The sequence below is a fragment of the Tamandua tetradactyla genome, chromosome 16 (genome assembly GCF_023851605.1).
Source record: "Tamandua tetradactyla isolate mTamTet1 chromosome 16, mTamTet1.pri, whole genome shotgun sequence".
Lineage (NCBI taxonomy): Eukaryota > Metazoa > Chordata > Mammalia > Pilosa > Myrmecophagidae > Tamandua > Tamandua tetradactyla.
In genome coordinates, this window is record NC_135342.1 from 82294820 (window position 1) to 82351986 (window position 57167).

Below are 57167 nucleotides of genomic sequence, written 5' to 3' on the forward strand. Positions count from 1 at the left end.
CCAGTGTCCCCTCCTGCTGGCCAGACATGTGGCCCTGGACCCGCCTCCCACTGGGTTGTGCTGACCGATGCTGACCTGTGCCCGGCTCTCCAGCAGCCACCTCCAGCTAAACTCACATGTGCAGTATTGTCCCCGAATCCATTCACGCATCCACGCGGCCAGCTCGGGAGGGGCATCCAGCCCTGCCCCCAGGACCCTGGCCTTGGCCTTAGACCTTGGCCAGCTGGCCTGGTGGTGAAGGGCCTCTGGGGCCTGCGGTGCCCTTTCCTACCAGCAAAGCTCACACTCCCTAAGTGCCCGGCCAGCCGTCCTGTCCTTCCAGGGCAACGGACACCCACTGGCCTGAAAGGAGCACAACGGGGGGCCACGTGGGCGCCTTCTCAGAACACAGAGCCTCCCGGGGGCTCCCTTTCTGTAAACAGCTGCCGGAGGCTGCTCCAGCCAGAACCCGGAAAACCAGGCCTGCCTGTCCCCAACTCAGGGCAGGAGTGCCCGCGACTCCGGGCACGGGCGGGAGGCGAGGGCAGCCCGCTGGTCCCTGCTCTGCCCGCTCCCGGGCGAGGTGCCGCTTCCTTCCTGCAGCCTCACACCGCAGGCCGGAGAGGGCGGCCGGAGGGCTTCCAGGTGGCAGCAGAGGCTGCGACTGCATGGGAAACAAGTGAGATGTCACTGTGATGTGGGAAGTCCTTAGGAAAGAGCTGACTGCAGGCAGTGGAAGCCCCTTTCCCCCGGGGCCCGACGCCTGCACGTGCTGAAGACGGGACAGACATCCCGCACCTGATGGGTTATCGAGACTTCGTCGACTTGGAGCAGGACGTGAAATCCATCTGCAGTCTGGAAGCCTCACAGACGGGTGGGTACCGGCTGAGAGCCCCCCAGGGATGCCGGCCCACCACAGTTCTCCCAGGCTCAGAGGGTCCGACCCCACCCCGTCTGGACAGCTGGAAGATTTCTCCAGGGGGGTCCCGAGCCAGAGGCCCCAGGTTCCACCTGTTTATGCTGTTGAGACAAGCAGAAAATAACCCTTCCTGCGACTCGTTTGGGGTTGAGAACCGCTGTCACATTCGCCTTTAATGACCGTAAGAGGGAAGCTTGGGGGGAGCCCCTGTTCCAGGGCACCCCCTGGGTGCTTCCACACGTGATCTCACCCCTGGAGCCGAGGGAACTGGCCCAGGAGCCCCCACCCTGGCCAAGAAGGGCCCTCCCTCCCAGAACTGGAGGCGCTAAGCTCCGGCTCTGTGCTGCCTGGGCTCCTGGGTGCCACAGGGCGAGGAAGGCCAAGCCTGGCACATGGGAGGGCAGGCAGGACGCTGGACGCTGAGAGTGCCGGGCATGACCCTGAGGCCCAGCTGGCGAGCTTGGCCACCGGACCCACGCGCTCCTGCCTCGGGCCCACGAGATAACCCCGCACCCCAGGATAAAGTTCCCCATGGTGCTGACGCTTCTTTGAAGTCATTTCTTTTATTTGCAATAGTAAAGCAGGGTGCCTAAAACAATGATCCCTTTCTCTCCTTCTGAGTTCCGAGGTTGCATGTGAGCAGACTGTGCCCCCAGGAAACAAAGCTTTCCCTTTTTTACCAGTCAGTCCACCTTTCACGTGGAGAGAGCGGCTTTAGACTCTTGTGCCCACTTTCTCCTGGAAGGAGGAGCGGACCTGCCGGTCCATCAGGGGCTGACATGGGCGGTAGTTGTCCACCATCACCTCCTCTTCTTTGCCAGGTGCAGAGGCCAGCAGGGTCCGGAAGGTCGCCAGCTGGAACGGAGAACCCAGAGCCTCTGAATGGAGGCAGCACAGCAGCTCCCGGGACCCAGCCCCCCGCGGGCCCCCAGGCAGTGATGGGCTGGGCCCCCCCACCCCCAGGTCCCCACGCCCCGGGGGAAGCTGGCCCCCACCAACCCCCCAGCCAGCTTGCCACCATGTGACTGCGCCACTTGGGAGTGGCCCCTCCAGCCCCTGCCAAGCCCCACTGACATCTGAGCAGCCAAAGCCCCCCAGTTCCTGACCCACCGGCACGCTGAGAGCTCATCCCTGATTGTTGTGGTTTTGTGCCCTTAAGCTGTGGCACTGTTTCTTCCACAGCAATAAATAACCTATATGTACGTTAAATAAATGCTAAACCAGCAAATATAATATAAATGCTAAAGTAGCATTTGGATTCACTTTTCTCAAAGAACAAAGAACTAGAAGTTTTTATTTATTTATTTTTGACAAATCATACACTTATAAGCTCTGTGAGGAAAGCTCGCACATCTAATTGAATAAAGCTCTGGGACTGCGTTTGCATAGAGCCCGTTTGTTGCGTGAGTTGGTGCTGCACGCTGCTGGGTGCTGCCACCGTGCTCCCACCATGCTCCCAGATGGGCTGCCTGCTCTGCGCGTCCCTGGTTCTCCAGGAACACACTTTTCTCTGCTTCACCACCTAGAAAACTCCTTCCACCCTCCAGGTGGTCTCCATGCTGCCTCCCCACCCTGGACCAGAAGTGAAGGGGCTTCTGACCAGCACCTCTGTCCGCTTCTATTTCCCACCAGCCAGCAGCACGCGAGGACTAGCTCCATGGCCCTGCAGCTCCCGCCCTCCCAGCCCTCTCCACCCATCCTGGACAACGCCTGGCACAGAACGGTGCCTGTTATGTGCTTGTTGGATGGCATAAGGGGACGTGGTGACAAGGGGACATTAGCCAGCCAAGGTCTCCCTCGTGTCTTTAAAGGGTCTAGTTGGGGAAAAATTGGATAATCTGTATCCTGCCTTTTAAAACAAATGATGCCCTCCTGTGGCATTCACATAAGAGAATATTCCACTGAGTTGTGAGAATGGAAAGCTCTAAAAGCTCACCTAGAGCCCTCTGGAAAAGTACACTTGAATCAGAGAGGTGAATTCTGCTGTGACTGATTGGAAATGTCTGCCCTGGGCAAGGGATGGGAGTGTGGTGCCACACTTAGCAGACAGACTTTCAACACATTCTAAAGAGTTTTAGAGAAGAAGATACTATAACTTTTTTAAAAGTATAATAGTATTTTCTACTCACTTAAGAAAAATTAGAATATAGAGAAAAGAAAAAGGAAGAAAATAAAAATCACCTTGCAGACGCAAAGCCCTTGTTAACTTCCGGGTATATCTATGTGCTAGATTAGGGTGCTACTCAGGAGCCATCCCCCCATCCTGGGGGACTACATTTCCTGGCCCCACTGACTTTGGGCCTGCTTCCGCCACTTGTTTTGGCCAACGGGATGTGAGTAGGCATGGTGCACACAAAGGCTTTAAATATGCCTGTGCGGTTTGACTTGTCTTTTGCATTTCTGCCATTTACCACTAGAACCCATCCCAGGCAGCCCCTTATCCAAGGAGCATGAGGGCATTGATTCTGGCCCAACCCCAACATGCCTTGTGTAAAGCCCAGCTGTCCCCAGTCGAGAACACACCTCCGCATAGATGTGGGAGCAGGAACAATAAGTCACTGGGTTTGGGGATTGTTTGTTACACAGCATTATTGTAGCAATAGCTGACTGATACCATCCATCTGGACTTTTCTCTGGGCATGTATAATTCCATACCTTCTTAATCCAGAAAAGCCTATGAAAGGTAAATTTCTTATTATTCTCTCATCAAAAGAAGTGGAACAATCTCTAAAATCATTTTTTCTCCCTTAGCAGTCCTACTTCTTTAATGACTGTTAAATATTCATTGATGACACCCTTTTTTGGTCAATTTACTCATCTCTGACATCTACTGAGTTGCCAATATATGCAAGGACCTGTATCCTAATTATCATGTCACTTGCTCTCTTTTAAAGCAACTTTGCCCAGGCTTGGACTGAAGGCACTGATCTAGTTTAACTGTTTGCCACTGGGTTTACTTGCCACATCCAAATTCTAAATCACTAAAGGTTTGATAGTGCTAAATATAACTTTTGAGGAAAAGGGCCTGCTCTGATCGAGATGGTGGCATGAGAGCCTTTGGGGTTGTGTCCTTCCATGGAAGCTGTGAACAACCAGCAAGAACTGGCAGCAACAGCTTTCTCAGAGCTCCGGGAAACAGTCAAAGGGCTGCAGTGACAGCGAATCAAGAAAAAAGCTGCTTAAAAAAGTGGTGGTGGGTGTGCGGATGGTTTGGTGGTAAAATTCTTGCCTGCCATGCATGACACCCAGGATTGATTCCCAGTCCATGCAGCACTCCCGCCTCCAAAAAAAAAATTCTACAAATAGAGCTGCAGTAACGGGACAGTCACATGAAAAAGGAATGAAATGTGACCACCACTGCACAGCGCGTAAAAAAAAAATAGAATAAGGCATGGGTTGTTAAGTGGTAGAATGCTCCCCTGCCATGTGGGAGACCTGGGTTCATTTCCCGGCCCGTGCATTCCCCCCACCCAAATAAAAGGGATGGATTTGTGGCACTGTGGCTAGCTCCTGCCCCTCCCCTCAGGGCTCCCCGTGCAGGTCCCTGGTCCCGGTTCTGGTTCTGGTGGGGGCAGAGCAGCCCTCCTGCGCATACTCGAAGCATGCTCGGCCCACTCTTTCTGGGGGTGGCCCGAGGGACTCACCTTCCCAGAACTCGTCCTGCGTGTCAAGGCCGCTCACCGAGCGCGCCACCAGGACACAGGAGAGCCGTCCTGTGGCTGTGTGGGCAGGGAGTGCTGGTTGTAGGACATAACGCTTTGCAGGGGGTGAGGAAATGCTCTCCTGGGAAAGAGGAAACTTCCCACCCAGGCAAAGGGGGGATTGCCGATGGCCACATGTGCACGCCCGAGACAGGTCACATGTGCACGCCGAGACAGGCCACATGTGCACGCCCGAGACAGGCCACATGTGCACGCCGAGACAGGCCACATGTGCACGCCCGAGACAGGCCACATGTGCACACCTGAGACAGGCCACATGTGCAGAAAGGACCAGGGTCCCTTACGCTGTGACCTTGAGCTAGTCTCTAAACTCATCGTACGGATAAGCCATGAAGGAGAGCCCTGGCACAGGCCAAGCTGCAAAGAGCTGGATGGGTGTTTCCTTTTCCTCCTTTTATTTTTTCTTGTCAGTTCCTGGTAGTCAAGGAAATCTTTATACTAGCTGGATACAAGCTTAAGGAACAGATGCCTCAGAATATGATATGAAAAGGGTCACGACAGACTTAACATTAGTGTCAAATCTCTAACTTGATAACTGCCCTTAAGGTGGTCACGTAAGTGAATATTCTTGTTCTTAGGAAATAAGCACAGCAGTGTTGAGTGTTCAAGGCATCCGATACGTACAACTGACTGTCAGGTGTTTGGAAGATGGACGGACGGACGGATGGACAGATGGGTGGCATGACACCATAAACGCGGCATAACGTTAGAGCTGGTGGACTGGTTATCTGGACGGGGAGAGTGTTGGAGTTCTCTGTTTGGGGTTTGTATTATTTTTGTCACTGTAAGTTTGAAAGTGTTTCACAATAAAAACATTTATATGTCTACATTCACACGTTTTCCCTTCATATGGGTTTGCCCCTCCCCTGTCTCATTCTCCACCTCTCGCTCCTAACGTCTCAGGACCCCGGGCCCAGGTGGGCCTCCACAAGGCCCCATTTCACCTGGAGCTGGAGCGTGGCGGCGCTGCCGGCCGGGCCCCCTGCGGCTCACCTGTCTCTCGGCCACCTGGATGGGCTCCTTGTGCAGGATCCAGATGACGGACTCGGCCAGCGGGGGCGTGGTGAGGGAGCCGCCGTAGGTCCAGTAATCGGGGCAGGAGGGCAGCAGGCCTGAGGGCTGGAAGGGGCCCAAGGCCGCCCGTGAGTCCTGCGGGACAGAGAGCCAGGGGGTCGTCCTCGGGGTAGACGGGAGGGGGCCGAAGGGCGGCGGGTTATGTCCCCTGGGTGTGGCCCTCATGCCCCCGAGGTAACAAGCAGAGGGCGACCCTTCCCTACGCCAGATGTCTGTACTTTCCTTCTAAAGTGACTCCTTTTGTGCGCCTCAGCTGTGAGCTAGGACACTGCCGAGGCAGCAGGGAGAAGCCAGCTGTGTTCCTGCGGGGGCCCGGGGGCCGTGCCCCTGCTCTCACCCTGCCCCCCAGGAGCTGACCCCACCCTGGGCACCGGGGCACAGAAGCCAGAGAGCAAACAGAAGCACCGCCCTGTGGAACTGAGTGTTCCTGGGGGAAAGCAGACAGCCAAGAAATCCCTGCGTGCGATGTCTAGTGATGTAGGTGGTGGTGAATGTGATGGAGAGAGTTAAAGCAGGGCTGCCTTTTAAGGCCTCTGGGAAGGTGGTCTTGGAGCCAAGACCCAGAAGAGCAAAGGGGCTGCCGTCCAGGTGGGGGGCACAGCAAGGGCGAAGGCCCCGTGAGGCAGGATAAAATAGGACAGCTGAAGCGCCTGGTGTCCTATTCAGCTCTGAAAGAGTTAAAAGACAGCCAAGTCCCCTGTTTCTTATCTCGCTCCGAAGGAACTGAGAAGTAGCTGCAGACTCGAGCTGCAGACTTCCTGGGACAAACATTTCCCTAAAGCCTGGAAACCTCCCCAAACCATAACAGCTTGTAGAATTCTGGGCCCGAAGCAAACCCTTAGCTAACAGTAGGAAGCTCAGGGTCATAAAGATTGTTAACCATTTGCCCAAAGACAGATTTTAGGTGTGATGACAAACCATGAGTTCTGCCAGTTATCTCCTCGCAGAACAAAGAGGACACCTGGTATTTAAAGTTTACCTGGAAACCAGCCACTGGCAAAACTTTCCTATGAAACAAGCTAATCCACTCCGCTCAGCCTTGGGCACGCCACCTTAGCCTCTCTAATGTGCATTTTCTCTTTTAATAAACTTTACTGTTTATGTCTAGTGGCCCTCTCGTCTCTAAATTCTTTTAGTTTCGAGACTATTGCCCCTGGATTGGGGTTCAGTGGGCACCACTGCCAGCCGGGCACTGGGGACGCCCGAGGCAGGGTCTGGCTGGACGTGTCTGAGGAGCAGGGAAGGGGCCGTGCGGCTGAGAGGGTGAACGCGGCAAATGGGAACCATCCGAGAGGGGCTCTGCAGATACCGGCACCCCTGCCCTGGTGGGGGCCGGGAGTCCCTGAGGAAAACCCTCTTCTGCAGAGGCAGGGGCACCGCAGCTGCCCTTTGGGCTTATGGCCAGGCTCAGCCCCACCGCGCACCAAAGCGCCCATCTGGCAGGTCCGGGTGCCCCCATCCTGCCCCTTTGTAGAGCAAATCAGGCCGGAGGACCTGGGGAGCACCCGGGGCAGCGTGGCGTCCGCTGAGCCTCTGCTCTGGGCCCACAGGGATGACGTCCAGGCAGGAAGTGGACACGCGCCCTCTCCCCAGGGAAGGCGGCCTCCTGGCCAGCAAATCCTCCCTCCCGCCCGCCACCAAGGGTGCGGACAAGGGACCCGGCAGCCTCACTGCTGACCTTCACCAGTCGGAAGCGGGGTGCGCCTGCTGGGCAGCCAAAAGGAAGGAAGGAGATTTATCACACGCGCCTACGTTCCCTCGGCGACCCCAGGAGTCCTGTTTTAGGGTGCATTTGTGGAGCTGTAACTGCCAAGCCACACAATTCGCCCACTGAAAGGGCGCGGCTCAATGTTCTGAGCATAATCACGACTGTGCCACTGTCACCCCTGTGTCTTTGGAACTTCAGCACCCCAAAATGAGCCCCGCCCCCTTAGCACTGCTCCCCGCAACTCCCAGCCCTAACCTCCGCACCCCTTCTGTCCCCGAGGGCCAGGGGGGGCCGTAATGAAGGTGGTCTTTGTTTTCAAGTCACAGCCAAGGCACTTCCTGCCTTTTTATGGCCAAATCCTGCTCCCTTGTACAGTCCAGTTAAATTTATTTTTCCAGTCCATCTTTTACACTTCTTTTTTTTTACGTTTGTTCCCCCTATTATTTATTTTCATTCCATATCTTCTGCTCGTCTGTTGACAAGGTAGATAAGAGGAGCATCAGACACAAGCTTTTCACAATCACACAGTCACATTGAGAAAGTTTTATCATTATACAATCATCATCAAGAAACATAGCTACTGGAACACAGCTCCACGTTTTCAGGCAGTTCCCTCCAGCCTCTCCATTACATCTTGGATAACAAGGTGATATCTACTTAATGCGTAAGAATAATTTCCAGGATAACCTCTGACTCTGTTTGGAATCTCTCCACTGTTGACACTTTGTCTCATTTCTCTTTTCCCCCTTTTGGCTGAGGAAGTTTTCTCAATCCCTTGATGCTGAATCCCAGCTCATTCTATTTCACATTTTTTTTTTAATTTATGACATTACAGAACCAAACTGAAATGTATTAATTTTCCACTCTTACATTTCCACGACACACAGAAAAAAATTCATGAGCCAAAACAAAATGAAACAGGGAAAAGCTTATAAAACTAAATATGGATCTCAGCATTGACAGCTGAACTGAGAAAGAAATTAAAACACATTAATTAAAAAATCACAAGTGGATGATAAAGTCTGTAGAAGCTAGAAAGTTACAAGCTATTTAAAACCTGAAATTGCTTGACTGTTCAGAAGCTACGCAGATGGGCCCCGGGTGGGTGGAGGACAGCGGTGGGCCCCGGGTGGGTGGAGGACAGCGGTGGGCCCCGGGTGGGTGGAGGACAGCGGTGGGCCCCGGGTGGGTGGAGGACAGCGGTGAACCCCGGGTGGGTGGAGGACAGCGGTGGGCCCCGGGTGGGTGGAGGACAGCGGTGGGCCCCGGGTGGGTGGAGGACAGCGGTGGGCCCCGGGTGGGTGGAGGACAGCGGTGGGCCCCGGGTGGGTGGAGGACAGCGGTGGGCCCCGGGTGGGTGGAGGACAGTGGTGGGCCCCGGGTGGGTGGAGGACAGCGGTGGGCCCTGGGTGGTGGTGACAGCAGATGGAATTCTGGGTGGATGGGCGCTGTTCTAGCCGCTCCCCGTGCCGTCGTGTCCGAGGAGAGCCTTCCACTGACCAGAGGCGGGGCCAGGCTGCTGCGGGCAGCAGATCTGGCGACGGTAACCCTCCATCACAGCCCCTCCATTGGGTGCACGACTTCAGTCTCATTGACAATCTCATTGATCTTGGCTCCCTGAGGTCCGATTATGCAGCCGGTCCCTCGGGGAACAGTGGACCCCTGAGCAGTGGTCTAAGCAGAGGCGCCCAAACTGCACGGAACCCGGTGATGGTCGTGGGAAAAGGAGACTGCCGCATCGCCCACGGGCGCAGCTCAGTCACGTCCGGCCATGGAGTAGCCACGCTGCCCTTGGATGGTGTCGGCCTCTAGAGGTGCTCCCTCTAGGTCAGTTGGGGCACACGGGGGGCGCTGTGGGGAAAGCTCGCGTGTTGCTGCCTGTGCTGGGCCTGTCCTGACCACCTGCAAAGATGACTGGAGAACCGGACGGGTGGGCCGGGCCGGGGTGGTCACGCCCCTCAGGGGCCTCCAACGTGACCACGTGCCCTGGTCAGTGGAATCAGTGGTGGGCGGTGACAACCCAGCCACAGCCACGGCCCGCTCAGCTGAGTCGGGGGCACATCCCCGCCCCCTGGACCTGAGCCGCTGTATGCCCTTGCATTTCCTTGATCTTGTGACCACCCTTTCCAGGGGGAGCCGCACTGGCAAGCAGGGTCCACCAGCCTCAGGGTGACGGGTCTCCTGGCAGCTCCTGGTCACAGAGCTGCCGACGTCCTCTTCCAGTCCGCCAGTGATCCCACAAAGGTTTAAAGATGGCTTTAGAGATGTCGACACCGCGCCACTCTCTTTGCGCATCTTCTCAATGGATTCTCCTTTCTTTCCAATGATACTGCCAACGTCCTTTCCATGCCCACACAGCGGATGGCGACAGTGATGTCCAGCTCACCTCCAGTCACAGCTGCGTCCATGGCGAGCAGGGCGCTGGGAGCTGGACTTTGAGAGGCCATGTCTTTGGCCACCGGTGGGGGTGAAGGCCAAAAACAGCTTCACCAGGGCACAGGAAAAGTGAAGAGCCCATGATTTAAGGCCAGATGCAACTCTGGTTCAAAATACTAAAGGAAAAGGCACGTGCCTCCCGTGTCTCTCCGCTCCCCGGCGCCCCCTGGAGGGCAGACTCAGCACAACACCACATCCCTCCGACGCCCCAAATCCCCGCCAGCCAGCCTTTGAAACCCTTGCCGAGGGCTGCAGACGGGCTTCATCCGGTGGAACCACAGTTTGCCAAGAGCTGCACACGTGTGCATCCGCCCCCCAAACGAACATCGCCCTGTAAAAAGCAGTCTGGGAGAGCACACCCCCGGCGGCTTATAGGCGCTTACGGGGTTGGCAGACGCGGAACGCGCGATGCTTTGTTTTGGGGAGGGCTGGGTGGGAGTGGGGAACGTGGGAGGTTGTGGGCGGGTGTGGGGGAATACAGAGGACTATATTTTTCTTTACGATTTTTTAAAAAATGGAAAGGTGATCTAAAAAAATACCTAACGTGAAGGAAAGATATGGGCGATAAATTGTAGAGATGCAGAAGAGCAAAAAACTGGGGAAATGAGGCTCTTTTGTAATCAAAACCATGATCATACTCCTTGCGGTCGGCTGAAGCAGGGCCCCCCAAAGTGTCCACGTCTTCCTCCTGGGAACCTGTGACTGTGGTCCCCAACATGGCAAAAGGGACTTCACAGGTGTGATTAAATCAATGATTTAGTGATGAGATTGTCCTGGCTCATCCATTTAGGCTCTGAATGTAATCACAAGGGTCCCTACAAGAGGGAGACAAGAGGGGAGGTGACACAGAAGAGGAAGGCATGGTGACGACGAAAGCAAGAGACTACTCAGCTGTCTTTGACATGGAGAAAGGGTCCAGGAGCCAAGGAAAGCAGCTTTGAAACTGGAAAAGGCAAGGCAGTGGATTTTCCCCAGAGCTTTCATAAGGAACACAACTGTTGCTTTCAGACCAATGAAACTGGCTTTGAACGTCTGATCTCTAGAAGTGTAACAGAATACGTGTGCTGCTTTAAGCCACTAAATTGCGGTAATTTATTACGACAGCAATGGGAAACTAATACAGTCATAACAACCGAGAAAGGAAAGATCAACTCTCCTTTCATCAAGGCTAGCAGATGCCAATCAAGTCAGCTGCAAGATTCATGGGGACTAGCATTTCTTCCAAGGATACATGACAAAAAAACAGCAAATATTCAAAGCATGTCCATTTGAGAAGTGCGCAGAATTCTTCATTTGCCCCCAGCAGCTGTCCTGCCTGCCTCTCATCTCCTCAGGGACTTGTCTGGCTTTGGGGAATGTCCCTGATTTTTCTAACTCCAAACCTACAACCCCCTTCCAGAATGTAAAGGCAAATACAAATTAAAATTAAGAGAATATCTCATTCTCCCTGCTGCCAAAAAGGGAAAGAGACACAGCTAGTTACTTTTTGAAGGAAACAGGTGATAGGGAGGAACACGGGACAAAATGCAGAATGTAGCTGTGGGTGTAAGGGAAAATGAGGCCCCTGCCTCCAGCCCCCAGCCCCAAAGGGGTGAGAGACACGTAGGAGACATGGCTCCGAATTTCCCCACCAACTCTCTGAGAAGTCATTCTATCTTACAGGTGCAGGAAGGAAGCCTGGGGATAGTAAATGACTTGCCCGGCCGCTGGTCATTTGCTCCGGGCCACTGGCAGAGGTCGGATCCGTGCTAAAGGGCGGGCTCGTCCTCGGCGGGCCGCAGGGACTGGAGTCAGGTCTGGAGAGCTCTGGACTCCCGCCCCGCGGCTCGTTTCCAGTTTCTTCCCGGTTAACACTCAGCACCTCTGTCAGGGAGGGGTCTCGCCTGTCCCCGCAGCACCCCAGGAGCTCTGGCCTCTAAGGTGCATTAGCTGGAGCAGCCTCGAGGTCACAGAAAGCTCTTCCCTGGCGCCCCCAGCAAGCCGAGGACCCCCCTTTAGGAGCGGCTGGCTGGGGCTGGGACCGCAGCAGGGAGCAGGGGGCCTGGCCCAGTCACTCCGTCCATCCCAAGGAAAGCGGCCAGTGGGGTGGGTTCGCTTTTCTGCTTAAGCTCACCCCACATCAAAAGGTGTAAAGGGGCTCCCAAAGTGGCAGGCAACACAGGAAGGGAGAATTAAAAACAGGGGAGAAAGGCCACCCAGAGGGACACAAAACAGATCGTGGTCGCCAAGAAATGGGGGCTTACGATGAGCGGCCGGGGTTCAGGGCCCATGCGGGGGGCTATGGCGGGTGGACGGCTCTGCACAGGTCAAAACCCACCAGCCGGGGGCACAACGAGCAGCACGTGCTGCTGCCAATTAAAAAAATCAGCCCGGATGTTGGAGTGGCCCAAGAGGGAAAGAAGACGGTGACACGTGGATGGGATGGGCCCATGGTGCGACGCGGGAGGGGCGGCGGGGTGAGCTGCGGAGCCGTGCTCTGTCCTGGGCGCCTCCTCTTGCCACGCGTGGCTGAGCAACCCTGGAACCCTGTCCCATGAGTGCTGCGGGGTGGGCAGCCAGTAAATGTATTTTATATGGGGACAGCCGGGTTTCCACTGTCAGAGAAAGAAGTTACAAAGCAGCAGGGGGCTGTCGGGACAGCAGCGGGCAGGGGAGGGGGGAGGCTTATTTTAAAGTGTACATTGAGAGAGAGTTGGACAGAAACTAACACACTGTGGATACATGGGTTATCCTGTATCTGGGAGAAAAAATCATTTATGAGAAAGCCCACCCAGCGCCCAGACCTACTTCTAAGCACCATTGTCCAGTAAAAGCAATGCGGGCTCCTTGGAACAAGGCCGGTTCCAGGGCTGGGCAGGAAATGCCTAAGAAGAACCTGGAGCATCTTGCAGGGCTGGAAAGTAAGGAAGCCCTAAGAAAACCCAGGGATGGGGTGTGTCAAAGGGACCAGCAGCCAGTGAAAGCGCCCCAATGGCCAAAGCTGGCACAATTTCAATAACAAAATAAATACCACAGTATTAGATTATTACCCAAAGAGTAGGATAAGTACCCATGAGCCCTAACTGATAAAAGTAAATAATTAAACAGATGGGGAGAAGGGACAAGCAAGTCCTCATAAATGTAGATGGAACGAAGGAAACTGAAGGCCGTAACTAGAAAACCAAATTAATATTTCCTCCAGGCAAGTTGCATCATGGACACCAACGGGTCGGGTGAGGGTGGAAGGTGAGGATTTGTAGGGTCTCAGGCATCTCCCAGAATGTGGATTAATGACTGCGATCTCCGCCTGGGCAGATGTCCAGAGAGCAGGTGACGTCCCCCTGGCGTGCGGGCTGCCCGTGGGGACCCGCAGTCAACTGGTGGAGTGCAGAGATGGGAGACGTGCAGACCCCACCCCACGCAGCTGAGGGAGGTCGGAAAGCCGGGGGGATGCCTGCCCCTTGACCTGTGAGTCAGGGGGACGCCTGCCCCCCGACCTGTGAGTCAAGGGGACGCCTGCCCCCCGATCTGAGGCGATGAAAAGCCCTCCTCCCCCTCCAACAGTGTCGAGGTCAGGAAGGCCAGGGAAGTGCCAGTCCCTGCCCCGGCCTGGAGGAGGCGTGACGGCTGGGCGCCCCGGGAGCCTGGACAGAACCCAAGGACAGAAAAGAGGGAGGGGGGAAATCCATAGAAAGCCACGTGCTCAGGCTCTCAGTTTCGGCCACGTGCCCTGGCTATGCAACATGCAACGCTGGGGGAGCCAGGCAGAGGGGACTCTATCCTCGCCATCTTCCAAAAATCTAAAATGATTTCCCAATAAAACTTAAAGAAATGAATAAAAGAAATATGCGAGCTGAAGGAAAACCAATGGCCAACAGCAGTGGGGGGACTCGGAGCAGTTACCCTGCGTGTTTCTGTTGCAATGACGGGGGCTAAGCGGGCTGCCCAGACGGTTGCAGTTGATTTTCCAAACAACTCTGTGGGTGGGGCCTCACCAGGTTCTCTAGAGAAACAGAACCGACAGGATATAGCCGTGTGAATATTATGAGATTTGTTAGAGGAAGGGCTCCTGCCCTGTGGGGAGCGGCAAGTCTGAACTCCATCCGGCAGGCTGTGAGGTGGAAGCCCGGTGAAGGCGATGGCGATTCCCCAGGAGAGGCTGGCTGGGAGACATGGGGAGTCTTTCTCCTGACTGCTGAAACCCTCAGTTCTCTCTTTAAGGCCTTCAACTGGACGAGACTTTGCTTCTTGCTGAAGGCCATCTCCCCAGTTGATTGTAGATGCAATCAACTGTAGATGCGATCAATGGACTAATGATTAAAATCCAGTAAACACCAAGTCAGGGCTTCCTTGACCAAACCATCACTCAGCCAAGCTGACCCCTGAATTCAGCTGTCACACTGGGGTAGGTGTGTTTACTACTGTTTAGCCCTTGTGCTGGTTTGAAATGATGTATGTACCCTTGAAAAGCCATGTTTTAATCCCCTAATCCCATTTTGAAAAGGCAGCCGTTTCTTCTAATCCCTATTCAGTACTGTATGTTTGAAACTGTAATTAGATCATCTCCCCGAAGACGTGATTTAATCAAGGGTGGTCGTTAAGCTGGATTAGGTGGAGGTGTTTCCACCCATTTGGGTGGGTCTTGATTAGTTTACTGGAATCCTACAAAAAAGGAAACATTTTGGAAAAAGCAGGAGATTCAGAGAGAGCAGAGAATGCTGCAGCACCACGAGAGTCCACCAGCCAGCGACATTTAGAAATAAAGAAGGAAAACGCCTCCTGGGGAGATTCATGAAAGGAAGCCAGGAGAGGAAGCTAGCAGATGACGCTGTGTTTGTCACAAGCCTTTCCAGATGAGAGAGAAGCCCTGACTGTGTTCACCATGTGCCTTCTCACTTGAGAGAGAAACCCTGAACTTCATCGGCCTTCTTGAACCAAGGTATCTCTCCCTGTATGCCTTAGATTGGACATTTCTATAGAATTGTTTTAATTGGGACATTTTCTTGGCCTTAGAACTGTAAACTAGCAATTTATTAAATTCCCCTTTAAAAAACCACTCTGTTTCTGGTATGTTGCATTCCGACAGCCAGCAGGTCAGAAAAGCACTCATTCACATGTGGGGAAAACAAGGCTGAGAGAGGTGAGGAGCATTGCCCTGAGTCACAGAGCTGGCAGGTGGGAGAGAGTTTTTATACCCAGGGGGTCGGCCTGCAGCCTGACCCCCACTAGGAGACAACGTCCATGGCCTGTGTGCTGAAGCGCCTGCTTGCAGTGGGCTGCCCATTTCTAAGCTTTCCAGCAGCCAGTGCAAAGAGGGAAACGTGTCCAGGGTCAAGATTCCTGATGTCCAAAAGGTGAAAGCAAACCAAGGGGCGTCCAGAACCGCCCCGAAAGAGCAACTTGCAAGCTGCGGTCTCGGCTGTCATCACATTTCCCTCCATTTGCCCGTGCTCACCCCAAACATGGCCCCATGGCCTTGGGCTTTACAGTGACTCGTGACTGTCTATCCACAGCCAGAAGTTTTGGTAAGATCTGCCCATCAAGGGGGCCCCTAACCCCGCCACCACCACCATATCCTGGGACGAGCTGATGCGAGCCAGCCTGCTGGGGGCCGCACCATGGCCGCAGCTGCCCAGGAGTGCCCGGCACAGGGGAGTGGATATGAAGCACCTGCCAGGCCAGGAGGACTCAGGGAGGGTTCCTGCCCCCCTGCATCCACCCTGCTTTAGGAGGGGCAGCAGCACCCCATGCCCACATGCCCAGTGCTGCTGGGAGCACCACCCCAGCAACCACGGGATTCAGGCCTCTATGCTCCCCGGGGGGGGAACCGAGGCTCCCAGAGGGGCAGGAGTGAGCTGTCTTTAAGAAGACACGACCATAAATAAAATGGGTTCAGGACCCATGCAAGTGGGGAGAGGGCGGCTGTAAAACACATCTGAAATTTCTTTGTCCTTCCTTCCCTGAGAGGTGGAGTCTCAGGCCCCTGAAGTAGGTCTGGGGTGAGGGAAGAACGAGGCAGCAAAGATGCCGTGACCTTGGAAGCTGGGGCTGCAAAGGGCCGAGCATTCCTCCTGGTTCCCTCTCCCAAGACGTGCCTATGGAGTCCTGCGTGGCAGGAGAGAGCCCCTGAGGAGGGATGCGTGGACCCCTGCTACTTGTGACCCCAGCCCTGGGCCAGGGGAGACCCTGCATCCCAGCCATGGACCGTGGAGCCCAGAGCCTGGGGAGACGATGATAGATGGCCATGGACTCTGATGCCTGTAGGTTTGGTCACAGATAACCAAAAAAAGGGGCCCTGTGCTAAGGGATTCAGGGCAAGGGAATCTAATAGATATTTTTACTTATACATACCCTGTGTTAACTTTGTAATGAGCTCCTAGCATGTGCACTATAATTATCTCCATTTCACGGAGGCTCAGAGAGGTTAAGTCATTTGCCTAAGGTTGCACAGCAAGAAAATGAGGATGAGGAATCGGAAAGTGGGGAACGTGATTCTCTTAGGTGGCAAGTTGCAATATAGCCCATGGACTGCAGAACCTTCTAGAAGTCCTGGACTCCCAGGTTGGAAACCTCTGGACTCCAGGGTCACTCCAGCCCCTTCCCACCCTCTGACCTGTGAAGTGGAAACTTGGCTCTCCTGTCCGTCAGAACGGGAGCGGACCCCCCACTGGCGAGCTTCCTCTACTCCGCCCCCAAAGCTATTCCCCGCACATGCTCCGTCCCTGCCGAGAAGGAGAGGGGAGGCCGGAAAGACCCTGAGTAAACAGGACTTCACGGCCAGCCTTTTCCTTCCCACCAAGAGGTGGGACCAGACCATGTGGGAGGTGGACGCCGGGTGGGAAAACATCCGGGTTTACTCTGGCCGTGGCCCAGCGAGGGAGCGGACGCGGCGTCTGAGGCTCCCAGCCCCGCCCTCCAGGGGTTCCGGAGCCAGGGCCGGGGGTCTGGGAGTGGGGCGCGGGCAGGGCCAGGGTCAGAGGGCGCGGGAGGCGCCCAGGCCGCCGCCATGCTGCTGCCTCACTTCTCGTTTGGTGCCGAATAAAATAAACGTGTTCCTCTGGAATTTCCATTTCTCCCTCCAAGTCCCTTCTCAGCTGATCCCGGGGAAAAGCTCCTTTCTATCCCAATTGTGTGCGTTTGTGCCGTGTCCAGGCAGGTCCTGGCACAGAGCCCGCGGGGTGCCGGGCCGAGTCCAGCTGTGGGGCGAGAGGGCAGCGTGGGCCCGGCCCCCCGGACCTCCCCCAGAACCCCCGGGCATCCTCAAGGCCTCCGTTCTCCCTGGACGGGCTTGGCCGGCTCGCAGGGTCTTTGCTGGGTACCCGTGGCGGACACTCTCAAAACTCAACAGTCGGTGCTGTGGGTTGAACGGGCTCCCCCAAAAGACACGGCCACGTGCTCACCCCTCTCCTGTGCATCTTCGAAGATGCGATGAGGCCAAACGGGATTAGGGGAGTCCCTGTCCAATAGGAAGGTGACTTTACAAGGGAAGGGGAGACGCAGGCAGACAGACAGACAGACAGACAAGACGGCCATGTGACCTGCAGAGACCGAGTCACCCCATGAGGGCCGGTGAGCACCGGCTGGACCCCAAAGACTTCGGGGAAGTCCGGCCCCTCCGACCCCTGGATTTCAGACTTCCATTGGAGGCGCCCAGCCTCGGAGTTTGCTATGGCAGCCCCAGTAAACTGAGGCAGGTCAGAATTATTTCAGTCGGTGTTAAAATGTCACTACTGGGTGCCACTGCTGAGACAAGGCTGAAGATTTTTAAGAAGGGGTCAATTAAGGAAAATATTGAGCAACGCACACCAGAGGTATGCAAATATGGCAAACATCGCCAAGACGCTGTCTGGACAGCTGGGTTCTGGAAACGCAGTCAATCCAAACAGGCTCCTTTACTGAGGGAGCCACACCCGGAGCGGGGGCCACAGCCCCAGGGAACCGGGACAGCACCCCTGGGGGCAGACACGTGGTGGGGCTTCCGGGAACGAGAAGAGATGTCCCTGTGCTGCTCTTTTCACTAACCTGCTCCCTCCTTGCAAATGAACCATTACGCTAATAAAGTTGCTTTTCAAATTAGGTTGATTTCAAAATGCATAGCTTACCTTATGCCTTATTTCTGGCAGCAGTTCCACAAGCTTCTGCAGCGCCCGGTTTTGCGCGCCCAGCTGCACCGCAGGGACACACAGAAATGTTCGTTAGCAAAAGCAGGAAGCACCTCACTGCAAATTCCCAGGCTCCGCTCTCTTCCTTGGGAGAGCCCTGCCCAGAAGCCATTACCTTTAAAAACACACCGATCACAGCCAAACCATTTTCTCCCATAACAGCTTCTTTGTAACTTGGGTATTTCACAGAATTCCAGTGGACTAAATGCAGCTGCAACACAGTAGAAAGAGAATTTAAATTAATCATAATGCAGCAAGAAATAAGACAAATGGCCACTTCCCTTTCCCTGCCGTGTGAATTCTTTTAATTAGTGAAGTCACAGCATCTGGTGCCACCAGTGTCCTGGTCTCCAAAACACTGGAGAGAACAACAGAAAGAAGAGCCTTCAGCATTCCCATAGGAGAAAAAGGAGGTGACTGCTCTCACTGATTTCAGTAGAAATGGAGCTGCTTGATTATTTGCTATCTCTGAGTTTTCTTGAAGGAGGATTGCCAAATAAAACACAAGATGCTCAGTTAAATTTGACCTTCAGATAAGCAAGACATAATGCTTTAGTCTAAGTACGTCCCAGATGTTGCATGTGTTTCTATTTTTTTCTAACTTTGGCAACCCTACCTTGAACTTCATTAGTGTCTTATTTTCCTCTTGTTCAGATCTTCTGTTGTAGGAAAATAGATCTGGGATTTTGGTCTTTAGGATAAGCCAAATTACTAGGTTTTAAATCAGAATCAAGGTCAGATGGGGAGGCGACCTCTCTGGGCAGCTGGAGGGCCGGAGGTGGCGCGTCCCCAGGGATATGGGATCCTGGCTGGAGTTCTCCTTGAGGTCCGGTGGTCATCTGGCCCAGGAACGCGGGAGGGGCCTGTCCGTCTGTCCACACTTCCTGCTAAAGGCTTGGCTCTCCCAGGTGGTGACACAGGACCCAAATCTAGGACGCTGCCGGCACAGCCAGCCCTCGAGCCGCTCATTGCCATCACCAGGACCCTTCCCTGCTCCCTCGCTGCCAACAGGCCCCGTGCTCCACCCTGTGCCCCGGGACAGCGAGGGGGCGTGGTCCCCCCACCCCTTCCACAGCCACCTGGAAACTCCCACCTGCTGCCCTAAGTGAGTTTCCCAGACAGACAAAGGGGCTGGAGCCCAGCCTGCACTGTCCTTCCCTGTCAGCCCCGACCGTGGAGCTGGCTTGCCCTTTTGACTGCCCCCCCACCCCCCGGGAAATGTCGTGCCCGACGTGGGGCAGTGATAGGGGACCCCAACAGCCCTCTCGGCCTGGCTCAGAGCCTTTCCCACCTTGCTTCCCGCCCGTGGTAGTTAGGGTCAGGTGCCAACTGGGCCAGGTGAAGGCACCTAGTTCTATTGCTGTGGACATGAGCCAATGGCATGTGAACCTCATCTGTTCCTGATCATATCAGCAGTCAGCTAGGAGGCGTGCCTGCTGCAATGAATGATGTTTGACTTTATTGGCTGGTGCTTAAATGACAGAGCTCAACGCAGCTCAGCATTCCTCATCTCAGCACTCGCAGCTCAGCCCAGGCCTTTGGAGATGCAGAAAGGAATTACCCCAGGGAAAGTTGTTAGAACCCAGAGGCCTGGAGAGAAGGCAGCAGAGATCACCCTGTGCCTTCCCATGTATGAAAGAACCTCAGTTGAAAGTCAGCTGACATTCCTCTGAAGAACTAAGGAAATAAATCCCCTTTTATTAAAAGCCAATCCATCTCTGGTGTGTTGCATTCTGGCAGCTTTGACAGACTAAAACAACTCCTAATAAACTGCAACAATTTCTTCTGTTACAAAATCTGTTCATTAAAACCAGTGCTATAGCTATGTAGTTATTGAGATAAAAAAAGATATTGGTAAATGAAAAGGAGCATATCACAAACCACAGACTGTCCGTTTTTGTGATTATTTATGGATATGTCTGTATATAGCACGAGGGCAGACATAACTCTTTATTTGCAAAGTGTCCCTAGGGATTGCTGCTGGGTGTGTAATCACAGTGACTCTCATATTTTAGTTTGGCTTGACTGTATTTCTGTTTTAGCTATGGTATTACTTCTAGAACAAAAAAAAAGATGAAACAAAAACAGTCCATAATTTGAAACGGTGGACTGGTGGCTGGACAGAAGGATAGGTGGGAGGACAGAAGGATGGAGGGAGGTGTGCTAAAAGGAATATGGAAAAATGCTAACCATAGAAGCTAGGTGCTGAGCTCATTCCCACGTACAATTATTTCAATTATTTTGCATGTTGGAAAATTTTCAAAATAAAATATTGGGGGAAATCTACATGGCAACACTTATCACCCCAACACAACTGCAAAAACCAGTTCCTAACTTTTTCCTACTCATTTTCTTTATAACACCCACTTTGAAGCCTTTCAAATATGACTTAAAGAAGATGTTCTTTATTGAAAAGATTTTCAGATTCTCCATCTAAGTCTTGGAACGCCTGGAAGGAAAAGAATCCGCTAGTCTGCAATCACTGCAAGCATGTGGCTGAGTGAGAGGGCTGTAAGAGTTCACGTTCTGGGCTTGAATCCCAGCTGTCTACTCCTGGCAAATTACGTACCCACCCAGAACCTCAGTATCGTCTTCTGTTGAATGAGAATGCTAATTATCCCACCCCCCCAGGAGAGCTGTGGGATTGAGTTGGTGATCTACTGTTCCAGTTTGCCTGGGACTGTCACAATTTGAGCACTAGAAGTCCCGCAAGCCATGTTGGCTGGCCACCCCCTCGTGGAGCCCGACTTTAGAAAGCACCCCAATATTTGCTATTATGATGACGTCTACAAACCTCTGCTGGGTATGTGTGGTTGTCCACTGTGTGCTCCGAGCCCCACTCGTTCTCTGCTCCCCAGTGGAAGTGGAGCTGCTTTAGTCTGTAGTGGTTTTCCAAGGGCCCACCACTAATTCCTGGAAAATGAAACCAGGGCCAGTTCTGTTATTTTCTCCACGCGCCGGGTGCCACGTCGCCCGAGGCACTGTGCGCCTTCAGGCAGCGTGTGTGCACTGCCGAGAGGACAAGCTGACACGCAGGCTCCGCGAGAGCGGGTCTTGTCTCTGGGAGCGCCTGCAGGCTCCGGCACTGGCGGCCCCCATAAACCTCGGACCCGTGCAGTTCGGCATGCTGCCACGCGGTGGCGCCACGAGCCGTGGCCTCATGCACCCTGAGCTGCCTTTCCCAGATGCTGGGGGATTCCCAGCTCTCTTTAATAACAGTTATGGCTCTTGAATGAAACAAACAAGCAGCTTAAATCCTACCACCGAGTAGTTTCACCAGATTAGGCACACTGAGCAGGTTTCCAAATGATCAAGCTCTAAGGTACAGGGGTCTGCCCTAGTCCCCCTCGGTGCTCGCTGGAGGTCCCGGCGCCCCCCAGCCAGTTGTGGGCACCCTTCTCAGCGGCCGTGGGCCCGGCCCGACTCCCACAGGCTCTTGGACCTGAGTGTCCGTCAGGGAGACGCTGCCACCGAGCTGCAGGTGCTGGGCCCTCCTTACAGATCCAGGTGCAGGCTGAGGGTGGGACCTGCGTTCCCACCCGGCCCCCGGCTGGTTGCAGTGCCCCTGACCTCACCTAATCCAGGGGGATGGGTGCCCATGTGGGAAGAGAGAGGCACCCGAGAGGGAAGCTGGGCAGAAACTGGAGGGATGCACTCAGGAGCCGGGGAGCACCAGGGCACAGCAGCTGGAGGAGGCAGAGGAGCCTCCCCCGGGCCTCTGAGGGCAGTCCTGCCCACACCCGGATTTCAGACTTCGCCTTCCAGAGCTAGGAAAGAAGAAATTCCTGCTGCTTTACGCCCCCTTCCTGGTGCTTTGTTCTGGGGGCCCCAGGAAGCCAACAGAGGACAAACCTGGAAAACCGCACTCAAGTGGATTCAGGGCTTGGTGCCGTCCCTCTGCTCAGCCTTCCCCGCTGAACCGACCTGTGCACATGCCCTCCACACGCCACGCAGGGAAGGAGCCGTAGTGGCGAGAGGGTGCTACTGCAAGCGCCAACACTGCCACTATTGGTTTTTTTTTTGCAACAAAAGGTGATCATAAGAGAAACCAGAGACGCAGCCAGCTCGTGACCCATCCTGCTGGGACGTGTCCTTGACTGAGTCAATAAAGCATCTTGCTGTCTTCCTCACTCAAAAACGGGGATGTCGGGCTAGAAGGTCATCAGCATCTGGTCTAGCCTTAAAATTCTATGATTTGCGTAAGATAACCCTCCGTTCTTCTTAAATACTCGGAGTTAGGAACTCTGGCTCCATAGAAGTCCGCAGCATGCCCCTCCCCACACTACAGAACTACCGCACAGCATGCAGCCCACCCACGGTGGCCGTCTGCGCCCTGGGGGCGTGGGGAATCTGGCAGCCCACCCACGGTGGCCGTGGGGAAGCTGGCCTCAGAGAAGGCCGCCCGAGCAAAGCCTTCTAGCACGCTGGGATTGGGAGGTCTGGATGGAGATTCTCCGTGGCTGAAAGCACGAGGGGGCACTTTTTCCTTGAGGCCCCAGCCTTGGAATGGCCTGGGCTCGCAACCCCGTGTGCTGGAGGAGCCGTTAAGTCCACATGGTGGACTCGGGGTTCTGAGGCCAGAGGAAGTCCAAAATGGAGGCATCAGCCCAGCCATGCCATCTCCCTGGTCTGTGGTGTCTGGAGCTGACTGCTGGGACCCTTGGTTCTCGGCTCCTCCGTCCCGGGTGATGCATGTGGCCGCGCCTTCTCCTGTTTCCTTCCTGCTTCTGCCATGGCTTCCTCTTGTGCCCAGTGTCCTTCGCATATGAGGACTTTGGTCTTGCAGGATGAAGCCCCTCCTCAGTGTGGGCAGCCCTACTAATCACAAAGGGTCCTGTTTGCAAACGGGCCCCCACCCTCAGGGCCAGGTCTCGGATGCTGCAAGTACCTTTTTTGGGGGCAGGATTTAATCCCCAACAGGAGGGTGGGAGGCTCGAGCCAACTGCCTTTGTGTCTTGCATTGTATTTTAATTTATCAGGCTCCCAGGGCGAGTCAGGCAGTGGAAATGTGCCCTTTCCTCTTTATCCTTCAAAGCACAAACTGTAATCTAAGGGAGTCACAGGACCTCCCCACGCAGGTGAAGGCTGGCTTTGTGCTCGCTTCTGCCTGGCTCCGTGGGTTTGTGGGGGCGGGGGGTGGGGGGGGTAGGACTGGCCACTCGGCACCTCCAGCGCATCAGCTGGGGGGCTCGCCCGGGGGCACAGCCTGCCTGTCTGACCAACTTCCCTCCCAGAGATGTCCCACTCACGCCTACGCCACCCACATGGCTGCCCGTTCATGTCTTTAATGTCTTCTCTAGAATGGAAGCATCTAGAAGTTAGGCGTGATGGACGAATAGAATTGTTCACAAACGGGCAGAGGAACGTATCCGGCTGTGAGTCTAGGACCACCCAGGTGTGTTCCCAGGACAGGCATCATTTCTGTCCTGCTCACCACCAAATCCTCAACACTTACCTAGTACATTGCTGTATGGATGAATGGATGAATGAATGAATGGTATCCAGTTCATTGCTTGTTCATTCAGTTATTCATTCAGCTGGTAAGTGGGTCTGCATGCCACTGTGGAATTCAGCCTTTTCCACGGCAGCTTGGGACCTGCCTGAGATTTCCAGGAGCTCCACAGGAAACTAGAATTACGTGAAAACCTGGAGTTGCTACTTGGCTCTGCCTCCAACTTGCTGTGTGACCTTGGGCAAGATGTCAGCCTCTCTGAGTCTAAGCATCTTCACCTGTAATGTGAGGCGTGCTGGCAGGATGAAATGAGATATGGCAGGGAAAGAGAGCGCTTTGCAAAACGTCCCCAAATGACAACGAGGACAGTGAAGCTGATGGCTGTGACACACGGAACCTGTGAGGGACTCTGCGCCATCGCCTGCACCGAAGAAGTACAGAGTGGACGGTTCTTATCCTCCTGGCTCAGGCAACCTGGAATTCTATGTGGCACGAGGCTGGGGCATGAGAGGACCCTCCAGACGAACAGAGCCACAGCTGGATGTCCGCCAGACCCTGCCAGTAAAGTCCTTGCAGAAAAATCGCCCCCATACTGTGGCCGCTGGACAGAAAGCCACACATCGGAGGGTGCTGGCCTAGCAGGCTCATAGCAGCCAACTCCGCGCCTTCCTGGGCCGGAGGCGGGACAGGCCCTTCCCAAGCTCAGCCCCAGTGGCCCAGCAGGACCCCAGCTCAAACCGCACCCCCCCCACCCCACCCCCACCCCCGTGCCCAGCCCTTGCCGATACCGAGCGGCCCCTTGGAGCCCTTCTCCCCGCAGCCTCCCGACCTGGCCGGCCCTGCCTCTCCGCTCTGAAAACACGGTAGCTGCTTTTGGAAGAATCTCTAAGTGAAAGCGTCTTTTTGCATCTGGGGGTGCCGGCCCCCACTGGTAAAGAACGTGGCTCCTTTGCGGGGCGTCCAAGACACAAATCTTCTCCGGCTGCTTCAGGCCGTGTCTGGCCCTTTGTGTATTGAAGGAGGGAGTGACTTGAGATGGTGCTGACCTGGGGAGGGCCAACCCCTGAAAAGGTTGCCTGTGCCTTAGTTAGCTTTGTAACCTGCAAACTGAGGAAGGGATGAGCTCAACTTGCTCTAGGAGGATAAGCGCACAGGAGAGCACATGTGGCTGGCTGCATGTTCTGGAAGCAGAAGGCACCGGAGGAAAACTGGGCTTGGGCTCGCCTGGCGGGCGACGGCTCTCTAACCCCCCTTTAAACCTCATATTTCAGGAGGAGGAAAAGAGCTATCAAGAAGCACAGGTTTTAGTTCCGAAACTCCCGTGGGTATCGGCGGCATGAGCCTCTTCAGTTTAAAGTCAGGGGCCAGAGAGACACATGTGAGTCCTTTCAAGGGCTGTAACGAGGCCTCCAAAATCAAACCGGCAGGGACAGCCCCTAACAAAGCGCTGAGGGCGCCAATTCAAAACTGGAAAACAACGACCGCGCCTTGCGAAGCCAGAGCGTGGCGCCAGGAGGGTCAGCCCAGGCAGCGGGGGCCGGTCCTAGCACTGCGCCCTCCAGACAGGGTGGCCTTAGTCCAGCCACAGAGCCTCCTCCAGCCTCAGTTTCCCATCAGTGAAGTGGGATGACCCTAGTACCTCCTCAATGGGCCGTGCGAGGGTTAAAGTGGCATAGGACACACAGAGTGCCCAGCTCAACGTGGGCACTGGGGGAGGACCAAGGTGAGAAACAGTAAAAACCAAAGCGGCCGCTATGGTGAGGTCTCTGTGGGGGCGATGGGCTCCTGTGGGTCAGCGTGAACCCTTCAGCTCGCCCAAGGCCAGTGAACACCCTGCCCTTTCCATGGCTGCCTTTACCTGACAAGCGAGCACTGATTGAGCGCCTGCTGCATGCAGGTGTCACGGAGCCTCACAACGACCCTGCTATTAGCGGGTTTTGAGGGTAGGAAATCGAGGCTCGGGGAAGTTAACTGGCCTGTTCCGGGTCACTCCGCAGCCCCAGCAGCCCCCCCCCCCCCCTTCCTAGCAGGGTTCAAGCCAAGTTCTGCTACATTCTCGCCATGAAGTCAGGAATACAATGTAAGTCTGCAGCCCCAGGTCAAATAATCTCAGAGCGGTTTTTCACTGCAATGCTACAGCGAAAATTCCCCTTAAAGAGAAGGGAAAGTCCCCTTAATTAAAAAAAGGAGGGGGGGGCTGAATTCACAGAAAGTGGCCTTCAGCTTGCAGCCCCTGCCCCTGGCCCCCAGCCCCAGGCCCCAGAACCTGCCATCAATGTGTCGGCTCACAGAGCAGCAGCTGCTGTCCAGCCCCCTCCCCCCCAGCGCTCTCGGGGAGCAGGTGCACCCCTCGCGGCTCACTGGACACCAGGACCCCAGGTGACCCCGTCTTTGCGGCCGCGCCGACCCTAAGAGCTCTTTACTTGTGCATCGGCTTGACCCTGGGCTCTTGGCGAGCAAGGTTGTTTGAAGGCTTAAAACAAGGACAAGAGAAGTTTGGTGCACTCTCGTGTGTCAAAACTGCAAATAACACGGCGTTGTGACCGATTGGCCTGTCTGCTGTGCTGCTCTGTGGCGTGACGGGTGTCCCGAGCTGTCCCGGGAGAGGATGGGACGCTCTCAGACCACGGAGGTCTCTGCAACCCTCTCCCCGCGAGCAGGGCCTCTAAGGTCCCTCCTTGGCCTTTCGCGGCTGGACGGCGCGTTTCTATCACTGAGTGATGTGCCAGCATGTGGCTGGGCCACGGGCTGTCTCTGCTCACCTGTTGGGGGACATCCTGGTGGCCCCCCATTTGGGCAACGAGGGATAAAGCTGCTGTAAAGGTCCGTGTTCAGGTTTCCGGGTGGACGGCGGTTTTCAGCTCCTGTGGATAAAACACGGAGGCGCGAGGTTGCTGGGGCGTGGGATGAGCCGTGCTGAGCTCTGTGGGCAGCTGCCAGGCAGCTTCCAAGGCCTGTCCCGGCCTCACGGCGTGGGGGGCTGTGGCTGGTCTGGATTTCAGCCGTGCGGACAGCGTGTGGGGTGTCGCTGTGGGTTTTACGTGCAGGACCAGTGATTCCGGAGGGCGAGCGTCTCTTCACGCTGGTCCCCAGCCGGGCGTCCTCCTCGGGGAGGGTCTGGTCAGCTCTTTTGGCCTTTTGTAATTTGATTTTCTTACTGTTGAATTTTAAGAGTTCTTTGCCTATTTTGGATAAAGTCTTTTACTGGGTATGTGTTTGGCAGATACGTTCTCCCAGCCTGAGGACACGCTCTTCTTTGGATTCTCCCAGTGACCAGACTGGGGTTCACAGGGGACCGGAGGGCCTGAGAGGTTGGGGGTCCCCCCTTTCCATTTCTTGTCTCCTAGTTTAGTCACTGCTTATTTCTGTAATTGTATTAAGACTCTTGGAAATGAGGGACAGGAACTTCAATGAAACTGACTTAAGCTGGAAAGACACATGCTCCCCCCAGCACTTGGCTTCCGGCACGGCTGCACCTGGACGCTCAGGCAGTGCCCTTGCCTTTCCTGCCCTTTGGGGGGCGTTTTCATCAGTGGGGGGCCCCCAGCCACCACCAGCAGGCCCGGCCTGCAGCTGAGCCTTTTCCAAGGCCCGCACAGAGAGAGATTCGCCATCAACACTTACCAGAAAAACTCATCGACTCTCATCCATCTGTTTAATGCTAAGATAAACTTCACAAAATAATTTAAATGCCCAAGCTCGCCCACCAGATATTTTCCCTTGGGCATTTGAAGTATTTTGTAAGATTTACCTTAAAATTAAACATACAGAAACCCAAAACAATCCTCAAAGCTTTTCGTGTTTTGTGATTGGAAGGAAAGTCCATTATATACATTTTGTGAAGAGCCATAAGTATGGGTAAAAATTATACAGGAGTATGAATTCTGTGATAGACCTGCCTCCATGATGGCTGTTTTGCACAAATATTATTACTATTTCCAACAAATATGAATACATTTAATAAATTACTCAAATTAAATTCTTATACTCTTTATCTAATCTTCTGAGGTTGCTGCCTAAAACACTTAAAAATAATATAACCACATATACACCAAAAAACGAATTTCAGTGGCTCTTTAGGAAGTGACTTTGGAACAGCCCGGAGGGCGGGAAGGCGGCGGCCGCTGCACGGACGGGACGGGTGGGAGTCCTTGCCCGGGTGGGGAGGGCCTGACCTCTCGTCCCAAGGCCTGGCTGCCCACTTGTCGACTCTCCCCCGCCTCCTGCTTCCAGGCAACGCCGCGTGCGTGTGCGGGCCACAGCGGGGCTGCTGTGCCCCGTCGGGTGCTGGGACCCTGCAGAGACGCCCGTGGACTGCACGGGCACTGGGCAGCCCTCACGGCACGCGGGGTCCTGCTCGCCTCCGCCAGGTGGGGTGGACGCCCTAAAGGCTGCGTGAAGCCTGCCCGCACCTGCCCAGGGAGAGAGTGCTGCACCCCTGGCCCTGGCCGTCCAGGCCCCTGGAGGTAGACGCGGCTCAGGCCGGCCTCTGCCCAGGCCCCGCTCCCCTCCCCGGGCTCTGGGTGGGGCATGCCTGGTCCAGACGCGCAGATGGCAGGTGACGCGTTGAGTGACGGGGATTTCTTCAGTCTTGCGTGGTGGACATGTGAGCTCAGACGTCGGGTCCAAGCAGGGGCCTGAGGGCCGGGCAGAAGCTCCGTGAAAGCGGTCCTGCTTTTAAGGACATAGCAAAATGTGCTCGTGGTCAGCAGCCCGGGCTGGCACCCCAGCCTCCTTGGGGGTATCTCTACTCTCATTTCATCCCAACATCCCCGAGGGTGGGTTCTCTCCCTGTCCCACTCAGATGGAGAAACAGGCTCATTTGCCCCTTAAACTCCGTCTGTCACTTTATCTTTTCATCCATCACTTTCCCGAGGGCCTTCCATGTGACTGCTGCCCTGTATAAAAGAACGAGCCAGACAGGGAGCTGCCCTCATGGAGTTCACGTCCCTGGGGCGGGGGACAAATGAGTAAATGACCGAGACAACTGTGAGTTCGAGGGAGGTACTGGGAAGGAGGGGGACCCAGAGGACATGGTGTGGGTCCTTCAGAGGAAATGTCAGTCCAGGAGGACCTCCTGGAGGAGGCAACATTTGACCTGAGCCCTCAAGGTTGAGGAAGGAGACAGAAGATTCCAGGCAGTGGGGAGCAAAGGTTGCAAGGTACAGAGGAGGGTGGGCTGGAGGGATGAGAGCAGGCAGGCAGTGACCGGGCCAGGGGGGACGCTGGAGGGGCCCCGGGGCTGGAGGTGGGGCTAAGCGTTGCAGGAGCCACCAGTGGGTTGAACAGGGTGCTGGCTGGACACTGGCTGCAAAGATGCCCGCGTCTCCATCCCTGGGGCCTGTGAAGGTGACCTCACGTGGCAAAAGGGACGTGGTGGATGTGGTGATGCAAGGCCCTGATGGACTCGTGAAGGTCCTTAGAAGAGGGGCCGTAGGTCAGCGTGGGAGCAGGAGATGGGGTGTGAGGCGGCCGTGGGGACGGGCGATGTTGGCACAGGCCCTGAGGCTGCAGGAGGGGCCCGCCTGACCAGGACGCACCCACCCAGGGCTCAGGAGGAAGCAGCCTGCGCGCAGCGTCGGGACTTCCGGCCCCCAGAGTAAACGCGTGTGGTTTTTAGCTGCTGAGTGTGCGGTTGTTTCTTAGGGCAACCTCCAGGGGCCTGGACGGCCAGGGCCAGGGATGGAGCACTCTCTCCCTGGGCAGGTGCGGGCAGGCTTCGCGCAGCCTTTAGGGCGTCCACCCCACCTGGCAGAGGTGAGCAGGACCCCATGTGCCCTGAGGGCTGCCCAGTGGCCGTGCCGCCCGCAGGCATTTCTGCAGCTCTCACGTCGGGAGGGACGTGGCCTGAGACACACTTGGAGGCACTGGTGCTTGGCCCATGGCGGCCGCTCTGCAGCCCTCAGATGCAGGAACCGTGACGCTCCCCATTTCCAGGTGAGGAAACTGAGGCTCAGGGAAGCCGAGTAACTGCCTGCGATCCGTCCCTGACGAAGAGGGTGGAAGTGCGACCCCACGGGGCTCCTGGACTTACGTCGTGGGCTCACGGAGTCCAGCCCTGGGCTCTGAGCACTGGGGAAGAGCCCCCGGGAGCACCTCCAGCCCAGGCCTGCCCGGAGGAAGCCCCACTATTACAGCAATTACGGGAGCCTGGTGACCGGCCCAGTGGACAGTGGTGGGAAGGAAGTGTGAACAGACCAGCCCACGGCGGACGCACTGCTGCTGATGTGCACGGCCCCCACAAGAGGGCAAAGGGCACACAGCCGCCCTTCACGAGCACCCCTGCACACCCCTGCACAAACGCATGGGCACACGTCGCTGGCCAAACACAGCTAGTCTGCTGGCCAGCTGTGGCCTGCCCTCTGCAGAGATACTATCTCTGTAGAGCTGAATCACACCTATGAAGACAGAGCAAATGTGCAAACATCCCAGACAAAATATTAGCAATTGAATCCAGCTGCAAACTAAAAGAAAACTTGGCCGTGACTCAATAAGGGCGATTTAAGGAATGCAAAGCTGGCTCAATCTTAGGGAATCTCCGGGCACGGGTACATTAAAGGGAGGTATTCATCTAGCAGCTGTTCCTGACAAAACTAAACTAAACAGGAACCCAAACCTGATGAAGGGCGTCCTCTGAAATTTCAGGGGTCTCCGTAAGAATCCATTGAAGGGGTTCAGGTAGTGTCCCCGCCAGTGAGCTGGGAGGGGTAAGGCCCAGCGATACCCGGGACCCCTTTAGCCCCTGGTGCTCCTGCCACCCAACAGCCCCACCAACGTGTCCTGCCCGGGCCTGTTCCACCTTCCCCGCCCCAGCGGACACGAGGCTGCTGTCCGCTCAGCCCTGCAGCCGGCTGGCCCCAAGGCCACTGTCCCACTTAGTGGGCAGCAGCGTGTGCAGGGCTCTGGAACCCGCTCGTTGATTTCCTTCCTTCTTTCTTCTCAGGCCCTGCGTGAAACACCAGCTTCGGGACAGGGTGGTACTCTCAGTCACCACCCGCCCCCCACGCCCTCCCAGCTTTGCTTTTCTCTCTGTGACATGGAGCACAGTCACGTTTCTAGTCGTTTGTCCCACTTCCCTCCCAGCGTGAGCTCCACGAGGGAAGGGATTTGGTTTTGCTCCTGGTTTAACCCCTAATAAGTACGTGTTGGAGTCACTTCCGTCACTCCTGGAAGGCCCCTCTGTGCCCCTGCTGGCCTCGGGCCTCACTTCCGGGGACTGCGATTGCCACCAGACAGTGGAGGGACGTGCACCCCCGCTCTAGCCCCATCCTCCGCCGGAGGCTGCCACCCGCTCCCGGGGGCCGAGGGAGGCCAGGTCAGCCTCGGCCGGGCTCACCTGAGCCCTCGGCAGACTCGTCGAATTCCACCTGGAAGAGGTAGCCCGTGTTCCAGACGTAACGGCAGGACGCGGCCTCGTAGGAGACCTGCAGCGGCTTCAGCAGGGGGTCGTGGACGCTGTCCTGCCTCTGGATGTTGATGGGGGACTGCCGGCTGCCCCCCGGCACGGGGGCCGGGCCCTTCCAGAGGGGGTGCCCTGGGGGCGGAGAGGAGGAGGCGACTTAGAAGGGGCGGGTGGGCCGCCCAGGGCCAGCTTGCAGGGAAGCCCACCCAGAGCCCAGCGGGGGCTGCCGGCCCCTCAGCAGTGGGCTGCCCCTCCGTGCAGTGCCTCCCTGACCCACCCAGGAGAAGTGGGCTCGTTGCCCCCCTGCCTGAGCCTGCGCTGTGCCCTGTGTGGTTGTCACAGAGTGGGGTTCCAGGAAAGCTGGGAGCTGGGGGCGGGGACAGGAGGGTCCGGCGCTGGGGGTGACCGGTGGGTGGGGGCAGGACGGGCCGGCCTGTGCCTTGTCTCCGGCTGCTCCGCCCGAGCCCCCGAGGCTTATCTGAGCCTGACTCTGGGGTGCCCTCCTTCAGTCTCTCCTTCTCAGCGGGGGTGGAAATGCAGGGGAATGCCCACGCCTGCCCCCTTTTCTCCGGGCTTGGTTTCAAAGGTTTTGCATGCAATTCTGGAAGATATATTAATTGAAACCATTTCAGAAAATCCAGGAAAGACTGCAGGGCACAAGAAGTTGGCCTGTGATGGCAGCACCCAGAGGCGAATAGCCTCAGACAAGGACCCCACTCTGCACAGCATCCTGTCTATTACTTCTGCAAACTACATTTTCCTTTGGCAATACATTGCAAGTTCAGTTTGCCAAAGAATATAGATAAATGAAATTCTGTTTGATGGTTAGAATGCTGGATATTTAGATTAATACCAGCTTAATAGTATTTTCTAAACAACGCGGTGACAAGCTTTCTATTAGTTGCCTGCACATTGTCTGGGTTATTTACTTTCTTAAGATGCTAATGTGGGGCAAGTAATTCTGGTGCTAAAATAGATCTCTGGTGGGAAAAAATAAAAAGTAAAATACTATCGTCTTTCTCAATTATCCAGCAATTATTCATAAAGCTCCTCCTACGCCCCAGTAGAATCGATGAAAACATCAAAGGACCCATTTGATCCTAATTCACACGGGCAGAGAATCAGGAATTATCTGGAGAGGAGCCCCCTTCCCTAGATGCCTTCTCATTCTCCAGGTTAGATTATTTATTGTTCAATAAACCTTCACTACCTCTCCACCTCCTCTGTGGGCAGGGCGCCCCCCTGCCTGTGACCTCTGTGGGATGGGCACCCCAGTTGATCCTGGCCTCCATAGGAGAGGCACCCCTCCTGCCCTTGACCTCCGTGGGGCTCTCCCTGGGCTTGGCCACCTGACCACCTGCTTTGGCAAACAAGGTGCCGGCAGGAGCGTGTGGCTTCCACAGCACCTGTCGGTCCTGAGGACACCCTCAGGTGGCCGTTGTGGGAGGCTGAGTCCTCCTTGAGCTGACCCAGGAAGACCTGGCAGCGTGGGAGCGGGGAGTAAATGAGTGCCCGAGGCCCGAGATCCGGCGTGAGCTACAGCCCATGACTGTGCAACAGCCACTCGGCCTCATCTGTGGTGCTGTCCTCATCGCGAGAAGCTGTGCTGATTCTTGGTAGATTTAATTCGTGTGGGGAAAAGAGAAGCCCAAGCGTGGGGATGTGGAAAGAAACCTCAACTAGGACTCAAGGAGTTCTAGTCTTGGACCTGCCTCTAACTCTCTGTGTGACATTTGGCAAACTCCTTAACCTCTCTGGGCCTTGGAACCCTTAAATACAAAATCAGCACTGCCCCAACTGTTTTCCTCCCATTACTGCTGGGTGTACTGTGCTGCAAAGGCTGGGAAACGCCGAGATAAAGTTTAAGTGGGTTTCCTCAGTGCAGGACTTCTCAGAGCCTTCACTGTGCTAGGTGCATTGCGCATCCACCTTCCAGGCAGCTTCGCCAGCTTTTCTCAGTCCTGACCTGACTTCTTCAGCCGTCCCCAGCCGGTTCCCACCCCGAGCAGGAGAAGGTGGCGTCCATCAGTCCCCCCACGCCAGCACCCTTCTGCGACGATGTGCTGGTCAGCGTTTAGTGACCGGCTCTTCCGGGGAATCGTGGCTTTGGTTGGCCGTGTGTGCCGATCACCGTGGGTGAGCGCTCCCGGGGGGCCCTGCCAAGCTGCGGCCCTGGCAGCCCTGACCTCAGGCCTGGGATTCGCGCCCTTGGGGAAGAGGCAGCCAGAGGAGCTTCAGTGATCCCTGAAGTTATTTCCTGGCACTTTATAGCTCCTTAATTTCTCTCAAGGCTGAAGCTTTTCAACCATTTTAATAACAAAGTTTCTTTTTTTTTTTTTTCCAAATGAAATACTCTGCAGAATACCAATAAATAAAGCAGTAAAACAGGGGAATGAATCCCTTAGGAAGTTAAAATCCTCCCCAATTGGCAGAACTTACCTTGTTTATTATGAAACTCTGAGAGGACTTTGCAGAGCCCTAGGGTTTGCCGGGGGCGGATTGAGAACCACAACATGACATTTGATACATAATGCTATTCCTCCAACACACGTGTGCAAAGATGCGTTCACAGCACGGGTTAAAAATGGCCACCAGAAGGGGCGTGGCTGAATAAATGTGGGGGTGTGGCTAAAAAAGTGGAGGCGTGGCTAAATGAACACACAGCCATCTTCCAGCGCTGGCCCTGGAAAACGGGTGCAGCGAGTGCCCCAGAGCGCCCCTCGGGCCAGGCCACCTCCCGGACCATCCCCTGCTTCAGCTCCTGTGTCCTCCCAACTGTCCTGTGCGGCCCACACCATGCTCTTCCACCTTTCACAGTCGATGAGACCAAGGCTCAGAGAGGTTGAGAAACTTGCTCAGAGTCACACAGCCATAGGGAGATGAGGGACAGCAGCCTGGGTGGCCGGTCCCCTGCGAGGAACGAGGGGATGGCACCGAGAGGTGGAGATGCCCGCGAGACAGGTCCCCGTGTCGAGTGGGCGCCGTTTGTTGCTTGAAAAGGCTCCGGGTGTGTGGAGGAAAGCAGGGGGTGCCGTGCTCTGCCCACAGCGGCCGCCTCTGGGCGCGGCTGGAGGGTACAGGTAGGAGGCTTTTCCCACATTAGTGTCCCCCGGCCTGCCCTGTGCGAATGTACAGGTGTGCCTGGGGGGCGTGGGGTGGGCAGGTGCTGCTCCAGGGACCCCACTCTGAGGAGTGAGGGTGAGGCTGGGGACAGGGGCCTAATGGGGATTCCCATCTCCTCGCTCGCTTCCTGAAACTCTCAGACTTTCTGATCCCTGAGCCCCCCACGGCCCCTGATGCCAGGGCCCCGGCTGGCAGGGCAGTGCAAGGCTGGACGCGTGGCTCCTCCACAGGCCTGCAGCAGCGGTTCTCTCCAAGCACTCTCTGCAGGCAGGGTTGCAGGAGCTGCGCTGACCCCCTAGTGCCACCGAGGCCACCACGGCCGGATGTTTATAAAGAACCACCGGTCCCAGGGGACACTGGCCACCTCCTTGCTCTGAGTCCCTCACTGTCCCAGCCCTGGGAGCCTGAGGCTAAAGGGCTATGCAGGGACTCAAACGAAGGAGACAGGGAGGGGACAGCTGACCCCGGCAGCGGGCTGGAGGCTGGGTTCTACTTTGAAAGACACCAACGGATCGGACAGTCACCGTTCGGCCACCACTCCACGCAGACACCTGCTGTGTCCCGGAAATCCGAGCCTCTACTTACAGGCATCATTCCGAGTCCTCCGTGCACAGCCGCGCTGGGAACATGAGGGCCCCGGGCTTACTGGGGGGCCGTGGAGAGCCCCCCACGCCCGCCGGGCCCAGCGGGAGAAGCCCGCGGCCCACGGCAGCGATGAGCCCCAAGGCATGGCCAGACACTCGGTGGAACACCAGTTTCCTCGCTGATTCCAACCCAAAGCCGGGAGATTTCCCCTGGGGCCCGCTCTGTCCCGATGAACTGCTTTTAGCAGAAAGGTACCCGCCCCCCGAAGCCTCCTGGTTTAATTTCCACCCATCTCCGTCCCAGCTTTGTGGGTGATGCTGGGTTTGCCTTAGGGGTGGGTGGACAGGGACAAGCGACCCCCTCGTGGGCGGTCACTCAGGCCGCCGAGCTTTGATCTGGCCAGCAGTGGCGTGCGCCGGGGAGCAGGCAAATCCATGGAGAGAACCGTTGCGAGGGGCGGGCAAGGGGCGGGCGAGGAGGGGACACGACAGACAAACAGATGGAGAGCAAAGTCCCCCGTGAGCGTGGCGCTGGGCACCGCGCACTTCTCCCGCCCCGGCAGCCCGAGGTCAGGCACAAAGCCGGGTTGTTTGTGTGTGTGGGAAAGGCAGGTCCAAAAGGACACGGCGGGGCTTAGCCAGAGCCCTGCTGGTGGCTGGGCCAGGGGACCCTGAAATAGCAGCGAGTTCTTAGTGTCCCAGAGCTGCTGTAATGATGGACCCCACACCAGGTGGCTTAAAACAGAAATCTGCTTTCTCCCTGTCTGGTGGCCAGAAATCCCGGTGCCGGCAAGGCCCTGGGGAGAGCCTTCCATTTCTCTCTCCGGGCTTCGGGCGGTGGCGTTTCCTGGCAGGTGGATCCCTGCCTCCACGTCTGTGTCCATCTTTTCTCCCTGCATGTCTGTCTGTCTGTGTCTCCCCCGCTTCCTGGGAGGACGCCAGGCGCACCCTTCTCCAGGAGAACCTCTGCTTAACCTGCTCCGTGAATCTGCCACGGCTCTATTCCGGATAAGATTGCTTCCTGGGGACCGAGGATTAGGGCTTCCACATAGAGTTTTGGGGACACAGCTCAACCCATAGTGCCCCACCTTCCCCAGCACTGACCTATGGGCTGCTCATTCATGCTGCTTGCAGTGGGAGAGCCCCTGGCACCCACTGTCTAGGCACCCCAACCCCCCTCACAACAGTGTCTGGATTTGGGCAATAATTTTACGAGTCTACCCAGCAATAACAGTTGTAATACTTGCAAACATCAGTTCACAAAAGCACCTGCTCTGGACTGCACAGCAGTGTATTCCCTCAGACACCTGCTGCTATGGGAAGGAGGCTGCAAGAGTTGGGATGGAAACATTTGTAATTGGTTTTGTCTAAGCTCATAATCTTCAAGAAGGCAGGGATTTCATAATTTATCATGGGGTCCTCAAGTCTGAGACCTGAGAGAACCTGCCACCCTAGGCTCGTAACCTCATGTCCACTTGTAGCTCCTACAACCCAAGAACCCCACAGAAATCACATGTGCAACGCCACCTGCAGCTTTCATTGGTCTCTCTGTCGGGTCCATGGGGTTGGCTGTCATGGTTGCAAGCGACTCTACTCAACCCTAGAATGTATATATTCTTTCCTTCCTGCGGGGTCGTTTTAGACATGGACCCACCCTTTGATAGCTTGCTTGCTCGATTCATTCAACAAGTGCTCTTTGCCTCAGTTTCCTCACCTGTAAAGTGGGGGAACTAGCACGTACTCTGCAGCTGTGAGGGTTTAAGGAGTTGATACAAGTAAGGCGCTGAGAGCTGCCCGCTGGGTGGGCCCCGTGCTCCTGACCCCGGCTGCAGGGCGGGCAGCAGCGTCTGGCATCGTGCGTGGGCAGCTGGCCCTCACGGGCCCCTTTGCTCCCAGGGGGAGTCCTCGGTTGTCCCTGAGGGCCTGGGGTCTCCCGGTGTCTCCTGGCTGCTCTGTGGCCTCATGGCAGGCTTGTTTTACGTGTAAAGTGTCACCGTCAGGCTTGTTCGGCCGCCTGCCCTGGCTTACTTCAGTTACTCGGCTGCTGTGACAGGAGGACTTAAATCTCTTCCATTAAAATGATGTGGGCCCTGCTGTCACAAGGGAGCCTCCGAGGCAGTGGGGGCTCACGGCTCTGGGCTCGGGTGTCCTGACTGTCCTGTGGCCGCCTCAGGCCCATGGGGTGCTCCCTGCCCAGGAGCTGACCAGGCTGTGGGGGGAGATGATCCGGCTGTGGGGGGAGCTGACCGGGCTGTGGGGGGAGATGATCCGGCTGTGGGGGGAGCTGATCCGGCTGTGGGGGGAGATGATCCGGCTGTGGGGGGAGATGATCCGGCTGTGGGGGGAGCTGATCCGGCTGTGGGGGGAGATGATCCGGCTGTGGGGAAGCTGACTGGGCTGTGGGGGGAGCTGACCGGGCTGTGGGGGGAGATGATCCGGCTGTGGGGGGAGCTGACCGGGCTGTGGGGAAGCTGACTGGGCTGTGGGGGGAGCTGACCAGGCTGTGGGGGGAGATGATCCGGCTGTGGGGGGAGCTGATCCGGCTGTGGGGGGAGATGATCCGGCTGTGGGGGGAGATGATCCGGCTGTGGGGAAGCTGACTGGGCTGTGGGGGGAGCTGACCGGGCTGTGGGGGGAGATGATCCGGCTGTGGGGGGAGCTGACCGGGCTGTGGGGAAGCTGACTGGGCTGTGGGGGGAGCTGACCCGGCTGTGGGGGGAGCTGACCAGGCTGTGGGGGGAGATGATCCGGCTGTGGGGGGAGCTGATCCGGCTGTGGGGGGAGATGATCCGGCTGTGGGGAAGCTGACTGGGCTGTGGGGGGAGCTGACCGGGCTGTGGGGGGAGATGATCCGGCTGTGGGGGGAGCTGATCCGGCTGTGGGGGGAGATGATCCGGCTGTGGGGAAGCTGACTGGGCTGTGGGGGGAGCTGACCGGGCTGTGGGGGGAGATGATCCGGCTGTGGGGGGAGCTGACCGGGCTGTGGGGGGAGATGATCCGGCTGTGGGGGGAGCTGATCCGGCTGTGGGGGGAGATGATCCGACTGTGGGGAAGCTGACTGGGCTGTGGGGGGAGCTGACTGGGCTGTGGGGGGAGATGATCCGGCTGTGGGGGGAGCTGACCGGGCTGTGGGGAAGCTGACTGGGCTGTGGGGGGAGCTGACCAGGCTGTGGGGGGAGCTGACCGGGCTGTGGGGGGAGCTGACCAGGCTGTGGGGGGAGCTGACCAGGCTGTGGGGGGAGATGATCCGGCTGTGGGGGGAGCTGACCGGGCTGTGGGGAAGCTGACTGGGCTGTGGGGGGAGCTGACCAGGCTGTGGGGGGAGCTGACCGGGCTGTGGGGGGAGATGATCCGGCTGTGGGGGGAGCTGATCCGGCTGTGGGGGGAGATGATCCGGCTGTGGGGGGAGATGATCCGGCTGTGGGGGGAGCTGATCCGGCTGTGGGGGGAGATGATCCGGCTGTGGGGAAGCTGACTGGGCGGTGGGGGGAGCTGACCGGGCTGTGGGGGGAGATGATCCGGCTGTGGGGGGAGCTGACCGGGCTGTGGGGAAGCTGACTGGGCTGTGGGGGGAGCTGACCAGGCTGTGGGGGGAGATGATCCGGCTGTGGGGGGAGCTGATCCGGCTGTGGGGGGAGATGATCCGGCTGTGGGGGGAGATGATCCGGCTGTGGGGAAGCTGACTGGGCTGTGGGGGGAGCTGACCAGGCTGTGGGGGGAGATGATCCGGCTGTGGGGGGAGATGACCGGGCTGTGGGAAAGCTGACTGGGCTGTGGGGGGAGCTGACCAGGCTGTGGGGGGAGCTGACCAGGCTGTGGGGGGAGATGATCCGGCTGTGGGGGGAGCTGATCCGGCTGTGGTGGGAGATGATCCGGCTGTGGGGAAGCTGACTGGGCTGTGGGGGGAGCTGACCGGGCTGTGGGGGGAGATGATCCGGCTGTGGGGGGAGCTGATCCGGCTGTGGGGGGAGATGATCCGGCTGTGGGGGGAGATGATCCGGCTGTGGGGAAGCTGACTGGGCTGTGGGGGGAGCTGACCAGGCTGTGGGGGGAGATGATCCGGCTGTGGGGGGAGATGACCGGGCTGTGGGAAAGCTGACTGGGCTGTGGGGGGAGCTGACCAGGCTGTGGGGGGAGCTGACCAGGCTGTGGGGGGAGATGATCCGGCTGTGGGGGGAGCTGATCCGGCTGTGGGGGGAGATGATCCGGCTGTGGGGAAGCTGACTGGGCTGTGGGGGGAGCTGACCAGGCTGTGGGGGGAGATGATCCGGCTGTGGGGGGAGCTGACCGGGCTGTGGGGGGAGATGATCCGGCTGTGGGGGGAGCTGATCCGGCTGTGGGGGGAGATGATCCGGCTGTGGGGAAGCTGACTGGGCTGTGGGGGGAGCTGACCGGGCTGTGGGGAAGCTGACTGGGCTGTGGGGGGAGCTGACCAGGCTGTGGGGGGAGCTGACCGGGCTGTGGGGGGAGCTGACCAGGCTGTGGGGGGAGCTGACCAGGCTGTGGGGGGAGATGATCCGGCTGTGGGGGGAGCTGACCGGGCTGTGGGGAAGCTGACTGGGCTGTGGGGGGAGCTGACCAGGCTGTGGGGGGAGCTGACCAGGCTGTGGGGGGAGATGATCCGGCTGTGGGGGGAGCTGATCCGGCTGTGGGGGGAGATGATCCGGCTGTGGGGAAGCTGACCGGGCTGTGGGGGGAGCTGACCAGGCTGTGGGGGGAGCTGACCAGGCTGTGGGGGGAGATGATCCGGCTGTGGGGGGAGCTGACCGGGCTGTGGGGAAGCTGACTGGGCTGTGGGGGGAGCTGACCAGGCGGTGGGGGGAGCTGACCAGGCTGTGGGGGGAGATGATCCGGCTGTGGGGGGAGCTGATCCGGCTGTGGGGGGAGATGATCCGGCTGTGGGGAAGCTGACTGGGCTGTGGGGGGAGCTGACCGGGCTGTGGGGGGAGATGATCCGGCTGTGGGGGGAGCTGACCGGGCTGTGGGGAAGCTGACTGGGCTGTGGGGGGAGCTGACCAGGCTGTGGGGGGAGCTGACCAGGCTGTGGGGGGAGATGATCCGGCTGTGGGGGGAGCTGATCCGGCTGTGGGGGGAGATGATCCGGCTGTGGGGAAGCTGACTGGGCTGTGGGGGGAGCTGACCGGGCTGTGGGGGGAGATCATCCGGCTGTGGGGAAGCTGACTGGGCTGTGGGGGGAGCTGACCAGGCTGTGGGGGGAGCTGACCAGGCTGTGGGGGGAGATGATCCGGCTGTGGGGGGAGATGATCCGGCTGTGGGGAAGCTGACTGGGCTGTGGGGGGAGATGATCCGGCTGTGGGGGGAGATGATCCGGCTGTGGGGGGAGCTGATCCGGCTGTGGGGGGAGCTGATCCGGCTGTGGGGAGAGATGATCCGGCTGTGGGGAAGCTGACCGGGCTGTGGGGGGAGCTGACCGGGCTGTGGGGGGAGATGATCCGGCTGTGGGGGGAGCTGACCAGGCTGTGGGGGGAGCTGACCAGGCTGTGGGGGGAGCTGATCCGGCTGTGGGGAGAGATGATCCGGCTGTGGGGAAGCTGACCGGGCTGTGGGGGGAGCTGACCGGGCTGTGGGGGGAGATGATCCGGCTGTAGGGAAGCTGACCGGGCTGTGGGGAGAGCTGACCCAGCCGTGGGAGGGCTGACGACCGGCTCCCGCCCGACTCAGCACTCACCTGGTCAAGAGGTGGCGCCTGCAGGACAGCAGAGTGAGCCCAGCTCTGAGGGGAGCCTCGGAAACTGCACTGCAACTCTACTGCCCTCCACCTGAAGCCCGCCGCAGAGGCCCCGACAGGCCGGCCCGTGCAGGTGTCCAGGCAAATCTGGGTGACAGTCCCCCACTACCTTACCTCACCCTGGGAGCCGTGTCAGAGGGACGACGTACCTCCCACCAGTGTGCAGCAGCTGTGACTCGCGCCTCCCCAGGCCCCACGCTTGTGCACAGGAGCTTCCCACACCCCTCTGCCATCCCGTTCTCAGGTTTCACATCCCCTCGTGTTCCTGCCCAACACCGTCACCTGGTTCTAAAGCGACTGTTCCTGCCCAACACCGTCACCCGGTTCTAAAGCGACTGCATCTGGAGCTGCTTGCACGGGGCTTTCCTAGGTGCTGCCGGGCAGGCCACACCAGGGGCGGGCAGGGTTGTGCAGCCGAGCCGCGCATGCCGGCCAAGTGGTGCTGTGTGCAGAAGTTTCTGAGAATGTCCACCATCATGGGGGCCTCTACAGATGATATTAGAAACAATAGTTTGGTAGCAGAGACTGTGACTCATGATTTGTTACCTCAGAATGACCCTGAGACTTTAAATCAAGATACTGAGAAATCTGCACCAGTTATAAACTTCCGTGAGTGGAACAGGGTGCTGCCTTCACAAAACATGACAGGTCATCAGACCCAAAGCACAGATTTATTAAGCGATTTAGAAAATCGCCGTCTTTTGTCTGCCATGACACTGGACTGACATCCCACTCCCACCTGGCCAACCCAGAGTCCCGGGATAGGTTTTGATATTGAAGATTTTTGGTCTCAGATATCCAAACTGAAGACTGAAATACTAGTGATCAATGAAAGGGAGTGGTGAAGTGTATAGAAAAAAAAATAGGGAGAACAAAGGTTACAATCTATTGGGTAGGTGGAAACACTAGTGGTCAATGAGAGGGAGGATAAGGAATGTGTATGTATGAGTTTTTCCTTTTTATTTATTTCTCTGGAGAGGTGCAAATGTTCTAAGAAATGATCATGGTGATGAATACACAACTACGTGATGATATTGTGAGCCATTTTGATTATACATCAAGTACGGAATGTTCATATGTTAAGAATGTTTGTGTTCGTATGTTGCTTGGTTTTGTCAATAAAAATAGATTAAAAAAATATCCAGACTCAAATGGAAGAGAGGGAACTCAGCAATCTGAACACTGCAGCAGTCCTGGACTCTCTGGACACAGAGACCCAAACCGATCCTTTACTTGCAGACCCCTCTGCTTAGTCCTACAGTTCTAGGGCAAATTCTAACTTCTCAGGCCTTGAAATGTCTGATAGGCAGGCGCCCGCAGACCTAACGTTCCTTTTAGACAGCCCCAGGGAGCACGCTCAAACACTCCAGCTTTTCCACGAGCATCGCTGCATCTGCCACGGGAACCTAAACACCTCCCTGCTGGAGAAAGCTGAGCTCAGTTGAATAGGACACAGACCATGAATTCTGGATTCGAATCCCTGGGGAGTTTGCTTTTCACCACCAATGCAAGTCTGACAGCCACGGATGATTTCCTTCTGGCCAATCTGGCCTAGGATCCGGTGGAGTCTCAGTCCAGTTCTGTGGCCACCCAGTCCTGGGCAGAACCTCACACAGGCGCCGATGTCCATAAGTGGAGGCCACGTGCAGTTGGCACTCGGCGTTTCCTTCTGGATTTAGAAAATGGGGGACAGGGACATAGCTCGCGATGCAGTTGCCTAGATTCTTTGCAGTTCTTTGCCTCCTGTACTTGTAAACGTGAAGTCTGTGTGTAAGTGTGACTGTATTATAAAGTGTATAACGCTGATCTAAAAAAAAAGGTATAAGCTCACATACGTGCAAGCTCTTGGAAAATATTTCAAGCAATTCAGAAGATGAAAAGTAAGTTTCTCTGCCTTTCCCAGAGTGAGCTGCTGTTAGCAGTTTCTTGTGACTATGGAAAGTTCCATGACATATAAACCTACATGTGAGTGGCAATCCAGGGCTCAGGACCTCCCTCCTAAGGGAAAGGGTGGAGCCTTGCGCACACAGCGGCTGTGACCAGAGTTTGAAGGTGGCCGAGCCTAACCCTGTTGCTAATTAACTTTCGTGAGACTCAGCCAAGTCTTTTGTGCCGCGCTCCCCTGAGGCTCTGCTGCTTAAGGTACTCCCCTTCCTCCTGTTTTTTGCAGATCACTGACTCTCATTTCCCAAACGGCCACCGTGGGGAATTATGTTCTCCTGTCAGTAAGTCCCTAATTAAGCTCATGGGGAACTTTGTGCCTGGTGTGTTCTTTGGTCTCAGGGTTTAGCTGGGTTGGCACAATGTGCATCTATCACTTTTTATAATATAGGAGAGAATCATATATACCTAGGACATAGTAACTTAATATAAATATTAAGAATCTTCAGAGATATTAAGAATAGTATTATACTAAATTCTACTAAGAAATTCTGACCAAGAATCATATTAAATATATATACACAGAATATGTATAGAGTCACTTACAAATTTATCATGAATAATTTTTTACACCTGAGCTCTTCCTGCCTCTGGTGGCTCAGAGCTACATACCCCCAGGAAACTTGTTCTTAAACTTAATCCATTCCTGCTGATGTGAGCCCCTGAAAAAAGGACATTTCGTGTGTGTGTGTCTTCGTATGTGTGTACGTTTCATTATCTTTCCACATGAGGATCCTGTTTTTTGCAGCACCATCTGTTGAATTGTTCTTGTTTGTTTTGCTTGTTTATTTGCTGGCCTTTGGGGAGTGCGTGGAGCAGGAAATGAACCCGGAATGGAACCCGGCTCTCCCCCACGGCAGGTGAGAATTCTACCACTGAACCACCCTTGCAGCCCTAAAAGGGACGTTTTGAAGCATCTGAGTCAGTGAAGCTGTGGCCCAGCCGCGTCAGGATGGATTTTAATCTCGTTATGGGTGCCTTATGGAGAGAGCACAGCGGGGGCAGCTCCAGGAGCTGTAAGAACTGGAGTGGATGGAGCCTAGAGGAGAGGCCGTGGCGACACCAGCTGGCCCTGGCACCCCATCTTTGGGGAGAAAGCCTTGCTGACGCTTGATTTCAGACTTCTTTTGGCCTCGACTCTGTGAGCCAATAACATCCCATTGTTAAGGCCAACCAATTGCGTACTATTTACTTTAGAAACTAGGAAACTAAAACACCTCCTTTTTATTTTGTTTTTTTTTCTTTAACACCTCCTTTTTTATTAACCATAGAATATTCCAGTGAAGGATGTCCCATAATTTATTAAATTACTTGCCCCACAGACAGGTGCTTAGGTTATTTCCAGGTTATTTTGGTTTTATTACTAAAACTCCACGGAATATCAATATCGTTGAGTAAAACTTGGTAGTCGGCTATCTGTGGGTCAAAGGATGGGCACATTTAAACTGGTGATACTGTGTCAGGTTACTCCGCCCAAAGCCTGGGCCACTTGTCTTGTATCCAGAGCCAAAGAGCCTCATGTTTATCAGACCCGCCACTTTCTAACGTGTTAGTCTCTCCCTTGAGCACTGTTCTAGTTTGCTAGCTGCTGGGATGCAGTATACCAGACACAGAAAGACTCTTAAAAAGGGGAATTTAATGAGTTGCTAGTTTACGGTTCTAAGGCCAAGAAAATGTCCCAATTAAAACAAGTCTATAGAAATGTCCAATCTAAGGCATCCAAGGAAAGATACCTTGGTTCAGGAAGGCTGATGAAGTTCAGGTTTTCTCTCTCTCATCTGAGAAAGCAGATGACAAACACGGCGTCATCTGCTAGCTTTCTCTCCTGGCTTCCTGTTTCACGAAGCTCCCTAGGAGGTGTTTTCCTTCTTCATTTCCAAAGGTCGATGGCTGGTGGTTCTCGTGGCTATGTCATTCTGCTCTCTCGGAATTTTTCTTTCTCCAAAGTGTTTCCTCTTTTATAGGATTCCAATAAACTAATCAAGACCCACCGGAATGGGTGGAGACATGTCACCTAATCCAGTTTATAGTTCTGAGGCTGAGAAAATGTCCCAATTGAAACCAGTCTGTAGGAATGTACAATCAGAGGCATCCAGGGAAAGGTACCTGGGTACAAGAAGGCCGATGAAGTTCAGGGTTTCTCACTCAAGTGAGAAGGCACATGGCGAACATGGTCAGGGTTCCTCTCTCATCTGGAAAGGCATGTGGCAAACACGGCATCATCTGCTGGCTTTCTCTCCTGGCTTCCTGTTTCACGAAGCTCCCCAGGAGGCGTTTTCCTTCTTCATCTCCAAAGGTCGCTGGCTGGTGGACTCTGCTTCTCGTGGCTGTGTGGTTCTGCTCTGCTCTCTCTGAATCTCCCATTCTCCCAAATGTTTCCTCTTTTATAGGACTCCAGAAACTAATCAAGACCCACCCAAATGGGTGGAGACATGTCATCACCTAAGCCAGTTTAACAACCACTCTTGACTAAATCAGGGAGATGATCTGATTACAGTTTCAAACATACAGTATTGAATAGGGATGATTCTACCTTTATGAAATGGGATTTTGATTAAAACATGGATTTTCTAGGGGGCATACTTCCTTTCAAACTAGCACATTCTACCCTCTAGCCCCTAAAAAAGACATGTTTTCCCCATATACAAAATACATTCATTCCATAACAATATCAGAGAAGCTTAAACCATTTCAGTAGCAATATACATGAAATACAAAGTTAGAAACGTACAAACCCCTATCAAAGTTAGCTATGGGCATGGTCTTTCTAAGGCAAAATTATCCTCTGGCTTTGGACGTCTAAAAACCCAAGATGAGTCATTTGCTGCCAACATACAAAGGAGAAACAGTCACGGGACACACATATGCATTTCCATAGGGAGGAAGGAGCACAGGGGTCACATGACACAAGCAGTTTCAAAAACCTGCAGGGCAAAGTCCACTAGATTTCAAAGTCTGAGAGTCATTTATCCTCAGGGCTTTAGAAAGCGGCAGTCCCACCCTTTCCAAATGCCTACGCAGAGGCCTGCCTCTCTCCAAATGCAACCTTAGGGAACACTGGGGAGACCACCTTTTTCTCGGCTCTACCCTCTCTCAGCATTGGGGCCGCACCCAGGCTCTCTGCCATTTCCTGGGCACACGCTCAACCACCCCATGTGGTGGCAGCCAGGCTCTCCCCAAACCCCAAGGAATGCGCTTCATCCACTCCAAGACCTGAGGCGGCATCACTCTTCCACTGCAGTGAGGTGGAAGGCCCGTCCTCTGCCTTCAGGGCAAACTCACCTTCTCCACGGGTTGGGTGTGTCCGCTCTCCTGGCCCAGGGCTTCTTGACTTCAGACTCCAGCCTCCATGGTTCTGCCTCTGAAGTTATTTTTCCTCCAGTGTGTCCCTTCTCTGAACCCCCAGTCCAGACAGGCAGCAGCTCTGTTTATATAGGTCCCACAGCACTCTCGTCGGCTTTCTATGCAGTAGCCTTGGATCATGCTCATCAGACATAAGGATTTCCCACAAATCCTTCCTGGGTAACTCCATGTCCAATCCTGGCTTTCTCTGAGATGGCTGACTGGTTCCACATCTGGTGAAATCCTCACATGGGGCACTATTCTCTGGGGTTTCCCTTCCTGGAACCCCAGAATTTTCCAGGACATCAATTTCTGGTTTCTTTGTACTCAAGAGTTCAGTTTTCAGCTTATCTCTCTCCTGTCATATTTCACTACAAGCTTGGTTCCAGCATCCTTTCAAATCAGCACACCCCCAGAGAACCTCTTTTATTGCTCAGACGTGGCCTCTCTTTCTCTCTAAGCCAACTCAGCAGGTGAACTCACTGCCCTCCCTGCTACATGGGACATGACTCCCAGGGGTGTAAATCTCCCTGGCAAAGTGGGACCGGACTCCTGGGATTTGCTGGGATCTGGCATCATGGGACTGAGAAAGCCTTCCTGACCAAAAGGGGGAAGTGAGAAACAAAAGAAAATAAAGTCTCAGTGTCTAAAACAGAGTTGAGATGTTATCCTGGAGGTTATTCTTATGCATTATATAGATACCCCTTTTTAATTTATGGTGCATTGGAGTGGCTGGAGGGAAGTACTTGAAACTGCAGAGCTGTGTTCCAGTAGCCTGGATTCTTGAAGACAACTGTATAACTATATAACTTTTACAATGTGACTGTGTGATTGTGAAAACCTTGTGTCCGTCTCATGTTCCTTTTATCCAGGGTATGGACAGATGAGTTAAAAAAATACGGATTAAAAATAAATAAATAATAGGGGGGTTAAGGGGTAAAATAAGTTGGGTAGATGGAAATGCTAGTGGTCAAAGAGAGGGAAGGTAAGGAATATGGGATGTTTGAGGTTTTTCTTTTTGTTTCTTTTTCTGGAGTGATGCAAATGTTGTAAAAATGATCATGGTGGTGAATACACAACTATGCGATGATACTGTGAGCCACTGATTGTACACCATGTATGGACTGCGTGTGCATGAAGATTTGTCAATAACAAATATATTAAAAAATTCATCAGTGGGCTTTATTTTTTATTTATTTTTATTTTTTCATCATCACATAAGTTGCATATTCATCACCGTGCTCATTTCTCAGAACATTTACATCACTCCAGAAAAAGAAATAAAAAGAAAAAAGAAAAAACTCATATACCGTACCCCTTACCCCTCCCTGTCACCAACCCTCACCAAATAGAGGTATTTCCCTCTACCCAATTTATTTTAACCTTTGTTCCCCCCATTATTTATTTATTTATTTATTATTATTTTTTAGGTGTATGGTCTGGGAATCGAACCCAGTATTTATTTATTTTTAATCTGTATGTTTTCTCATCTGTCCATACTGTAGATAAAAGGAGCATCAGACACAGGGTTTTCACAACCACAGAGTCACATTGTGAAAGCTGTATCATTATACAATCATCTTCAAGAAACAGGCTACTGGAACACAGCTCTACATGTTCAGGCACTTCCCTCCAGCCTCTCTAATACACCTTAAACTAAAAAGGGGTTATCTATATAACATGTAAGAATAAACTCTAGGATAACCTCTCGATTCTGTTTGGAATCTCTCAGCCATTGACACTTCATTTCGTCTCATTTCTCTCTTCTCCCTTTCGGTCGAGAAGGTTTTCTCAATCCCTTGACGCTGAGTCCCAGCTCATTCTAGGATTTCTGTCCCACGTTGCCAGGAAGGTCCACACCCCTGGGAGTCATGTCTTGCATAGAGAGGGGGAGGGTGGTGAGTTTGCTTGTCATGTTGGCTGAGCGATTGGCCACATCTGAACCAAAGAGGTTCTCTGGGGGTGACTCTTAGGCCTAATTTTAAGTAGGCGTAGTCTATCCTTTCTGGGGATAGGTTTCATATGAACAAACCCCAAGATTGAGGGTTCAGTCTATTGAGTTTGTTGTCCTCACTGCCTGCGAGAATATCAAGCCTTTTCCAAATGGGGAAGTTGAACTTTCCCTCTTTCTCACCATTTCCCCAAGGAGACTTCATCAGTAGGCTTTAAATGATACTTTTATAATTCTGAGCTATTTGTTAAACAGTTCTACCTTCATCATCACTTTTCCTTTTCCTCCTCCTGTAATTCTTGGTCAGAATTGAAGATTTCTCATGTGGAGGTAACTACGAATCTGTAACTAAAGGGCATATTTTTTTCATTCCTAAAATAAGAGGATATATTAGTCAGAGTTCTCCAGGGAAACAGAACCAACATGATATATAAATGTATATAATATATATATATGTAAATATTAGAAATGGGCTCACATAACCTTGGGGATGGGCAAGTACAGATTCTGTAAGGCAGGCTGGAAATTTGGTACTCTGCTAACAGCTTTGATGAATTCCCCAGGAGAAACTGGCTGGCTGAAGTAGAGATAAAAATTCTCTGACTGCTGAAATCAGCGGTTCTTTCTTTAAGGATTCCAACTGACTGAATGAGACTCCTCTTGTTGCTCTTTTGTTGACTGTAGATGCAATCAGCCATAGATGCAATCAACAGACTAATGATTTAAATCCACAAAATACTCTCACAGTAATAGGCTGGTGCTTGCTTGACCAAACAACTGGATCTCGTTATCTAATCAAGTTGACATGTGAATTTAACCATCACAGAGTGAATGGGGTAAAAAAAATTGCATCATTATGGTAGCAAACATTGCTTACATTCAAACCAGAAATGCTTGACTCCAATGTTCCGTAGATTTATAGTTTCTAAAAGAGAATGTGTGTGCCCTAGACAATTCTTCAAGTACAGGAAGAAAAGTTTGGAATTTCTACTTTTATTTTCTCTCTATGCATTTCAGTTTCTAGTTTTCATATACATATATTTCAAAAAGCACAGAATACATCAATACTAATATAATTGACATATAAGTTTGCATACATCGGAGGTGAATGTTCATTTTGTTGGAATGAGGAAGTAGGCAAACAACTTTGTAGCCCACATTTCACAAGAGAGCCCTCAAATTTCTCTGCATCAAATAGGACTTTATTCTCATATGATGGATTATAAAATTCATTCCTAAATGCAACCAAATGCTGTCCAAAGCATGTAAAGATTCCCAAGTGATATATATGCTGCTTATAAAGAAATTCTACCCTAGTTGAAGAAACAAACAGGAAAACTTTGCACTGGGCCACATCTTAAAAACACATGGAAGTTTTTACATGAATTTTTCCCCCTATAGTTATTTCTTTCGCTTCTCCCCCCCCAGATATATCTTTTTTTTTTTCCTTTCTCAATTCCTTTATTCCACCACCAGTTCAGGGGACATGTACAAGGAAGTGTACTGCTTAGAAATGGTTGAACAAATTCACACCCAAAATTCATTTGCAGAAGACAAGCTTTCCAATGAATTTCAATGCAAAGTGTACAAAACATGCTAATTTTAATAACTCTACTTCGTCAAACACTAGCCACCTCTTTAACATTTTAGGCACTAGATGTTGCAAAATTAAGACTCATTTGTCCATTACATACAGTATATATACAGCTAAACAAAATTCACAATACATAGAGAAAACAATTTATCCGAAAATGACCTAGTATAAATACACTAGCATCTTAACTTTTGCATTTGCTTTCCTCTTGTTCTAGTTTGCTAGCTGCCGGAATGCAATACACCAGAAATGGAATGGCTTTTAAAAGGGAGAATTTAATGAGTTGCAAGTTTACAGTTCTAAGGCCGAGAAAATGTCCCAATTACAACAAGGCTATAGTAATGTCCAATCAAAGGCATCTAGGGAAAGATACCTTGGTTCAAGAAGGCTGATTTAGTTCAGGGTTTCTCTCTCATCTGGAAAGGCACATGGCAAACGCAGTCAGGGCTTCTCTCTCGGCTGGAAGGGCACATGGCAGACACGGCGTCATCTGCTAGCTTCTTCTCCTGGCTTCTGGTTTCATGAAGCTCCCCGGGAGGCATTTCCCTTCTTCATCTCCAAAGGTCGCTGGCTGGTGGACTCTCTGCTTCGTGGTGCTGCAGCATTCTCTGCTCTCTCTGAATCTCTCTGAATCTCCAAAATGTTCCTCTTTTATAGGACTTCAGAAACTAATCCCCACTCAAATGGGTGGAGACATGTCATCCCCTAATCCAGTTTAAGAACCATTCTTAACTAAATCACATCAACCAGGGAGATGATCTCATTACAGTTTCAAACATACAGTATTGAATAGGGATGATTCTACCTTTATGAAATGGGATTTATATTAAAGCATGGCTTTTCTTAGGGGGCATACTTCCTTTCAAACCAGCACATTCCACCCTCTGGCCCCTAAAAAAGACATGTTTATCCCATATACAAAATACATTAATTTCATAACAATATCAGAAACCTTAAACCTTTCAATAGCAATACAAATGAAGTACAAAATTGAAGACAGTATAAAATCTCATCAAGTCAGTTACAGGCATGGTCCGTCCTAAGGCAAAATTCTCTCCATTTGCTCTGGACCTTTGAAAACTCATAACAAATTATTTGCTGCCAACATATAAAGGAGGAACATTCATAGGATACACAGACACATTTCCATAGGGAGGAAGGAACACAGGGGTCACCAGACCCATACAGTTTCGAAAACCTGCAGGGCAAAGTCCATTAGTTTTCAAAGTCTGAAAGTCATTTATCCTCAGGGCTTTAGAAAGTGGCAGTCCCACCCTTTCCAAATGCCTACGCCTGCCTCTCTCTGAATGCAACCTTGGGGGATATTGGGGAGACCACCTTTCTCTCGGCTCCACCCTCTCCAAGCATTGGGGCCGCACCCGGGCTCTCTGCCATCTCTGGGGCACACGCTCAACCCCTCCATGTGGTGGCAGCCAGGCTCTCCCCAAACCCCAGGGAGTGTGCTTCACCCTCTCCAAGGCCTGAGGCGGCATGACTCTTCCACTGCAACGAGGTGGAAGGCCCATTCTCTGCCTCTGTGGCAAACTTACCCTCTCCACGGGCTTGGGTGGGTCCGCTCTCCTGGCCCGAGGCTTCTTGACTTCAGACTTCAGCCTCCATGGTTTTGCCTCTGAAGTTACTTTTCCTCCAATGTGTCCCTTCTCTGAACCCCCCAGTCCAGACTGGCAGCGGCTCTGTTTATACAGGTCCCACAGCACTCTCGTCGGCTTTCTATGCAGTAGCCTTGGATCATGCCCATCAGACATAAGGAGTTTCCACAAATCCTTCCTGGATAACTCCATGTCCAATCCTGGCTTTCTCTGAAATGGCTGACTGGTTCCACATTTGGTTAAATCCACACTATACTCTGTAGTCTCCCTTTCTGTAGGCCCAGAATTTTCTGGGACCTCAATTTCTGGTTTCTTTTTACTCAAGAGTTCAGTTCTCAGCTCATCTCTTTCCTGTCGCATTTCACTATAAGCTGCAAGGAGAAACCAGACTGCACTTTCAACATTTAATTTGGAGATCTCTTCTGCTAAATAGCCAAGTTCATGGCTTTTAAAATCTGCCTTCCAGCCAATACCATTAGTCAACTTTGCCAGATTTTCTGCCATTTTAAAACAAGGATCGCCTTCCTTCCAGTTTGCAATAACACGTGTCTCATTTCTGTCTAGGGCCTCATCAGAGGTATCTTTAGAGTCCACATTTCTACCAACAGTCTCTTCAAAGCATTCTAGGCCTTCTCTATCAAGCTTTTCACAACTCTTCCAGAATCTTCCCCATATCCATTTAAATCTGTTCTAGTTTGCTAGCTGCCGGAATGCAATATACCAGAAATGGAACGGCTTTTAAAAGGGGTAATTTAATGAGTTGCTAGTTTACAGTTCTAAGGCCGAGAAAATGTCCCAATTAAAACAAGTCTAAAGAAATGTCCAATCAAAGGCATCTAGGGAAAGATACCTTGGTTCAAGAAGGCCAATGAAGTTCAGGGTCTCTCTCTCATCTGGAAAGGCACATGGCGAACACAGTCAGGGCTCCTCTCTCAGCTGGAAGGGCACATGGCGAATACAGCATCATCTGCTAGCTTTCTCTCCTGGCTTCCTGTTTCATGAAGCTCCCCGGGAGGCGTTTTCCTTCTTCATCTCCAAAGGTCGCTGGCTGGTGGACTCTCTGCTTTGTGGTGCTGCAGCATTCTCTGCTCTCTCTGAATCTCTGCCCCCCAGATATATCTTGACGTGACTTTTGGCATACACTTCTGTTGATTTTTCTGGATTTGTAAACCTCTTCCTGTGCCTGCCAAGCTGAAGGGGACGCTTTGCGGTGGGAACCTCGCCTTTACCAGGCCCCCAGTTTGTAGCCCTGTTGTGCTGCTCACAAGTTGCCCGGCTGAGGCAAAGGAAGACCAAGGAACTGGGGGCACCAGACGCCCAGGAGGCACAGCTTCTTCTCTTCTACCTCAGCCTCTCCTCGGGAAAGACAGAGGGAGAGAGAGGGAGAGAGAGGGGGAGAGAGAGAGAGAATGATGTGACGTAGCTTGGACCAAACAATTCCTATGTCTTGAAATCTATTTCCAAACTTTTCAGTTTTGTGAATCAATAAAATCCTCCTATTCTCTTAAGCTATTGAAATGATCTTTTTCCTCCTGCGTCCAAGAGAGCGCTAACTTAGTAGAAATTTTAGTCTCCTTTTCTACGGATGGGCCCAAAGCTGGGAGCACATGAATGGTCCGGGTGCTCCCAGATAAGAAAGTAACAGAGCCGACCACGAGTCCACGAGGTCCGAGTGCCCTCACGCGCCGCCATTCTTCCCCTCCCACGGCCACACTCATAAACTGCACAACCAGTGTGTGCTGATACAGCAAGGAAGTGGCCAATCATCTGTTCTCACTCCTTCCCAGGTGCAAGGGGCTTTTTGGCAGGAAACAGAAATGCAGATGGACGCCTACATTTCTAGTCATCTGTTGCTGCTTAACAAACTATCCCAAAACGCAGCGGCTGAAAATGACAAGATTCATTTCTTGAGCTCACACACCTGAACCGTGGGCAGGGCTCAGCGGGAAGAGCGCTTCTCCACTCTTCATGGCATCAACTGGGACGGCTTAGCTGGGGCTGGGGCATCCCCTTCCCGGATGGCACACCCAATGGTGGGCAGGCTGAGGCTGGCCGCTGGTTGCTCTCCACGCAGGCCTCTCCACAGGGCAGCTTGGGCAGCCACCCAGCATGGCGACTGGGTTTTGAGATCCAGTGTCCCGAGAGTCAGGAAGCGGAACCTGCCTATTTCTTAAGGCCCAGGCCGCTGTGCTCTATTGATCAAGGAGTCTCAGATGCCACATTCACGGGGATGGTCAGAGGCCCCCTTCTCTCGAAGGGAGGGGTGTTAAATTTGGGGCCATGTTTTAAAACTGCCACAGTTGCCTTAAGGTTACCTTGAGATTCTTGCCTCCAACCATATTGCTTGTGACTAATTGCCCCATCTTCAGATGACTAATTGCTTCAAGAAAACTGAACTTAAGATGCAAAACAGTGAAGATAAAGGTATGGGCAAGTGGCCTTCCTGGCTGGGTGTTCACCTGGGCTGTGGTTTGGAAGTTCCTGGGGGTCTCAGATGCAGCATTTCTGGGAGTGGGACTCAGGCAGTGGCATTTTAAAGACACTTCAGGTAATTTCAACATATAGTCCAAACTGAAGACTGCTGTTCTAGGTGATAAAGGATGGCAAAAACAGGACGTTCCAGACACAGAGAAACTATAAACAAGTGAGGAAGTCAGCACCTTTTGACTCCAAACGACCAAGGGTCTTGTTAAGAAGTCACATACGTGGTTCCTCAATAAGTTAAACACAGAGCTACCATAAGACCCAGTAATTCTAGGGAAGTACCCAGAGGACTGAAAATAGGTGTTTCAGCAGAAGTGTGTCCACTCATATTCACAGCAGCAGCGTTCTCAATAGCCCAAGGTGGAAACACTCAAATGCCCACCAACTGAGCAGTGGATATGCAACATGAGGTCCAGCCAGACGATGGGATGCTATTCAACCATGAGAAGGAACGAAGCGCAGACACATACACACTGCACCTTGCATGCTGAGAGAAAGAAGCCAGGCACCAAAGGTCACACATTGGTTGGTTCCATTTGTACGAGATGTGCAGTATGGCAGATTCATCGAGACGGAAAGCAGACGGGTATCCAGGGGCTAGGGGTGGGCGTGGGGTAGGGGGAGGTGACTGCTATTGGGGGCAGGGCTTTCTTTGCAGGGACGGAAATGTTCTAGAACAAAATCATGGTGACGGTTACACAAGATCATGAATGTACTCAATGCCACTGAACTGTACACCTTCAAAAGGTAAATATTATGTGCATTTTGTCACAACTAAAAAGAAAGAGGGGAAAAAGAAGTCAAGGAGAGTGGCAATCTGCAGACAGACTGGAGGTTATTACACGGTTTAGGCAAAGGCCCAGCCCTTGGAGCTTACGAAGTGGGCCATGGCACTGCTATGACTACTTCATTAGTAGATGCATCATCTACGTCTTTCATGTAGATACAGGTAACAACATTTCTGGGACTGAGTGTCCCCTTGTGCCAAGTGCTGCAGTAAAGGCTTTCTATGACGGGCTTCTAAACTCCGTCAGGCACCACGAGGCAGGTTTTATCATCCTACTGCACAGACAAAACAGAAAAGGTGTGTGTGTGTGTTGGGGGGGAGGTGGGCAGGGAATCACCAAGGGGCCCGTGACCGTGAGGGTCTGGTGTCAACTTGGCCAAATGCTGATGCCCAGTGGTCTGGTCAGGCACTCACTGGCCTGACCGTTGATGCAGAATACTCTGTGGCTGGTTGATGAACCAGAGGGCTGGTGGATTAAATCATCAGTCACTTGACTGCATCCATGGCTGATCACATCTGCAATCAACTAAGGCATGTGCCCCATAATGAGATAATCCAATCACCTGAAGGCTCTTTAGGGGAGAGACTCTTCCACTGCTTCTCCAGCCACGAGCCTTTCCGTGGAGTTCATCTAGACCCTTCATCAGAGACAACAGCCTTACATCCTGCCGATGGGTTTTGGACTCTTCCCTTCTCAGGGTTGCATGCGATGCCTTTATACATCTCATATTTGTAGATCTCTCCTGTGGGTTCTGTTTCCCTAGAGAGTGCTGACTGCCCCAGGTCCCGTGGAGTGGCCAACCACCAGGAGGGGATGTTCAGGGTCAGCAACACCGTGGCCAGGTGATGATGCCTGTGCCCAAGCCTGGCGACTGTCCTGGCACCATTCCCTGCTCCCTGCTCTGAACCAGACTCATCTTCAGGTCCCGATGACTCTGTCCCCTTCCCTATACGCGGACTCCACTGCGACATGGCCTCTGGCCTGGACCCAGCCTCCGCTGGCCTCTCCCCCAGCTCCTCGGGTGCCTTCTAATCCATTTTCCAGCCCTCGGGCCAGGGTGACCTTTCAAGATGCCAATCTGCCAGGCCTACTGTGGTCCAATGCCCTGCAGATGCCCCACTGTTTTGGGATAAGGATGGACCCCTCAGGGCTGGCTGGCCTCCACCTGCGTCCTGGGCCAGACCTTCGGCTCAACCCTTCACTGACCTGCGTCCTGCGAGGGACAGCTCCCTGCAGAGGTGCCCTCAGTGACCCCGTGTGAACTGAGATCCCTCCAGCCCCCATGTGCTAGACTCCAGGCCACTGTACAGGAAATTGGATTGGGTTCTCGCACTCATTGTCTGACAAGGGCAAGGGCCCCCCTGGTGACTAAGCGGAACTTTATTGGAAGGTAGCCGGCTTGGCCGATTACTACCTATCCAATTTTAAAAATCATGGCTCATCACCAGATATCAATATTTTAATAGCACCTGCCTCTATCTTAGTTTATGGGGCAGCAATATGAAAAATAAATGAACTAAAAAAATCTAAAGAGAAGCCAATGAGTTCAACATAACTGTAATTATAATTGTGATCACCTTAATTTCTGATACAGTGCTAATCTGCAATGATTTGGAAGTCTTTAGCTTTTAGTCTATTGGATGGTTCAGAATGTGTCAACCTTTATCATTCCTTCAGGCCTTCAGTCATTCCTGCCCGCCCAGCAGGGGCCTGGGGGCCGCAGGCGATGCCCACAGGAGGGGGTGCTACTGACAAGGGATCCACAAGGTTCCGACACAAGATGAAAAATATCACCTCCAGTTTATCCGCCTTCTAGTCTGACTTTCAGGATCCACGTGAAGAATTCTTGCCTATGTAAATGTGCGAGTTTTGGCAGTGTTTGGGGTGGAGGTGAGAGGAGGGGGTAAGTTTCCCCTCCACGCCCCCGGGAAATTTTCGGGGCTTACTTCTGCAGCCTCTCCTCCCCACCTGATCTGGCCCAAGACCGGGTTCCAGCTGAGGGGCTGTGAACTCCAAACTCGGCCTTTTCCTGTTTCCAGCTGCATGACCCTGCGCGGCCCGTCCGACTGCATGACCTGGCCCGTCCGGCTGCATGACCCTGCGCACGGCCCGTCCGGTTGCATGACCCTGTGCGCGGCCCGTCCGGCTGCATGACCCTGTGCGCGGCCCGTCCGGCTGCATGACCCTGTGCGCGGCCCGTCCGGCTGCATGACCCTGTGCGCGGCCCGTCCGGCTGCATGACCCTGCGCGGCCCGTCCAGTTGCATGACCCTGCGCGGCCCATCCTGCTGCATGACCCTATGCGCGGCCCGTCCGGCTGCATGACCCTGCGCGGCCCGTCTGGCTGCATGACCTGGCCCGTCCGGCTGCATGACCCTGCGCGCGGCCCGTCCGGTTGCATGACCCTGCGCGCGGCCCGTCCGGCTGCATGACCCTGCGCGGCCCGTCCAGCTGCATGACCTGGCCCGTCCGGCTGCATGACCCTGCGCGGCCCGTCCGGTTGCATGACCCTGCGCGGCCTGTCCCTCATCTGGAACAAGGGGCGATTTCGTGGTAGCCTGCAGGTCTTCCCACACCTTTTGCAGCGCGGGCCCTCCGTGGCTCTCTGAACCGTCTCAAGGCACGTGGCGGGAGGAGGCCGGGGCGCCGGGCGGGAGGCGCCTCGGGCTGGGCAAGGCCGCCCAGCTGCGCGGTTTGAGGCGGGGTCAGTGCGAAACGCCAGGTGAGTCGCTTTCTTCTGCCAACACGAAACTGCTCCGTCGCTTGTGTTTGCGAGATCGAAGTGATTCCTCCCACTGCGAACAGCGCGAAGCTCGGGGCCGGCACGGCCGGGAGGAGAAGCCGCGGCATCTCGGCGCGCAGCGGGAAGCGGGCACGTTTCCGCGGGTGTCCCGGTCCCGCGCGGTGATATGGCTCGGGGCTTTTTTCCTATGAGAACCCCAAAAGTCACACTTACGCCATACAAGATGAAATTTATATCCATATTAGTATGTCGTGCGTTTATATTGCATAAAACAGACATTATATATTACATATGAAACAAAGATTATATCTATGCGGGACGCACGGGGGGCCGCGAACGCAAGCCTCCTGAACTACAAGTCCCAGCAGCCCGTGCGGCGGGACGGGACGGGGCGGCCGGAGGACGGAAAGACTACAAGTACCGGCA

At 54.2% G+C, this 57167-nt stretch overlaps 1 protein-coding gene and 1 long non-coding RNA gene across 3 annotated transcripts; one reads left to right on the top strand and one right to left on the bottom strand.

Moving 5' to 3' along the window:
* Positions 1-1446: 1446 nt before the first annotated feature.
* CA5A (carbonic anhydrase 5A) lies at positions 1447-34932 on the bottom strand. Of its 2 annotated transcripts, none has more exons than XM_077133257.1 (7): positions 34542-34932; positions 30768-30965; positions 20774-20892; positions 18095-18190; positions 17920-17982; positions 5614-5739; positions 1447-1753 (listed from the first exon to the last, which is right to left on the bottom strand). In XM_077133257.1, the coding sequence occupies exons 1-7, from the start codon at positions 34684-34686 to the stop codon at positions 1613-1615; spliced, it is 888 nt and encodes a 295-aa protein (XP_076989372.1). In that variant the 5' UTR covers positions 34687-34932; the 3' UTR covers positions 1447-1612. The 2 variants fall into 2 exon arrangements, with proteins under 2 accessions (XP_076989372.1, XP_076989371.1); XM_077133256.1 differs by having other exon boundaries at positions 5614-5769.
* A 7377-nt stretch (positions 34933-42309) lies between these two features.
* On the top strand, positions 42310-51933 carry LOC143660410 (uncharacterized). Its single transcript, XR_013164022.1, has 3 exons — positions 42310-42431; positions 42979-43090; positions 51841-51933. It is a non-coding gene; the product is annotated as an uncharacterized LOC143660410 (long non-coding RNA).
* Positions 51934-57167: the final 5234 nt, after the last annotated feature.

Excerpts from the sequence above, each read along its gene's own strand:
- CA5A (XM_077133256.1), bottom strand. The coding sequence starts at position 34,686 with ATGCCTTGGGGCTCATCGCTGCCGTGGGCCGCGGGCTTCTCCCGCTGG. Across the intron at positions 20,893-30,767 it reads CGAGTCTGCCGAGGGCTCAG|GAATTAGTGGTGGGCCCTTG; the intron begins GTGAGCCCGGCC and ends TTCATTTTCCAG. Across the intron at positions 18,191-20,773 it reads ACCACACATACCCAGCAGAG|CTGCATTTAGTCCACTGGAA; the intron begins GTTTGTAGACGT and ends ACTGTGTTGCAG.